The sequence below is a fragment of the Lithobates pipiens genome, unplaced genomic scaffold (assembly GCF_037356315.1).
Source record: "Lithobates pipiens isolate NorthernLeopardFrog02 unplaced genomic scaffold, aLitPip1_a1.2 Scaffold_28, whole genome shotgun sequence".
Lineage (NCBI taxonomy): Eukaryota > Metazoa > Chordata > Amphibia > Anura > Ranidae > Lithobates > Lithobates pipiens.
Genome location: NW_027507789.1, coordinates 168,775,134 through 168,847,222, shown reverse-complemented (window position 1 = coordinate 168,847,222; position 72,089 = coordinate 168,775,134). Strand labels below are relative to the sequence as shown.

The following is a 72,089-nucleotide window of genomic DNA, read 5'->3' as shown; positions in this document are numbered from 1 at the left end:
TAAAAACAATTAAACCTTTTGAGATAAGTACAACAACTACATACTGGATTCAGATGTTTGGGTTTACATACATTTGAATGGGTTATATCCACTATTATAACAACTGTGTTCATTAGCATGTCCACCTTAACCACATGCTGACCAGCGCACGGCAATATACGTCGGTACAATGGCACGGCTGGGCAAATAGGGGTAAAGGTACGTCCCCTTTAAGAAGAACATTGTGGGCATGCGTGCCTGCCATGTGCTCCATGACCCCAGACTCAATGCTGCCGGGTGCCCCACGATTGTGTCACAGAGCGGAAGAACGGGGAGATACATTTGTAAACAAGACATTTCCCAGTTCTGCCTAGTGACGAGACAGAGATCACTGCTCCTTTTCATCTATGTGAGTAGTAACCCACCCCCCCCACAATTAGAATCACTCCCTAGGACACATCTAACCCCTTGATCGCCCCCTAGTGTTTAACCTCTTCCCTGCCAGTGTCATTTACACAGTAATCAGTGCATTTTTATAACACTGATAGCTGTATAAATGACAATGGTCCCAAAATAGTGTCAAAAGTATCAGATGTATCCGCCATAATGTCGCAGTCACGATAAAAATCACAGATCGGCGCCATTACTAATAAAAAAAAAGATTTATAAAAAAAATACCATAATGCATAAAATGCCATAAATCTATACGCTATTTTGTAGACTTGGTAACTTTTGAGCAAACCAATCAATATACGCTTACTGCAATTTTTTTACCAAAAATATGTAGAGTACATATTAGCCTAAATGTGTTATATATTTTTATATATTTTTGGGGGATATTTATTATAGCATGAAGTAAAAAATATTGCTTTTCTTCCAAAATTTTCGCGCAAAAAATAAAACCAAAAGAAAGCTCTATTTGTGGGGAACGACTGCGCAATGGTCAGTTAAAGCGATGCAGTGCCGAATCGCAAAAAGTGCTCTGGTCAGGAAGGGGGTAAATTCTTTCGGGGCTGAAGTGATTAAATTGCAATTCCCAGCAGATAACAATATGTATGTTAAAGCATATCTAGTTTTTCTGTGTCTCATCATATTGCACAGCGCTTATAGATAATTATTAGGGAAAATTAAATGTAAATGATTTATCTTATTAGGTGTTCTGGTCTACTCCACCCAAAAAATCCTGCCAACGCGACAAACATCATAAGGGAGAGAAGACCAGCGGCTAGAGTGATGCAAGCTGATTAATGATAATTGATCCAAATTATAAACAGTGGCAAAACTTGGCAAGCAACTGTACTGTGTGAAAACAAAAGAAAACATTAATATTCGACACACCCTTTAGATCTTATATAAAAAGAATGATATTTCTTCACAAATTACTCTTTCCACTGGAGCTGCTCTTTTTTTTCTCTGGATAGGGTGACCTTTTGCTTGAAACATGTCTTACTCTTTTAGACAATCCTCCAAGTCTGTGAGCATGGGCTCCCCCTCAGGAGGCTATGGTGGAGGTGTTGGTGGTTATGGTCAGTGTGGAGTAGGTGGCTTTGGCGGAGATTTTGGTCAGGCAGCTGGTGGATATAGTCAAGGAGCTGGTGGATTTAGTCAAGGTGGAGGAGCATTTTATGGCCAAGGAGCTGGTGGTGGTGCCGGAGCAGGCTATGGTGGTGGCGCTGGAGCAGGCTATGGTGGTGGCGCTGGAGCAGGCTTTGGTGGTGGTGCTGGAGCAGGCTTTGGTGGTGGCGCTGGAGCAGGCTTTGGTGGTGGTGCTGGAGCAGGTTTTGGTGGTGGTTTTGATGCAGTATTTGGAGGTGCAGGTGGTGGAGGAGGTGAGGGCATTTTCAGTGGCAATGAGAAACAAACAATGCAGAACCTTAATGACCGTTTGGCTTCATACCTGGACAAAGTCCGACAGCTTGAGGAAGCAAATGCTGAATATGAAAAAAAGATTAAGGAATTTTTGGAGAAACAAAGGCCTGGTGGTAGCACAGGAGAAGCAGGAAAAGACTACTCTAAGTACTTTACCACCATTAAAGATCTACAGACTAAAGTAAGTTGTTTGTTATTTATTTGGCTACAATAAAATAATTGGGGGATTTATTGTAAATAATGCATGTATTCCTTTTTAAAGGAACCTTGCCGTGATTATACCAGTCGCATGTCAATGATGCTAAAACATATTTATAGAGCAGGCTTGATTTAATAGATATTTTAGGAGAATAATTTTCTCCCTTTGTACATGTTAGTTTGTTGTGTGCCTTAAATAAAATGCACACTTTAAACACTTTGCATATGCAGTAAAACTGATTTTCCTGACTATAAGCCCTTGTACACATGGTTGGAGATTCCGACGGAATGTGTCCTATCGGACCATTTTGTCGAATAATCCGTCTGTGTGTGGTCTGCATCGGACCATTTATCCGACGGACCAAGTTTTCCAACTTACCGGTAAAATTTTCCAACAAAATGCTCCTATCGGTCATACTTCGATCATGTGTAGCCTACTCCGACGGACAAAGTGCCACGCATGCTCACATCAAATTCCTAGACCAAAGCTATTGGCTACCTGCCTGAAAGTAGTCCCGTCGTAACAAAATAACGTCATCACGTTATGTACAATCGGATTGTCCGACAACTTAATCCGACGGATTTGGTTGTCGGAATCTCCGACTGTGTGTACAAGGGCTAAAACATTAGGAGTTAGGAGCACAATAAGAATTAGAACTGTTTATTTACTACAATCTGAGGCTCCGTTAGAATCAATAAGTGAGGAAAAATCTGCAGAAGGATACAGACAGCAATGAAAAGCTAACAGTAGTTCTAATCTTCCCTTACTCTGATGAAAAAAAAATATTTTATTTATATTTTTTTGCCTTTACTCCCCGTCTGGTGAAAATGTCGTCGCTGGGATGGTAAGGGTGGGGAAGTCTTTCAAATGAAGCCCAGGATAGATGTAGAGACCCAAGAGTGGTCCTATTCTATCCCCACTCTATAAAAATAAAAATAAAATATTAAATTGACATACACTTTCAGGAAAAGCTAAGTGTTTCAAGTGGCGACGTGCTGTGTGTTTTGCACTAAAAGTCTTTACTTGTGAGACTGGACCACCAAGCTGCCAGCTGTGATGAACTCAGATGGCAAGATTTGAAAATGATTAGTGTAAGTAAGTGGGGCTGAAATTTTTAGTTAAATGTAGCTACCCTATCCTAGGGTAGCTACCTTATTTAAAAATGTGGGCACACCAGTCTGTATATGTGTGTCCTCTTTGGTTATTTTTACTGTAATTTCATTTTATTACAGTAACCTGTTGCAAAAATAAAATAGGGAAACCTTTTGTACTGTGCTAATGTTATCAGATTCAAAATGTATTTATCTTGTAGAGATGTTAGAATTAAAACAGAGATTGAACTACTCATTTGTTTCTTACAGATCATTGCCGCCAACAATGACAATGCCCAACTAATCCTGCAGGGTGACAATGCCAGACTGGCAGCAGATGACTTCAAAATGAAGTGAGTTGACTTTAATGTCTGTTCAAAAGGCAAAGCCATTGGTTAGACTGATTATTTAAGTCAGAGGAAGGAAAACATCTAGGTTACAGGCTTAAACTGGCTCTGCCAATTGACAAGTGGCATCCTTTGGGTATTAGATCTTTTTTGAGATTACAGAACAAGGATAACATGGGAATCTGAGCCTCCAAATAGGGGAATTAAGATGCCACTGTTTTAAGTAATATGGGAAAATCAAGTACTGTAATATCACCCTTTGCAGACTTTGCTCATTTGAATCCTTATCATAAACATGGAAGTGGCTGTTTAATGATGATATTATACTTATACTATATATACATACTGCATAAATTGTATTACTCTCACCATGGTATTGCTGTCACTACACAAACCCAACCAAGATTCACTAAGGTCTCCTCAGATGCAACCCTTTTATTCCTATTCCAACTCTTTCCCTTCCTTGAGAATATTACTGCCTATTTTACATATCACCCTCTCCAAAAACATCTGGAAGACCATTGACTAGATGCTTTTAGTCTATGAATCTAATCAAGTGCCTTTACTTACTGCCACTAGTAGTTAAACCTAGAGTGAGGACATACTCCCACAAGGCTGTCCTGGACATTAATCTATAGGCCTGCCTTGCACCAGACAGTTGACCAGAGGATGTGGAGGAGTTATGCATATAGAAATATGTTTTCATGGGTGGATATCAGTCTAGAGTTGTGGGCATTCTTAGGCAGGCTATACTAGGTAATGTCCATGTGTGTCACTGAGCCCCCATATATAAAAGATCTGCAATTCAATGAATGAAAGAGACATGCAAGGTACAGTAAGGATAGATAGTAAATGCCTAAATGATGCTGGATGTCTTCCAGACAGGAAATGAGGTGAGCTCTATCCAACTTGCTGTTGCTTCTAATGAAAACTAAGTAGTGTGCAGTGAAGTCAGAGTAACCAACTTCAGTATAGTATAGGAGCCTTTACAACTGTGCAAGCCTGAAGGAAATGTTCAGCCTCAAGCACTGCCAGCACCGATCTACTTTAAGTGAAAAATAAGGATGTGGTTTTCAGCCAGCTTATTAAGTGGCATGAAAGATACCGTTGGCTGTCATGTATCTTTGACACTCCCTACAGGCTTTCAACAGGTGTCAGCCCAAGCAAGACTTGATTTGTTCTGTGACCCGTTATTGTTAAAGATGACCTGAACTACTAAATAATTCAATTTTCTATCTTGCCATCATTGGGTCAACTAATTTTGTTTAAAAGCCCTTACAATTGTGTCCAGGCCTGCTACTTGAATGGAATTCCAGATATATTAAACTGTTTTTTTTTTAATTGTTTTTTTTGTGCCTAGAACATGCATATTACAATATGTTTGATTCACCAACAACCCCCCCCCCCCCCCCCAACGACAACCACATTCAAAGTTGGAATTTTGTTGATTCTAAAAAAGCTTTCCATCCTGCTCCTTCCAATTTTCTCATCAGCACAGTTCACATACATTGGACTTGATGGACATGTGTCTTCACATGCCTAGACACAGACACAGCCACACTCTACTATTTTTCAGGATTCAAGACATAGGGTAATGGTTTATAGAAATGCTTAGGCACAATTAACATTTCAAGCATTCCCCAGAAGTCAGGAAATCTTGCCACCTTGGTCATTAAAATTCTTGAGCAAATATTACCCCCCCTAATGACTGGCCCTTTGAAGTGGATTATCCCCAAGACTGCCTTCCCCAGCTATATCTTCTACTTTTTTCCACGTTGCCTATTTTAATTTGTTGCTTACTACACCACCAACCATAACCTATTTTTATAATGGCCTATGATCTATAATTATACTATGTAACCCATCACAAAGGAACGAGCAGTTCTGGACGCAGCCTTATATTCCACCATATTAGCAATACCCAACACAGGTACCTCACTCTTGAGAAAGCTTCTGTTTGTCAAACTCAACCACTACTAGGAAAAGATACTGTATGTTCTTATGTTTTAATGCTACCTACACATCTGAGTTGTGCAGAATGTAAAGAGCCTTACAGTTGCATGTGCTCATGTCTTGGCAATGCACTGTTCAGTTTATCATATTTGTTAAAAATTCTTATTCTGTAATAACGTTATAAACCCTGAATAAAATAAATAATAATAGCAATTCTTGACCAAAAGCAAATGGTATATCTGCACATTTATTGAAAATCCATATATATATTTTTGATTATCTTGCCAGGTATGAGAATGAACTTGCTCTCCGACGCAGTGTCGAAGCTGATATTAATGGCCTTCGTAAAGTCCTGGATGAGTTGACAATGGCCAGATCTGATCTGGAATCTCAGCTTGAAGGTCTTGCTGAAGAACTGGCTCTTCTCAAGAAGAACCACGAGGAGGTAAAATCTAAAAAAGTCTCATCAAGGCCCTCTATTTGTTGGTTTTAAGGCGTGAATCCATACAAAATTATTTTATTGTAGTTTTGGATGGATTCACACCTTAAAGCCAACAAATAGAGGGCCTTGAATAAACCCTGTAAGGTCTTTACTGTTCGGGTGACAACGGGTTCACTGAATGGGAAATGCAGCAATTCTGTATCTCCCACAGATACACAGAAATAAAAAGTGTTTTTATTATTTCAGTAGAGGAAGGCTAGGACTCAAGTCAAGTTTTTATTGCCCCATTGCAGATGATTTTTGCTCAATGCCTATCTGGTAAAAAAATCTTGTCACTCAAGATGGATTCTAATTGTCTCTCTTCATCCAAAACTAAAGAAACATTTTGACTGAATTTAAACGTTAACACTGAGCTCAAGGCAGATATAAAATACAAAAATAACTCAGCTCTGTATTCGTTATTATTACATATATATATTTCTAATGCGAGTAATGTAATTGAATCTGGCTTTGTATTAGACTTTTGTAATTCCTGTACATCAGAGCTCAGAGTGGGAAAAAGTAGCAAAAGGAGCCAGTCAGTTTATGTGTTGACATGGACCATGCTGATTGTGTGTAAAATCATTGACGAAGAGATAAGCTCATCAATTTTCTGCTTCAGTGTCTAGTCACTGGCTAGGGATGGGTCAATAAGAGCCTAGGCTCAAAGAAAGTGGTTTGGCTGATGCTTGCTGTCATTTAACCCAGAAAACTAAAGATATATTGCATTAAAAGAAAAAAAAACTGTACTGTGCTCCATATTGAAGGTGAGAATGAAGCTGATTTTTTTTTTTTGATTTTTTCTATTTTTTTTTTCATCTGTAGGAGATTAAGGGATCCCAGGGAACATCTGCCAGCGATGTTAACGTAGAATTGAATGCTGTACCAGGAAATAACCTTCTAGAGGAGATGAACAATCTCAGGGAACAATATGAGGCTATGGCTGAAAAGAATCGCAAGGAGGCAGAAGAACAATTCAAGAAGGCGGTAAGATTCATTCACTCTTCATTAACCTATATTAAAGTTTTGATTGTCTAAAAAAAAAAAAAGTATGACACTAATAGAAGCAGATGGTTGGGACATTGTGTAGGAACTAAAAAAAAAAGGAAGTTTCTAATCGGGTACTTTCACCTGGTTGTAGAAGTCAAAAGCTGACCAAAAATACTCTCACGTCTCAGAAGGCCACTGAGAAATCCAGGAAGAATTTGACTGTTGCCAGCTAATGAACTATTCTGAATGACCTAAACCATTTTGTATGATATTGCCAGCTTGAATTTTTTGTATTTTTGAAAGAAAAATATACAGAAGAAAAGATTGTGGTCGACTTTGACATAAAGAAACCATTCAAGGGTTATTACAAATGCTTATCAATATTCATACATATGATCTTTGCATACTTCAACTTATAGCTTTATTTATTTCTTCTTTTTTTTTTTTTTATCTCAAGAGCGAAGGTTTGAAGAAAGAAATATCAACTACAGTAGAAGAAACAAGTCAAAGCAAGAGTGAGATTTCAGACTTAAAGAAGACACTTCAAGCACTGGAGATTGAGCTGCAGTCACAACTGACCATGGTACAAAATTAAAGGCATAACACACAATGGTAGACTGCGTGATTGTGTCAGAATATAAATTTGATGATTTGTTTGTTTTCTCGTGAACAGAAAAAATCTCTTGAAGAAAATCTAGCACAAACAGAAGGACAATACTGTATGAAGATTTCCCAGATGCAAATACAGATTACTGGCATTGAGGAGCAACTGGCACAGATCAGGGCAGATATAGAGTGCCAGACTGCAGAATATGAAGATCTGTTAGACATCAAGACAAAACTAGAGAGCGAGATTGAGACATACCGCAAACTCCTGGAAGGAGATAGGTATGTGAAATTCACATTGGGATGTGAAATGAAGGGAATATTGTGCAGCAATGCCCCTGTAAGGGTTGCTGTGTATAGTGGTTCACCTGTCACCCTGCCCAGCCAGACATCTATCTCAGTCACTCAGACAAAAACCAGTACATTTCTTTGTTTTGTTTTATTTGAGGGGGGTTAAACTTGGACAGGGATTTGGAAATTATGGAATGCTCAGGAAGATTTAGTGCAAAGTTGTAGAAGGACTCCTGTATAAACTCCTGTATACACACTCTTCTCTCTCCAGCACAAACACTTTCTGCTCACTGTTTCCTCCTGTGGTGTAGCATAGTCTAGGTGCTAGCTGTCCTCTATTTGGCCACCACTGCCAGATAGATCTCTTCAGTCCCTGCCAGCCAGCTTGGCTGCCACTACCCCTTTCCACTGCCCATCTCCGCATTCCTCTTTCCACTGGTTCTGCACCCATCTCTCAAACTGCAATCTCCCAGCTCTCTAAGGCATGCCTTCCCAGTCTTCCCGACCTTGCTCACTCACCAGCCCTCCCGGCTGTGACCAGTAGTCCTCCATGGAGACTCTTAGAAGTGTTCTCTCCCATTGTTCTCTAATTGCTCTCTCATCTGCCTCTCCTTCCAGGATCTCAACACTTCTCCTGGATGCACCCGATCGCAGCCCAGGGTCACCCCCCCCCCAAGGCTGGGGAGATCCCCCTGGGCCCGACAGCCTCCACACCACTCCCACTCCATCTCTTCCACCCAGCAACTTCTCCCCAGCTGGGCTGACCCCAATTATTTAAGGAGGTCTGTCCCCTGACAATTCAAGTTGAGGATTGGTCAGGGCTCCTTAAGATACCACATCCAGCTCCACCTCTCTCTCCCTCTTCTCTACTAATGCTAGAAGGAAGAGGAAGGTAACCGAGAAGTGAAACTGCCTTTGGGTCATCAGCTGCTACCCTGAGACCCTCCCAGCCCAGAATGAAAATAAACAGGCCTAGCAACCAGACAGGGATGCCTAAATTTACCTACACTGCCAGAGAAAACCATCACTCTAGCATCTCACTAACTAAAGGATGTAACACTTGTCTTTCCAGAACATGAAAGAGTTGGTATAGCATTTACATCCACAGGTCTTCAGAGTCGCACGAGTGCTGGTAGATGTGCTTGCTGCTGGGCTGCTGGTGGAGTGGTATGCCAGATGGCAGTGGATCTCCTAAAGGGCAGGAACAGACTGACACTTTAGCCGTAGAGCAGGCTCCAGTGGCAGATGGACAGGTGCTAACAACTTGGTAGCTCCAAAGAAAATGAAACATAAGCAGAGTCAGACAAGCCAGGTCATACACGGAACAAACAGATCAAGTTTCAAATATGGAGGCAGGAGAATGGTCAGAGAATGAGCTAGGGTTGATGCAAGTGGATAACAGGAATAGTCAGGAACAAGGTTAGTATTTCAAGAGCAGATGCAGGTAACAGGAAACAGGACAATCACAGAATGCTGTAGACAAGACGGCACTGATCCCGGGTTATGATTCAGCTCAAATAGTCCATTTGCCGCATTTTCGCATTTATATGCGTTTGCGCGTTAGCAAGTGCTAACGCTTCTCTTCTTCCAGGCAGTCGTGCAACAGGGATTTGTCTGCAGCTATTATTCTGTCTTCTGACAGAATCTTCCTGACAGGCAGTAATAAAGTCATGAATCACTACATTGTATATTACTTATGTCTTCTTCTCCATGAGAATAAACATAAATCTTCATTATGTTCTATGGAGTGCTTCTAAGCTAATGCAAAAAAAAAGATCATCCATTGCAGGCTCCTTGATAGTGAAACGTACCAACACACTAGAGTACTTTGAGACGACAATTAATGACGACATCTGCACTGCATTTATAAGTTCTATTTTTTGTGTGGATTTCATACAGATTCTGCCAGTTTCCTTTATGGATGCCCATACATTAAGGGTACAATGTCCCCGGTCAGTGTCTGGTGCCCACACTGCCATACAAAATAGATGGCTATGCCAACGAGGAACAGCATCATAGAATACCCGGGGAACAAATAGTCGTATTTTGTCCTTATTGTGGTCTTGAAAAGCCAACACAATATTTTCTTTCAATAATTGCAGTAGCGCTGGACAAGGATCAGCATCCAATGCAGGAGCAGGATCAGGATCAGGATCAGATTCCGGAGCAGTAAAAACTGGATCGCAAACTGGAAGTACTTCAGGATCTCAAGGTGACTGCATTTCAGGGTCCCACATCTAAAATGTGACATAACTATAATTTATATGCCCTTCTAAACAGAACAGTCATTTTGAACATTTAAAATGTAATATAATTGGGCCATATATAAAAATGACAGGTTGTGGAGGTATGTCTACAACCAAATCAACCTTTTTCATTGTGAATCACCCAGTTATGTTTAGGTGTTTCAATAGGGAAGAGCTTTGTTTTCATTGCTCTGGAATAACACAGCCAAATATTAAGCTTGTTCCTTATATTTACTATGGTCTATTATAGCCTTTTTTAACCTTTTTGTCTCATAATAGCTCTGTCAGGTGGCATTGGCCCCTAAACTGTGCAGACACAATCAAATAGGAGGTTAGTCATCTACAACTCAAGGATTCCCCAAAACCTTTGAAGGACTCTTAGCCCTTGTACACACGGTCGGACATTCCGACAACAAAATCTGTCGGATTTTGTCCGACAGATTTTGTCCGAAACGGTCGGACAAAGTTTTCGTAAAATCCGATCGTACGTAACGTGACAATGTTATTTCCTTACAACGGGTCTACGTTCAGGCTAGTAGCCAATAGCTTTGGTCTAGGAATTTGATCTGAGCATGTGTGGCACTTTGTCCGATCGGAATTCTCTAAACACAAAGTCCGATCGTATCATGTTGTCGGAAAGCTTTATAGCCCAGCTCTAAAACTTTGTCTGTCGGATATTCCGACAGAAACAGTCAAATGGAGCCCACACACAATCAGATTATCCGACAACGCGGTCCGATCGGACATTTTCCATCGGAATGTTCGACCATGTGTACAAGGGCTTAGGGTTTCACGGAGCCCTGGTTCAGAATATCTGGCCTAATAGACGCAAGTGATTATAATCAGACTTCCAGCTTAAATTTCAGGACAGGTTTAAATCTTACAAATGGCTCCTAAAAATAACAGTTCCTAATATTGACTTGGATAATTAAATCCTATACATTACCAACTATTTCACTCAGTATAGGGCTACTTATCCATGTCATATGTAATGGATTGTTAATCAGGAAAGAACATAATGAGTTTACAGCCTGCGCTACTGTGCATGGGCCCAGAAGTGCAAGAGGGTCATCTAGGGTTTATCTCATAATGAGACTGATGATCAAGATAGAAACTGTCTCTTAGTTACTCTTCTGATCATCTGGGCACTGGTATGGTCACGGGAAAGACTGCTTCTGGTGATGGTGCTGGTGATGCATCTGCAGAAGCTAAAGTTGTAAATGTTCAGAGCAGTGTCTAAAGGGTAGTTGTACCCTGGAAAGGCTTAGAGTCAAAGCATACTCAATGTCTCAAGGAAACAGACAGAGTGGGGTAAGATGACATTGACAAACAAAGAGCAATCATGACATTTATTAAAGAGGTTTTTAAACACATTTGGGCAGGGTTCCTCTGGCTGTTAGACATTTAATTGCATATGAGAATATTGGTTTTATAAATACACAAAAATAATTTCTCTATTCTCCTCTATGTCTAGGACCAATACGAACAAAAGTGGTGAAAGAGTTCGAAGAAATCATGGAAAATGGAGTTGTTGTGTCAACCAAAGTTAGGGAAAGAACAGTGCCCATTAATGCTTAGAAGCATATTCCAGCACATGGCCAGAAGTTGTGTCTGCTCAAGCAAAATGGAATCCTGTAAAAAACTTCTTAAGTGTTCTGTATTCTGTCTAGAAGTGATCACATAATTGATATGTTCTTTGATCACATCGTGCAGCACTCTGTAAGCGACTCACGTCTCAGTGCAGTTGTATTGCTCTTTTCAATTGTAATTGTACTTTGAAGATGTATCTTTTGCTTTTGTTTGCTACTCAAAATAAACTTTTCCAATGCAAGAATGCAAGGCATCCTTTGATAAATAATTGCATTTTTAGTACTACAATGAACATTAAGTCATAAAGACTCAAATTAATGTGGCTCTACACATAAGCATAGATAGGAAGTATTCCAAAATATTCACAAAAGCTAGTTACGTATAGGCATATCATTCGCACCATCAGACGCATGTCCACCAAAGGGTGCATAATACGCATTCCAAGGGTGATGCCCTCTTCCTCAGAGCTCTGAGGAAGAGGGCATCACCCTTAAAACACGTGAGCTGTGCTCTTTCTGGAAATAACGTGTGTCTAGTTAGAGCAAGCAATAATGAGTTGTTTTTGGAATTTGAACACAAATTCCATTTTACTAGTACATTTTTTGACGTAGCTTATAGTTAGAGCAAGACAGGCTAGGGTTTATTCTAATAGGTTGTTGCCTCAAAGAACCTGCCTAAGTTATTGAATACAGGAAAAACTGATTATGTTTATTCTGATGCTAGAAACTTAATAAACAGGTTGTGGCTAGTTTGAGGTCTAGCTACCTGCTGTGTGGATTCTCACTAAAAAACACCACTTGGATTTATCTACTATAAAAGATGCCAAAAGCAAAGCTGCTGATACCACAGTGCATTCAGTTATATAACACAATTTATTCCCTTTAAAAACTCAAATACAGTAGGAAAAACCTGCTTCTGAGGAAATCATAGAACAAAATGAAAGCAACGTTAACATAGGTATCAATAAACCAATTATAAAATCAATTACAGACCAGCCAAAATAGTTTTTCTTGTAGAATAGGTTAGTGTTAGGGTTGGGTTTACTTGTGTCACAACAGTCTCTACCTTGCACAGAAATCTTTGAGGACTCTTGCCATATCACCCCATTACCTCGCCAAGAAGTCCATAGGTTGCCTCTTGCACTAGACTGATTAGCAGGCTGGCCTAAATCCTAGGGGTTTTACTTCTTCAGTTAGCTACAGATAACTTGCCCGTGTTCCATTTTTAGAGGCCAACTATTAGATGACCTTTGGATCCTCCTATGGGCAAGCTGTGTCAGTTTACAGTCCTTCCAGCTCATTGCCCCGCTTTACAATGTTTATTGTTTCACAAGACACACACTAAAGTCTACATGACCTGCAATATGGCAGCTACTTCCCCCTGCCCATAGACATATGCAGCACATTCTCATGGCAGCCTTGATATTTTGGCCTTGTATATCATACCTGTAAACCCTTGAGGGTATGAGCAAGACTTTCAAAAATCAAGGAAAGGACAACCAATGACAGAAGCAAGTTGGATCTGACAATGAAAAAATGATAGAGCATTGACCACATACACACACCTCCCAACTTTTTGAGATGGGAATGAGGGACACCTATCAGAAAAAGTATGCAGGCATAGGACACACCCTTTGCCACACCCCCTTAAAGGGGAATTGTACAAAAAACAAGATTTGTTAAACCTACAAGTGCTTTTTTTACCACTACTATTCCTTTATATTGTCTTTTGGACTTTACAAATGCAGCAAATTAGAAATCTGATGAAAGGTTTAGTGTTGGAAAACCCTTTTTTGAAAGATAAAAACTGCACATGCTAAAACTGTCCAGTTTACTGTGAAATTTTGTGTGGCTGCATGGGGGGCACACAACTAAAAGCCCTGTTGACTATTTTATTATCTATTTTTTTGGAACTGCACGTGAGCTTTAATATATTTTTCTACAATGCACTGCCATCCACCTGATGGCACATAGAAAACAATTGTTGACCGGTTGCAGAAAACCTTCAGTGTACATTGTGCTGAATGCATACTTCTAGGTAGGTGGTAGGATGAGTGTGTTATAGTTTTTGGTTTCTCGGCTTAACAGAGAGACAGTTAGTTAAATGTATGTGCTGTCTGCTTAACAGAGAGCTGTGATAGGCTAGTGTAGTCTGCTGTATGCTCTGGTGCAGCTCACACTGCCTTGAAGTTTCCCTATGTCCTAGCAATTATGGCAAGTGCTGGACGGTAGACAGAAACAATGCAGATGGGAGCATGAATAATCATAGAGCTCTAACCAATTACAAGGGAAGGTGCCCCTAGGCATGTTGGGTGCCTGTATGAAGAGGAGAGATCCAATGGGGTTGGCTGCCATGTGGCCTCAGGTGGGTGAGCTAACTGAGGGAGGATGTCCATGGATCTTTTCTGGTATCATGGAAGAAGGTGACCTGCAACAAGGACCTTGTGAGCAAAGACCTTGCAAAGAGATCCTAGAGACTGGTGCTGTTAAATCCAGTGCTAGAAGGCAGCTGCTGGATGTAGGTTAAAGGGGACACCGGCTGGTATCTGGAAGAAGCAGGGTCCACTAAATGTCTTCTACTAAAAAGGGACCTTGCTCTATTCTGTACAGTTTGCTACACAGTTCAACCAAGAAAGCTGTCTGCACATGTGAATAGTTTAATTTGAAGTATCCTACTTCCTACTTAGATCCCTTCCCTATCCAAGTTCTCCAAATAAAAAACAAAAAAAACAGTCCCCTAGACTGGTCATTGAAGACAACGAGCGGAAGATTGTGCGCTTCTGGCTGTGTGGGAAATATTGGGACTGGCTTGTGGATTAAAAAGTGGGAAGAACTGGGCAAAAACATCAGCCGCTCCTGCAAGAGTAGCGCTACACTTTTTTCATGTACTCTGCTTAAAGGCATGCTGTCACTCTCTGCAGTATACTTGTGTAAGGCAGGGGTGAAGGGCAGAGTGGTCATGCCCTGGGCTCACAGGAAGTGAGTTAAATTATACTGGATGTCCTTTAACCCTGTAGACGAGCAGCACTGGATCAGTGGGTGCAAAAGGCTGGCCATACATAAGTCATTTTTTTCAGTTAACCAGTCAGTTGAAAGAAATAAAATAACTTGATAAAGTGTGTGGCAGCATAGCACCTCATAGCAAAGAACTCTCTAAGAGTCTGAAAAAAGGAATTGTTGCTCCACATAAAGATTGCCTGGGCTATAAGAAGATTGCCAAGACCCTGAGCTGCAGTATGGTGGCCAAGACCATACAGCGGTTTAACAGGACAGGTTCCACGCAGAACAGGCCTTGCCATGGTTGACCAAAGAAGTTGAGTACACATGCTCAGCATCATATCCAAAGGTTGTCTTTGGAAAATAGATGTACAAGTGCTGCCAGCATTGCTGCAGAGGGGGGGTCAGCCTGTCAGTGCTCAGACCATACGCCACACACTGCATGAAATTGGTCTACATGGCTGTCATTCCAGAAGGAAGGCGTCTTATAAAGATGATGCACAAGAAAGCAAGCAAACAGTTTGCTGAATACAAGCAGACAAATGCCGCGTACACATGATCGAATTGTCCGGCGGAATTGGTCCGGCAAACAATCCGCCAGACTTTATAACGATTTCTAATGCGATGACCTACAGCACGTACAACGGGACTAGAAAAAGGAAGTTCAATAGCCAGTAGCCAATAGCTTCCTTCTTGTACTTGCTTCAGAGCATGCGTCATTCTTAGTCCGCCAGACTAGCACACTGACGAATGGATTGTCCACTGAAAGCCAAGTCCAGCGGACAAATTTTGAGTCAAAACTACTTTCTAAGTCCGCCGGACTTTACAATGAAAAAGTCCGCTGGAGCCCACACACGATCGAATTGTCCAACGTACTTCGGTCCGCCGGACAATTCGATCATGTGTATGCGGTATAAGGACATGGATTACTAGAACCATGTCCTGTGGTCTGATGAGACCAAGATAAACTTATTTGGTTCAGATGGTGTCAAGCGTGTGTGGTGGCAACCAGGTGAGGAGTACAAAGGCAAGTGTGTCTTTCCTACAGTCTGTATGGTGGTAAAGTATGGTGGTGGGAGTGTCATAGTCTGGGTCTGCATGACCCAGACACGTATTGTGTGCTTCCGGCATTGGGGAGCTACAGTTCAGTGAGGAAACCATGAATGCATAGCTCCCAACTGTCCCTGATTTCGAGGGAATGTCCCTGATTTGGACCAATGTCCCTCTGTCCCTCTTTCCTCCTCATTTGTCCCTCATTTTGATCTGATCTATATAGTTGTATATAAAATGCACTTTTTATCTTTCAAAAAGTGTTTCCCAGTGCTAAACCTTTCACCTGATTTCTAAATTTGTTTTTTTAAAAGCCAATATAAAGGAATAGTAGTGGTAAAAAAAGCACTTGTGGATTTATTTAACCTTTTGTTTTGGTTAATTCTCCTTTAAGAAGGTGTGGCGGGGGCGTGTCCTATGCCCAGATACGTTTGCTAGTTGGTGTCCCTCATTCCCATCTCAAAATGTTGGGAGGTATGTGAATGCCAACATGTACTGTGACATACTGAAGCATGATCCCCTCCCTTCAGATACTGGGCTGCAGGTCAGTATTTCAAAATGATAATGACCCCAAACACACCTCCAAGATGACCACTGCCCTGCTAAAGAAGCTGAGGGTAAAGGTGATGGACTGGCCAGGCATGTCTCCAGAACTAAAGCCTATTAAGCATCTGTGGGGCATCCTCAAACGGAAGTTGGAGGAGAGCAAGGTCTCTAATGCCACGTACACACGATCAAACAATCCGGTGGACTTACCCAGATGTCCAGCAGACTAAGAAAGTAGTTTTGCACCAAAATATATACATATATAAATACGGCACGGAGAAAAGTCCGTTCATTTTGAGCGCGGCTCCAGGTAGCCGGGACTAGCGAAGGAAGCGCTGCTGGCCCCGTCACCTGGTATGGACTTAAAGGGGAAGCCCTATGCCGAAAAAAATGACGTGTGGGTCGACCCCTAGGCGCCCCCCCTACCCCAAAGCACCTTGTCCCCATGTTGATGAGGACAAGGGCCTCTTCCCGACAACCCCCGGATCCCGGCCCCCCAGTCCTCTGGGACTGTGACATCATAATGGGTGGGAACATCACCCGGCGATGTCCCTATATAAGTCGCCACACGCCGCGTCCCTGTCATTGTTTCCTTTATTTCCGGATAAATGGAAAAAAAGATCACCAACAACAACTTGAAAACTGCCTTAAATCAATAGAGGACTGACCACTAACTCCCTCCAGCTGAACGATTTAAAGACAGAGCTTCTTATCTTACACGCAAATCATAAGCCCGCAACCAAAACCTCCTGGTCTCCACCAACCGTCTTTGGGCAGACTATCTCCCCAAAGACCAAAGCCAAGAGTCTCGGGGTTATTTTAGATGCACAAATGTCAATGGATGCGCAAATAGGATCTGTAGTCAGTGGATCTCACCATCTGCTGCGCATGCTTCGCAGACTCATCCCTTTTATCCCAAAGAATGACAAAGCAGTGGTAGTTGGAACAATCATTAATTCACGACTGAACTACGCAAATTCTCTTTACATAGGATTACCACAATATCAACTTGCGCGATTACAACTGATCCAAAACACGGCGGCAAGGCTGATAACAGGAAAAAAACCCTGGGAATCCATCTCTCCTTTGCTGAGGAGCTTACATTGGCTAACCGTAAAAAATCGGAATCACGTTCAAGACTCTTTGCCTCACCCACAAATGCATGCATAGAGAAGCTCCGCAATACCTAATGGAGAAAATAAATCATTACACACCAAACCGCAGTCTTCGATCAGCCAACAAAAACCTCCTCCTCGTGCCCAAAGCCCGGTATAAATCCAAGGGGGATTGGAGATTCGCTGTCCAAGGGCCTCGGCTATGGAATGCTCTACCAATCAACATCCGCCTGGAAAAAAAATCACCTGGCTTTTAGGAAAAAACTCAAGACCTTCCTCTTTTAGCAGATGATCAAAGCTCGCCACAGCGCCTAGAGGTGATTCAGTTCGCATTGTGCACTATACAAGTATTTCATTCATTCATTCATTCATTGTGGCCAGAGACAGCGACGAGTCAACAGCTCGAGAAGAGAAGAAGAGAAGAAGTGAGGAACAGAAGGCGGTGACGACGAAGACAGCGGCGACAACGGCGATATAAGATTGGGCCACCGCTTGTAAAAGAGCTAGAAGAAGGCGCGGAGGCCCGGCAAGAAGAACCGAAGAGGGGGACAAGACCCCCGAATTTGGAAGAAGACCCCAGGGCGGCGACAAAGAAGAAAGCCGGGCTCCTCCGCTAGTAAAAGAACTAGCAGAAGATAGCGGTGGAGTCTGGCGAGTAGACCCGCCCAAGACGGAAGAAGACCCCCGGAGCTGTGCAATAAATTATTTTTAACCCTTGTGTGTTGTGTTTCTTTTTACTTTTTTTCACAGGTGAATGGGTAGGGGTACATTGTACCCGATACTCATTCACATAGGGTGAGGGGCCAGGAATCCGGGGGCCCCCTTATTAAAGGGGACTCCCGGATTCCGATAAGCACCCTGAAACCACCGGCCAGGGTTGTCGGGAAGAGGCCCTTGTCCTCATCAACATTGGGACAAGGTGCTTTGGGGTGGGGGGGGCGCGCGGCCCCCCTTCACCAAAGCACCCCCCCATGTTGAGGGCACGCGGCCTGCTACAGCTCAGGAGGGGGGGGGGCACTCGCTCGTCCTCACCCCCTTTTCCTGACCGGCCAGGTAGCACGCTCGGATAAGGGTCTGATATGGCCTAGGGGGACCCCCACACAGTTTTTCTCAAGTCCTCTTCCAGGGAGATGAGAGGCTCCTCCCTACAGGAAACACAATCAATCGACAGCTGTTTTAAGTCCCCACCCTTCCCCTTGATCCTCAGTTTTTGAATGTGTTTCTCCCTACACAGCGAAACTGTTTTTTTTTTCCAAATGACCTGAAGCCTGGGGCTGGTGGTCTCCCCCTGGGAGCCGGACCACAAGCTTGGGAAGCCTCTGGGTCTGGTATGATATTCTTGTCCTTCCTGGGGGGTTCCCCTATCTTTTCCTCAGGGGGGCAGCAGAAATTGGAAGAGCCGCCCTGAGAGCTGAAGGACCCTGGGTACAGTGGTGTACCCAGAACTTCAGGGGCCATTATCCTGTCTCCCCTCCTTACCTGTCCAGGCGGCTGTTCAGACAGGGGTGCTGGCCATCGGTTCTTTCCAGGGGGATCGTGTCCCCGACTCCTGGGCCCCCGGTAGCTCGCGTGGGCTGCCGGAGAGGGCGCGGAAACAAGCACCCGCGTCATTTTCAAACTTCGGGAAAATGGTGGCGGTGTTCTTACCCAGGAGGGAAGGCTGAGAGTCAGCAGGAGCAGGCGCCCACATCCTCCTTTCGCTAGAGTGAGGAGGCACCAGTTCACTACGGTGGATGTCTGCCTTAACCACCTCAGATGGGAATGAGGAACGGAAGGCCTTACCCCCCCATGTGTATAAACTGACTGATACAGTGCAGGACACGGCCTAACCTTGCACCTTCCTATGGGGACAGCAGTTGGGGGGGCACTTTTACGGCTATCCTCCTTGTATGTGGACCATAAGGATGTAAAAGCAAGCCCGCTGGCTGTGGCAAAAGGGGAAGACGACAACGGTAAGTACTTTCCTTTGCCTTGGGAATTTAGCTGCAAAATCCCCAATTCCAGCCAGAGGGTTTCTGGGCATTTGAGATAATCTCCCCTGGGGTCTCGATTCAAAAAACCCATGAAGCTTCTGCTAAAAACACCAGCCGCAGCTCTCTCTTACATCAGAGACGCTGTATGGGGGTGGTGCAGAGGAAAGAGTGTGCCTAAACCACCTCAGATGGGAAAGCGGTAGGTAGGCCATTGCTCCCCTTCCCTGTGTATATACTGACTGGTGCAGTGCAGAACCTGGGATCGGGATACAGATAGCCCAGACGCCACTGCTAAAACCACCAGCCACAGCTCCCTCTTACAGCAGAGACACTGGTTATCGCAGCAGTAGGTTGCCAGCCTCTCCCTACATGCCCAGTTGTGGTACATTAGTAGGGATGAATATAGCTTACAGAGGGCACCTGGTAGATACAAAGTTACTTACAGGCCAGGTATACCACTGAACAAGTTATTAATTGGGCAGTGGTTGGTGGATTCAGAAGCTCCCCTGGTCAGCAGGTGCACTAGGTTACCGGCCCTATTAGCCCAGCTGCTAGGAATCTGAAGTTGCTTCAAGATGCTTAAAAGCTGACCTAACATTCAAGGATGGGCAGGGACTAAGCTTCTGTGTGGCACAGTAGGGGTTCCCTTGTGACAGATCCTCCTTTTGGGGGTTGCTTATTATAGTTAACTTTCATAAGATCCAACCTCCCACTCCATCTTTACACTGTGGTTATATTATAGTGTAGGAGGTAAGAAAAAACTTTTGGTTTGGGCTACAATCCACTCAGTGGCAGATCTAAAAGCGATTCACCATAGATTGCTTCCTACATCCTTTTAATTGAGGATTTTCTGTGCAAACCTATGCAAGAGCTACATAATTGCTTGTTTGAAGCCTGCAAGCAGCTATTTACCCCCAGGCTAAATTGGAAACCACATCTTCTAGAGGCTGTCTTAAATTGGTCTCTAGGGCTGGGCTCATTGAGACTTTAGTTGCTAATCAGCCCCACCTGGGTATGTGCTGGCTAGCAATTGCTCAGTCTATGGAGGTAAGGTAGAACAACAACTACTATAGTAGGGTGTCCAACCATTTTAGGATTTGTTCCTTCACTGGTGGTGAAGGTTTAGTATCTACAGCCCAGGCTATGCCTATGAAATAAATTGCCTGTTGGTTATTTTATAAAGGGATAGACCATGACTCCTCATTGGCTGCACACCAGTAGACCTCAGTAGTGAAGGTTTGTCCTTGCTGGGATGTTTTTGTGACACAGCAGAAATACACATTGAGATTTGTGATATCTCTGCTCATAAGGGCTATATTGCTGTACATCAGAAATGCACTGCACTGAAGCTTGTTTGGTGTCCTTTATATCCTAAAGATACAGCTTTGTTTGGCTACAGATCAGAAAAATACAACAGTGAAGGTGGTCTGTACTTTCTGGTTTTGTGCTGCACAGCAGAAATGCACATCATTGAGTCTGGTGACATCTCTGCTCATAATGGTTACATATTGCTGCACATCAGACATACACAAGATTGAGGTCTGTCTGTGGGGCTTTGTGTCCTGTATTACTGCCTTGTTGGTGGTTACTTATCAGAAAGGCAGCAGTGAAGTTTGATGGTTCTGATTTATTTGGCTGCATAGCAGAAATGCAAATTGAACCTGGGCTAGGGGTAGTACATATACTGCCTTTGGTAATCGGTGCAGCACCGCAAAGTGGCGTTGTGCTGATTCAGACAGTGCTATTAACGGCAATGGCTGCCGAGTTTTAACATGCGATTTGACATGTTGAGTCGCATGACAAATCAGTTCAATATGGATGTGCTATCTCTATTCAGAGTTTTTTATTGTTGCACATCAGACATATACAGGATTAAGGTCTGTGGGGTTTTGTGTCCTGTATTACTGCCTTATCAGAAAGGCAGCAGTGAAAATTGATGGTTCGAATTTGTTGGGCTACATAGTAGAAATACAAATTGATCCCCTGCCAGGTGTAGTACATATACTGCCTTTGATAATCCGTGTAGCACCACAAAGTTGTGGCGTGCCGATTTTAGCCATGTGATTTGACATGTTGAGTCGCAAGGCCAAATCGCTTCAATATGGATGTGCTATCTCTATTCAGAATTGTTATATTGTTGCACATCAGACATATACAAGATTGAAGGTTGTCTGTCCTTTTTTTTTATGTCTTGCATATACTGCCTTATTGGCTGCATATCAGAAAGGACATAGCAGTGAAGGTTGCTTGTCTTTTTCTGATTTTGTTTTTGCTGCTCAGCTGAGAGACACATTGAGGATGGTGGCATATCTGCTCAGTATTGGTATATTGCTACACATCAGACAAACAAAGATTGAATGTTTGTGTCCTGTATGTCCTATATTTACTGCCTTATCGTTTGTATATCAGGCACAGCAGTGAGCAGTGTTTCTCATTGATGTACCTTTCTGCATCTTAGGGATACACAGCAAGGGGGTTGTTGGCTGCACTCCTCCAGGGAGTCCCAGCATTGGGGACCCCTCACTTGTTCGACCTGAAAATTGCTATTTTTTTTTCCCTGCAACATGTGTAATCTTGAGGTCTGTGGATCCAGGAATCGGGGACTGCTGGAGTCGTGCAGACACGAATGGTACCCATTGGAAGCCATAGTGTATGACTTCTCATGCGTCTTGCAGTCCCAAGTCGCAGGTTGGGTTGCACGGGTGTGGGAGCCCTAAACTTATCTGTCCCTTCTGGTTGAGGTTTTTCTACACAGCAGGAATACTACTCATCATGGCGTTATTGTCTTATTTTGCAGCAGACCAGAAAGATTGCAGCTGTAAAGGCGGTCTGTCTTTTTCCTCAGTGTCTGTTTTTACGTTGTTGCACAGCAGAAATACTCAAGAGTGAAGCTTGTTGGTGCTTTCTGTTTCATATTGCCTTGCCTTACTGCTCTTCAGAAAAACACAATGCTGCAGGTTGCTTGTGTCTCAGTGTTGGTTCCATCTGAACTACACTACAGAAGTGCATGACAGAAAGGATTGTCTTGTGCTCCATATTTTACCCTGTGGCATAGCAGAAATGCACAACACGGGAGTTGGTGTTCATATTGATCTTATAACTGTATTTGGTGGTTTGTCAGAAATACACAACATAGAAGTTTGGGTCTTTACATTTATAGCCTTGTTTTGCTGTACATCAGTAAAACACAACAGTAAAGGGGGTTCCTGTCCTTTCTGTATGTATATATCAGTTATGACCTAGCTAGCTGCACTTCAGAAATACGCAGCATTTAGGGTTTGCTTGTGTCTTAATGTTTTTACATCTTGGCAGCACATCAGTAAACCGGACTGTTTGTCTACATTGAGGTTCAGATTTGGGTCTCTTCCCATATTTGATATATCGGTTTAGCTAGTCACACTCGGGTACACAACATTGTTGTCTATGCTTGTGTCCTTTCTGTCTAAATCTATTGTGCCGTGCCCACAATCTATGTTCTTTTTATTTGTGATATTAATACATGTATCACCTTTTGTATTTCAGCCTTCTTTTCCATGGAGGGGCCAGGGGTTCAGGCTGCAGATGCCACATGTCAGAAAATCTCGACCCCTTACATTCAGGGATGCCAGAACCATATCCTGAGGTTGAAGCCCTGTAGGGTAATGGGACACTGGAGGAAGGGGATAATGAATCGCCCTGTTTAGTAAGAACTTGGAGAGTTCTGTTCAAAGGAGTATTAGGGCCTGAGGCTGAAGTATAAAGATGTATACCCGATCGAATAGGTTTCGGCTCAGTGCATGGCCTTCATTTCGCCCTTCTAGCAAAACTAGACGTAGCAATATGGGTAGTCTACTCCTGCTAGGGACTTTAACCCCCTGAAGTAGGCTCTCAGGCGTAAGTAAACCCAGGGATCAAGCTTCTGTTGATCTATTACCCTTAAGTAGGCTTCCATTTGGTCTTTGCTGACGTAAAGATAAAAGGGAACAAAAAAGGTTGTCTGTCAGGCCCCTCCCCCCCTTTTTTGCAGTTTTATTTCCCTGAACAGGGTAGTGTTAAGACAGGCCCTCTTATTGATGTAGTGTCCTTGTCTTACAACACAGGTCTCTGATTTATCTTTTTAGTGGTTCTAAGTAGCACCTACAGGTACAATAGGCCATGGTTGTTAGATGTGTGAGACAGGCAACATTGCTAACCTGCAAGTTTAATATGTTTTCTGATTCCATTTTTAAGAACCCATTCCACCTAGATACTGCATCCGAAGCGGAAAAGGCAGGGACATCTGCGGAGCAGACCTGCAGATCAGCCGCATGATCCAGCTAAGATACCTTCATCAAGCATATGAGCATATGGAGTGGAGGTAAAGCTCACTACAGAACCAAGGTTCGCCAAGAGGGTCTTGCAGTGGCCCCACCCTAAGGTAGGCCTGAGGTACTTGTTTATCCTCTCAGGTGTGCCGTCCTGGAAGATGACTTGAGAAAGGAAAAACATGGAACAAGTTCCCCCACAATCAGGGTTTTTAGGCAGCAGAAAACAATAAATGCATATCAGGGTAACATGAGAAATATTTTAATATTTATTACCATGAAAAAATAGCAACATGGCACAGAGGTAAAAACATAAGCTCCACCTGAACAGTTAAAAGAGACTCCTATATAAAGAGTACAATAATAATGGATGTGCACAAGCAGACACAACTATAAATGACACTGTACAATATAACAACAGTAGAGGTATAGTCCTAACACGTTTCAACCCAACCAAGGGGTCTTCTTCAGAGAAATGGTCTGTTATAAAACAAAGATGCAATAAATAAATACATCAAATGTTAATTATACTGGGGATACCTTATATTTTTTAGTATAATTTACCCAATACTGCACGTCCAAGGAGATAAAATAAATAAAGTGCTTTTAGTGGAGTTCCCCCTCTGGGTGGTGCCTCGATTTCCCTTCACGTATCAAGAGTGTTACCAAATCCAAAAATACCACCAAATGCCAGGAGGGAAAGGTCAAAGGTCCAGAGGCGTGGCTCACGGGAGGTCACACAGATACCTCACCACCCATGGGTATAGGGAGTGGATGTGGACGTTGGCAGCCGGACAATATGGTGAGTCACACCTGCGATAGAATCCCAATGTATAAATAAAATTAGGGACATACATTTTTAAACGTATGAACACAAGGTGTATATGTCATGAAACTATTGTCATACCTATAATCTATGTATATAGAGGATAACCACACCTAGATGTTTAGGTATAACTATATGATAATTTGAGAAGGAAGAAAGGGAAAAAGGAAAACAACGCTCACAGACTCGGTTTCTGATAAAATCCAAAAAAAAAAATTCCAAAAGGGGAAAAAGTGAAAAAAACAATTAAAAAAATGATAGATAAATAAATGAATCAAAGAAAAAAGAAAAGAGAAAAAAAAAAAAAAAAAACAACAAAAACAAAACAGCAAAAATAGGTGAGAAAGGATCGCTGAATAAGAAGAGTGCCAGTGAGGAAGTGACTAATGTGTGTATGAAGCAACAAAGCTGTATGTATACTAAGGTGAATGAAAGTGCAGAGTATGTAAGTAATGTGAAAGACAAAAAGTGACAAGGTGCCTAAAAGGAACCAGGTGTGTGTTGGTAAACGTGATGCTAACTTATGCATAAAAATTACATAAGAGAAAGAAAGGTGCTGGAGTGGTGAGAAAGTAAAACAAAAACAAAAAACAAAAAAAAAAGGTGGACATGCTAACCTAATTAGGTGAACAAACACCATAGTAAAAATCGAGGCTATTACCTGAATGAATAAGATTGGTAAAAGGGTTCCCAAATGGGGAAGGGGGGGACTGTGACCAGAAACCTAGCCCGGGAAAGGTAACAGACGCAGTCATTGACTCAATTATATGGAGTCACCCAATCTATAATTTGATAAATAAATCAAAATATTGTTCTACAGGAATTTCAAAGTGTTACATAAATATAGTAAATAGATAAATGCAGATCAGGAAGGAAAGTAGCCAACACAACAAGTAGAGGCGCAAAAAATCAGATAATAATATACTCTAAAAAGGCTGTCTGTATAAAGTTATATAGGACGATAATACATATAAGAACTTTTAGTTTTCAAGTCCCAGGAAAATGTTTTTCATTCTTTGAGTGGGACTTTCAACATGCAGGGCTGCCACCACAGGGAGCTGAAACCAGGCTCCTAGACTGTTACAGAGAAAGAGAAGAAGAAGGGGGCGCCTCTGGGTGTAGATTTCTTTAAAAAACAATTTATTCACAGGTCTAAAACAGAGAGATTTTGCACTCACATTTTCCAAGAAATAAAATGGCATGTAGAATAAAAGGGGGGTCATCTGATTCGTCCGTCACTTATAATCCGGTCCGCAAGTGTCCTGTCTCCTCTCCTGGCGTTACCACTGAAAGTAGCCAAGCATACCGTCCGAGAGCTAGAGGTTCCTGAGTCCTTCCTCATGTGATAATAGACAATGAGTGTTCACTTCCTGTTAGGGAGGGATACTTATATTAAACCCTGGGATTCCTTACAGGTGTGGGCCACCTGTCTAATGGCCTAATCAGGCAAGCCGTGTGCGGCCGCCCCGGCGTCCCAGAACGTCGCAAAGCAGCCCCGAAATGACGTCACTTCCGTCGCAACTGCGTGACGTCAGTGCGTCACGTGCGTCTGCTTGGTGCAGGCGCACGAGAGGTACACGTCCGGAAGTGTCCAAGGATGCCGCCGGCAAGGGAATAAGTGTCCCCCCCTGACTGGGCGGGAACAGCCCACCCATAAGACAAAGGGAGACATGTGGAGGGGCTCGTGTAAATAACCAAAGCCCCTGCTACCCTTGCCAGGGAGTCACGACAGAGCACCTACCTCCCCCAAAGCAGCTGGCGACCGGACCATGATAGTGGGGAGTGGCATTCACCCCAGGGGGGATAAGACATGTGGTGCCAATGCTGTGGCACACCGTATCAGTCCACACTTCCACCGCGCCTAAAAAAAAAGCTTGAATAGGATGGGGAGTGTGGGAGTGAGAGGAATGGGAGGAAAGGGGGAAAGAAAAAATAAATAAAATAAAAATAAAAATAAAAATAAATAAATAAATAAAATAAAACCCACAGACGGGGGGCATGGGGGGGGGGGGGACATAAACGGTAAGTCAAAGCATAACATCACATTAACGCACATTTGTTTCACCAATCATATTGTATAATTTCAAATTGATTCACATATATATTATGCATTTACTGGCATGCGGATGCATGCATTAGCTAGAGCACAACCACAATGAATATGCAACCACAATGAATCTATAGCAACAAAATAAATAGTATTTCTAGAAAATTAACCATATAAGGTACAATCTCTAAGAATAAGCCATATAGGGTACAATATTTAGGACCCAAATGTGATAACAATGGCTAAGGTGTTTCTGATAATTTAAAGAAACATAGCCAGGAAATATCACTGAGGAATTACTTAAGAAGTAGGAGAGAAGAAGGCTATATCTATTTGATCACTCTTCTCAAACTCTATTTCATAACCTAGCATCAAAGCATCCCAGTCATTGCCCTGAAACATATTCATATTCATTGTGAACATATTACATAAAAGTATACAAGAAAAACACTAAGTTCCTCAGTAAGACTTTACTAGGCCAAGCTCATGTTTAAACCCTCCTGTGTTCAGAGATGGGGGGAAAAAAGAGAAAAAAGGGGGGGGGGGGAGAGGGAGGGGAAAAAAAGAGAGGAAAAGGGTGTTTACCAGTATCGATGACTTGAGAAAGGTACCAGTTACTTACCGGTAGCTGTCTTTCTGGGAAATCTTCCAGGACGGCAGGCCTACTTCCCGCCCGTTGGAGGAGGGAAAATTGTAGAACACTAGAAGGTGAGTGCCTATGAGGAATGATTTCGCCCGTTCGGCGAATTCCGAACGTTATGGGCCGTTCGCTCCAAATTCGTGTGGCGCTCACGGCCCACAATGCACTGCGTCATTACAGTGCATTGCTGGCTCATGATTGGCCAAGCATGCACTGTGACCCCGCATGCTTGGCCAATCACAGCGCCAGCAGCGAGGAGAGCCATGATTGGCCACAGGCAGGATGCCTGTGGCCAATCATAGCTCAGGCTGTGTAGTACACGCCCCACACTATATAAGGCCGCCAGCGCGGCGGCCTTGTGTAGTGTGTTGGCGTCTGAAGCAGTTAGTGGGTGTTCTGCGTACCTTCAACACAGTATACACCGATCGTTATCGGCCGATTTTCAAACTTGCTGTTGTGTAGTGGTTGTTGTCTGCGTGCCCTGACCGCAGTATACACCGCTATATTCACCTCACCTATATAGCTAGTGATCTATCTTTTATAATAGAGCTTGCAGTCAGTAGTGTTAGGAGCTTGTGCGTGCTGTCTGCGTGCTCTGTACCCAGTACACACCGCTATATCCACCTACATAGCTATTCTCTATTTGAGCCCACTTGCCATCTGCAGGAGTTATTGGAAGTTGTGTGTGCATCCAGCACAGCACAGTATACATCTGTATATACCCCTTTATCTCTGGTGTTCTATACTAAAGGCATCTGCAGGAGTTAGTGGGTGTTGTGTGCCTCCAGCACAATATACACTACCCAACTGCTGTTTTACCCAACTCCCTTCAGGCCATTACCATGTCTGGAAGGCCAGCAAGGAGAGGCAGACAGGCGCGAGCCGATAAAAGAGGGCAAGCAGGCTCTGTGTCTAGAGACAACAGTGCTGGTCGTGGACGCGGTACATTGTCATCAGCACGTGCCCATGGGATACGCTTGTCCTTCTTTTCGGCAGCTGGACATGTTGAACCGCAACATGCCAACAACTTGGTAGAGTGGATGACCAAGCCCTCTTCATCCTCCTCATCCTCTCTCACCCAGTCTCAGGGTACTAGCAAAGCAGCTGCCAACGCATCGTCTTCCCTCATCTCAATGACATCAGCAGTGACTCCTTCCCTAGACCCACCACGTCCTCCTGAGGAGTCTCCAGAACTCTTTGAGCACAGTGTTGGGTACATGCTCCAGGAGGATGCCCAGTGTTTTGTAGGCTCTGATGATGACACTCAGCTAGACGAAGGCAGTAGCGTGAGCGCAGAGAGAGGGGATGCTCAAGAAGGACAGCAATCTGGCAGTCATGTTCCACAAGCTGCAGCATATAGCCAGGTTTGCTACAGCGATGAAGAGGGAGGGGATGATGACGGCACTGACTCCACGTGGGTGCCTGGTAGGAGAGAGGAGGAGGAGGAGGAGGAGGCACATGTCCAACGAGGCAGGATGCCCTCCGGGGGCCAGCTTAGGGGCAGCACACTGACTGAATCACACCGCAGAGCTCCGCCTGGGCAGGGCGCTGCCTCTGCGCGTTATTCTAAAAGTTCTTTGGTGTGGGCATTTTTTGAGATGAGTGCAGCAGATCGCACCGCTGCTATTTGCAACATATGTCTCAAGCGTATCTCGCGTGGCCAAAACATCAGCCGCTTGGGCACCACATGCTTGACCAGACATATGTTGACCTGCCATGCAGCTCGTTGGCAAGCGTACCTCAAAGACCCACACCAAAGAACAAAGCGGACCTCTCCTTGCTCCTCATTAGCTGGCATCTCCAACCCCACTAGACCTTTAGTCCTCTCTGAAACCTGCTCTGAGAGGAATGAAGATGTAGAATTAGGTGTGTCACAGCCAAGTGCTTCCAGGCACTCTGCTAGCAGTACACCCACGTCCGATTATAGCAGGCAAATGTCCCTGCCCCAGCTGCTGGACCGGCGAAAGAAGTTCACTCCCAGCCATCCACATGCCCAGCGGTTGAATGCTAGCTTGGCTAAATTGCTAGCACTTCAACTGCTGCCTTTTCAGTTGGTAGACTCGGCCCCCTTCCGTGAGTTTGTACAATGTGCGGTTCCTCAGTGGCAGGTCCCCAAACGCCACTTTTTCTCACGGAAGGCGATTCCGGCTCTCTACCAGCATGTAGAAGGCAATGTCCTTGCCTCGCTGGACAGGGCGGTCAGCGGTAAGGTGCATATTACCGCTGACTCATGGTCCAGCAGGCATGGACAGGGCATGGCAGCTGGGAAGGATGCAGGACAAGGTGCAGTAGTGTTGGAGGTTGTTCCACCACCACGCCTCCAAAATGCTACTATTGGTTGTGACACACCTCACTCCTCCACCCCCTCCTCTTCTTCTTCCTCCATGGCCTCTTCCAGTGCTCTGTCCTCAGAACCAGCGGTGCTCCGTAGGCGTTCCAGGGGCTACACAAGTACGCAGGCAAAACGATGCCATGCCGTGCTTGCGCTGGTTTGTTTGGGGGACAGGAGCCACACTGGGGCGGATGTTTTGTCAGCTCTGCAGGGGCAGGCCGAGAGGTGGTTGACGCCACGCCAGCTTAAGCCAGGAATGGTGGTTTGCGACAATGGCACCAACCTCCTCTCCGCCCTCCGACAGGGACAACTGACCCATGTGCCCTGTGTAGCTCACGTCCTTAACCTGGTGGTGCAGCGGTTCTTGGGCAGGTACCCCGGCTTACAGGATGTCCTGAATCAGGCCAGGAAAGTCTGTGTGCATTTCCGCCAATCATTTAATGCCTGTGCTCGGCTGGCTGAGCTCCAAAAGGAGTTGAACCTGCCCAAGAACCGCCTTATATGTGACATGCCCACCAGGTGGAACTCAGCGTTGGCCATGCTGCAGCGGCTGCACACGCAGCAGAGGGCCATCAATGAGTACCTGTGCGACTACGGCACCAGGATAGAGTCAGGGGAGCTCGGTTTTTTCTCCCTACGCCAGTGGGGCATGATCAGGGATACATGCACTGTCCCGTCACCATTTGAGGAGGCCACAAGGATGGTGAGCAGTGACAGTGCATGCATCAGTGACACTATACCTCTTGTCCACCTCTTGGAGCATACACTGCGTGGAATAATGGACAGGGCACTTCAGGCAGAACAGAGGCAGGAAGAGGACTCCCTTGCCTCTCAAGGCCCCCTTTATCCAGACAGTGTTCCTGCTGTGCCACCCATCACACAGGAAGAGGATGAGGAGGAGGAAGAGGAGGAGGAGGATGATTGTGTCAGCATGGAGGTGGAGGCTGGCACTCAGCATCAGCAGCAGCAGTCTTGTAGGGATGATTTACAGTCCCAAGAAACACGTGGACTTGTACGTGGCTGGGAGGAGGTAGCTGCGGATCATGTTGCCCTTAGTGACCCAGAGGTCTCTGGACCGAATGCCTCAGCTAACCTACGCTGCATGGCCTCCCTGATCCTGCAAAGCCTGCGGAAGGATCCTCGTATTCTTCGGATCAAGGAGAGGGACCATTACTGGCTGGCCACTCTCCTTGATCCACGATACAAGGGTAAGGTTGCCGACCTTACCCTTGTAAGAGGGAGCAGAGGATGAGAAATCTCCGGGAGGCCTTGCAGAAAGGTCTGTGCAACGCGTTCCCAGAGACTGGGAGGTTACAAACTCCTGGTCCTGGACAACGTGTTGCTGAGGCATCGGTCAGAAGGAGCGGTGGAGAAGGTGGCCGTCTGACTGATGCTTTCAGACAATTTTTTAGTCCGCAGCCCCAAGGTATGATCGGTTCCAGCAACCATCGCCAGCGTCTGATTTACATGGTGCAGGAATACCTAGGGGCAAGGTCAGACTTGGACACCTTTCCCACCGAAAATCCTCTGGCTTACTGGGTCTTGAGGATGGATCACTGGCCAGAGCTTGCACAGTATGCAATTGAGCTACTGGCCTGTCCTGCATCCAGCGTTCTTTCGGAACGCACCTTCAATGCTGCTGGTGGCTTTATTACCGATCACAGGGTGCGCCTGTCCACCGAATCAGTTGATCGACTGATCTTCATCAAGATGAATCAGTCTTGGATCACCCACAGCTACCAAGCACCTGAAGCTGATGTAACTGAATAATTTTTTTTTAAATATCACATCCCTTCAAGACTGCCTATGCTGATGCTGAGAGACTGTCCTGTTATGTTGATTGTCTATCCTCTTCCTCCTCCGCTGATATGTTGGAAGAACATTTCTGGTTCTGGGTGATGCCATCAGCCCAATTTTTCTGCCCCTGTTTAACAGGGGCGTTTAATTACAATTTTTGATGCAATGCTTTGCAGCAGGGCTAATTCCTGCAATAAAACTAGAGAATATGGGAGAGGTTGCAGTGTTGTGGCACCAGTACCAGTGCCTAAGGCCCAATTTTTCTGCCCCTGTTTAACAGGGACATGTAATTACAATTCTTGATATAATATTTCACAGGAGGGCCCGTTCCTGTGCCCACCCAGAGTAACTGTGAGGACTTATAGTATTGTGGCACCAGCACCACAACCACCAAAGGTCAATTTTTCTACCACTGTTCAACAATGGCATGTAATTACAATTCTTGATATAATCGTTCACAGCAGGGCGCTCCAGCGCCCACCAAGAGTCACTTTGAGGGCTTACAATGTTGTGGCAAAACCAACACCTTGTTCCGCCATTTCTGCAGAGCATATAGGGCAGGCCCCTACTTTCAAACATCCAACTTACAAACATCTCCTACTTGCAAACGGAAGGAGACAACAGCAAGTGAGATGAAAAAAGATGGACGACAAAACAAATTATACAGGGGTGATAACCCTTCCCTATGTTTTCCAAAAAGCTTAAAAATATTTTTTTTCACTGGAGCTACACTTTAAAAATGTACCAGTTGAAAATTACAAACAGATTCAACTTAACACAACAAACCTACACAGTCCCTGTCTTGTTTGCACCGCCTGTATACTGCTGTTCTGAGTATATAGGGCCTGGGGGCCACACGCATTTCCTTTTTTTAATATGGGTATGGGGTTAGGGTTGCCACCTGTCCGGGATTCACCCGGACAGTACGGGTTTAGAGTAATTTTGAATCACGTGTCCGGGTCTCCTGCCTCCTGGATCCCGGACAAATGATTCATACTGCACTGTGGCTCAGGGCTCTAACTGTTCAGCTGGAACATTACTAATCAGTCCTGATGACACTTCTATAGTATCCGCGGGTGGAATGTAGCGGCCGGGAACCACAGCTTAAAGATTTTGTCCCGTGCTCCCATGGCTTGTTCTGGCACAACTTTTCTCAGGCAATGCACAGGTCAGATCGTACAGGAGGAGAAGAGATACCCGGCACACACTGAGGGTGAGGGCACTCAAACTCTGGAAAACTTAACGGAGGAGGAGACCGCTATAGGAGAATGAGTCTGCCCAGCAATGCCTTGTGAGTGTTTGGGTGTCCGGGTAGAATTGGAGGAGAGCGCTGGATCGGGTATAAGAGCTCCATGATCGGCCAATCAGCAGGTAGTTTATCACACAGACAGCTGAGCTGACCGGGAACAGACCGTGCAAGAGACCAGCCATGAAATCAGATCCATCCACACTACTTGGCTGGGTAAGAAAAACAGAACTGCGGAGGGAGGGGGGAGAGGGGGGAATTTTTAGTATTCTTTGCTATCACCTCTGTGTTGTGTGTAATGATCGGGAGTCAGACCCGGTGCCAGCATAATACAATGTCCTGCATAGAATAGTGTGTCCACTCCACAGGTCCTCCTGTCATCCTGCCCCATCTTGTCACTCTGCCCCCTCCTGTCATCCTGCCCCATCTTGTCACTCTGCCCCCTCCTGTCACCCTGCCCCATCTTGTCACTCTGCCCCATCTTGTCACCCTGCCCCATCTTGTCACTCTGCCCCATCTTGTCACCCTGCCCCATCTTGTCACTCTGCCCCATCTTGTCACCCTGCCCCATCTTGTCACTCTGCCCCATCTTGTCACCCTGCCCCATCTTGTCACTCTGCCCCATCTTGTCAGTATACCCCCTCCTGTCATCATGCCCCATCTTGTCACTCTGCCCCCTCCTGTCACCCTGCCCCATCTTGTCACCCTGCCCCATCTTGTCACTCTGCCCCATCTTGTCACCCTGCCCCATCTTGTCACTCTGCCCCATCTTGTCAGTATACCCCCTCCTGTCATCATGCCCCATCTTGTCACTCTGCCCCCTCCTGTCACCCTGCCCCATCTTGTCACTCTGCCCCCTCCTGTCACCCTGCCCCATCTTGTCACTCTGCCCTCTCCTGTCACCCTGCCCCATCTTGTCACTCTGCCCCCTCCTGTCACCCTGCCCCCTCCTGTCACCCTGCCCCATCTTGTCACTCTGCCCCCTCCTGTCACCCTGCCCCATCTTGTCACTCTGCCCCCTCCTGTCACCCTGCCCCATCTTGTCACTCTGCCCCCTCCTGTCACCCTGCCCCATCTTGTCACTCTGCCCCCTCCTGTCATCCTGCCCCATCTTGTCACTCTGCCCCCTCCTGTCATCCTGCCCCATCTTGTCACTCTGCCCCCTCCTGTCATCCTGCCCCATCTTGTCACTCTGCCATCCTTGTCACATCCTGCCCCATCTTGTCACTCTGCCCCATCTTGTCACTCTGCCCCATCTTGTCACCCTGCCCCATCTTGTCACTCTGCCCCATCTTGTCACCCTGCCCCATCTTGTCACTCTGCCCCATCTTGTCACTCTGCCCCATCTTGTCACTCTGCCCCATCTTGTCAGTATACCCCCTCCTGTCATCATGCCCCATCTTGTCACTCTGCCCCCTCCTGTCACCCTGCCCCATCTTGTCACTCTGCCCCCTCCTGTCACCCTGCCCCATCTTGTCACTCTGCCCTCTCCTGTCACCCTGCCCCATCTTGTCACTCTGCCCCCTCCTGTCACCCTGCCCCCTCCTGTCACCCTGCCCCATCTTGTCACTCTGCCCCCTCCTGTCACCCTGCCCCATCTTGTCACTCTGCCCCCTCCTGTCACCCTGCCCCATCTTGTCACTCTGCCCCCTCCTGTCACCCTGCCCCATCTTGTCACTCTGCCCCCTCCTGTCATCCTGCCCCATCTTGTCACTCTGCCCCCTCCTGTCATCCTGCCCCATCTTGTCACTCTGCCCCCTCCTGTCATCCTGCCCCATCTTGTCACTCTGCCATCCTTGTCACATCCTGCCCCATCTTGTCACTCTGCCCCCTCCTGTCACCCTGCCCCATCTTGTCACTCTGCCCCATCTTGTCACTCTGCCCCATCTTGTCACCCTGCCCCCTCCTGTCATCATGCCCCATCTTGTCACTCTGCCCCCTCCTGTCATCATGCCCCATCTTTTCACTCTGCCCCCTCCTGTCATCATGCCCCATCTTGTCACTCTGCCCCATCTTGTCACTCTGCCCCCTCCTGTCATCATGCCCCATCTTGTCAGTATGCCCCCTCCTGTCATCATGCCCCATCTTGTCACTCTGCCCCCTCCTGTCACCCTGCCCCATCTTGTCACTCTGCCCTCTCCTGTCACCCTGCCCCATCTTGTCACTCTGCCCCATCTTGTCAGTATGCCCCCTCCTGTCATCATGCCCCATCTTGTCACTCTGCCCCCTCCTGTCACCCTGCCCCATCTTGTCACTCTGCCCCCTCCTGTCACCCTGCCCCATCTTGTCACTCTGTCCTCATCCTTCTCCCTCCTGTCATCCTTCCCCCTCCTGTCATCCTTCCCCCACCTGTCATCCTTCCCCCTCCTGTCATCCTTCCCCCAACTGTCACTCTGCCCCCTCCTGTCATCCTTCCCCATCCTGTCATCCTTCCCCCACCTGTCACTCTGCCCCCTCCTGTCATCCTTCCCCCTCCTGTCATCCTTCCCCCACCTGTCATCCTTCCCCCACCTGTCATCCTTCCCCCACCTGTCACTCTGCCCCCTCCTGTCATCCTTCCCCCTCCTGTCATCCTTCCCCCTCCTGTCATCCTTCCCCCACCTGTCATCCTTCCCCCTCCTGTCATCCTTCCCCCACCTGTCATCCTTCCCCCACCTGTCACTCTGCCCCCTCCTGTCATCCTTCCCCCTCCTGTCATCCTTTCCCCTCCTGTCATCCTTCCCCCACCTGTCATCCTTCCCCCTCCTGTCATCCTTCCCCCTCCTGTCATCCTTCCCCCACCTGTCATCCTTCCCCCTCCTGTCATCCTTCCCCCTCCTGTCATCCTTCCCCCACTTGTCATCCTTCCCCCTCCTGTCATCCTTCCCCCACCTGTCATCCTTCCCCCACCTGTCATCCTTCCCCCACCTGTCATCCTTCCCCCACATGTCACTCTGCCCCCTCCTGTCATCCTTCCCCCTCCTGTCATCCTTCCCCCACCTGTCATCCTTCCCCCACCTGTCACTCTGCCCCCTCCTGTCATCCTTCCCCCACCTGTCATCCTTCCCCCACATGTCACTCTGCCCCCTCCTGTCATCCTTCCCCCTCCTGTCATCCTTCCCCCACCTGTCATCCTTCCCCCACCTGTCACTCTGCCCCCTCCTGTCATCCTTCCCCCTCCTGTCATCCTTCCCCCTCCTGTCATCCTTCCCCCACCTGTCATCCTTCCCCCTCCTGTCATCCTTCCCCCACCTGTCATCCTTCCCCCACCTGTCACTCTGCCCCCTCCTGCCATCCTTCCCCCTCCTGTCATCCTTCCCCCTCCTGTCATCCTTCCCCCACCTGTCATCCTTCCCCCACCTATCATCCTTCCCCCACCTGTCATCCTTCCCCCTCCTGTCATCCTTCCCCCTCCTGTTATCCTTCCCCCCCCTGTCATCCTTCCCCCACCTGTCATCCTTCCCCCTCCTGTCATCCTTCCCCCACCTGTCATCCTTCCCCCTCCTGTCATCCTTCCCCCTCCTGTCATCCTTCCCCCTCCTGTCATCCTTCCCCCACCTGTCATCCTTCCCCCACCTGTCATCCTTCCCCCACCTGTCACTCTGCCCCCTCCTGTCATCCTTCCCCCTCCTGTCATCCTTCCCCCTCCTGTCATCCTTCCCCCACCTGTCATCCTTCCCCCACCTGTCACTCTGCCCCCTCCTGTCATCCTTCCCCCTCCTGTCATCCTTCCCCCACCTGTCATCCTTCCCCCTCCTGTCATCCTTCCCCCTCCTGTCATCCTTCCCCCACCTGTCATCCTTCCCCCACCTGTCATCCTTCCCCCACCTGTCACTCTGCCCCCTCCTGTCATCCTTCCCCCTCCTGTCATCCTTCCCCCACCTGTCATCCTTCCCCCACCTGTCACTCTGCCCCCTCCTGTCATCCTTCCCCCACCTGTCATCCTTCCCCCACCTGTCATCCTTCCCCCACCTGTCATCCTTCCCCCACCTGTCACTCTGCCCCCTCCTGTCATCCTTCCCCCTCCTGTCATCCTTCCCCCACCTGTCATCCTTCCCCCTCCTGTCATCCTTCCCCCACCTGTCATCCTTCCCCCACCTGTCATCCTTCCCCCACCTGTCATCCTTCCCCCACCTATCATCCTTCCCCCACCTGTCATCCTTCCCCCTCCTGTCATCCTTCCCCCTCCTGTCATCCTTCCCCCCCCCTGTCATCCTTCCCCCACCTGTCATCCTTCCCCCTCCTGTCATCCTTCCCCCACCTGTCATCCTTCCCCCTCCTGTCATCCTTCCCCCTCCTGTCATCCTTCCCCCTCCTGTCATCCTTCCCCCACCTGTCATCCTTCCCCCACCTGTCACTCTGCCCCCTCCTGTCATCCTTCCCCCTCCTGTCATCCTTCCCCCTCCTGTCATCCTTCCCCCACCTGTCATCCTTCCCCCACCTGTCACTCTGCCCCCTCCTGTCATCCTTCCCCCTCCTGTCATCCTTCCCCCTCCTGTCATCCTTCCCCCACCTGTCATCCTTCCCCCTCCTGTCATCCTTCCCCCTCCTGTCATCCTTCCCCCTCCTGTCATCCTTCCCCCACCTGTCATCCTTCCCCCACCTGTCATCCTTCCCCCACCTGTCACTCTGCCCCCTCCTGTCATCCTTCCCCCTCCTGTCATCCTTCCCCCACCTGTCATCCTTCCCCCACCTGTCACTCTGCCCCCTCCTGTCATCCTTCCCCCTCCTGTCATCCTTCCCCCACCTGTCATCCTTCCCCCACCTGTCATCCTTCCCCCACCTGTCACTCTGCCCCCACCTGTCACTCTGCCCCCACAGCATCGCCCCGCAATTGAATGCATTGCACATGGATGCTGAAAGCCCCTATTCACTTGAGTGGGCCACATTCGGCAGGCAATGCTGCTCAGTGAACCCAACAATGCAGACATGTTTTGTCAGACTGTGATGCAAAGCATTTTGGCAGTGGCAGGTATACATCCCCCTCTGCTGCCTTTTTAGCTTAAGGGGAATGGTTGGGTATCAGTTAAACTACAGCTCAACCTCTAATTTTTACTGTCCCCCCAACCACAAGTGTAAACTGAGTCGCAGAGCACTCTGAAGAGTGATCTATAGTGGATCATGTTTTGAAAGTATTTGACGAGAGGTGACGAAGAATGTTGCCTCCTGTTTTTAACCCCTAAAAACCCATGACACTGTGCTGTAGCCATGTGCATTGCACACGATTGTAGTGCAGACCCATTCTGGTGAATAGGCTAAGTTAAGCAAGCGTAGTGCCGTGCACCACTAAAATGTTCGGGTTTGGCTTGAAGAAAAGGTGGCAACCCTATATGGGGTTCCCCTTAATATGCATACAAGACCCAAAGGGGCTGGTAATGGGCAGGGAGGGCTACCCATGCCATTTTTCTCAATGATTTTCAACCATATTGCAGGAACCAGATATAACATTAAAACCGCAAGCAGTTTTAAATTATGTGATTTCCGTTTAATGTCATTTTGTGCAGGGACTGTTCTAAACACGGGAAACACGTGGCACTTCACAGGCATACTACAGACACCCCCCAGGCACCATATTTAAAGGAATATTTCACTTTTTTTTCACTTTAATCGTCATTAAAATCAGTGCTCCCGCCAAAACGGACATTTTAAAAAACATTTTAGGCATTGACCCATGTCCCCTGGGGCAGGAGCCAGGTCCTCAAACCCTTTTTAGAACAGTATCTTGCATATTAGCCATTAAAATTAGCACTTTTAATTTCGAACGTTCGAGTCCCAACGACTTCAATGGGGTTCTAAAGTTCGTACGAATTTGGGGTCCGTTTGAAAGTTCTGGTGCGAACCGAACCGGGGGGGTGTTCGGCTCATCCCTACCGGTAAGTAACTGGTACCTTTTTTGGCGTAGGGCTTCCCCTTTAAGTCCATACCAGGTGACGGGGCCAGCGATGCTTCCTTCGCTAGTCCAGTCTACCTGGAGCCGCGTTCAAAATGAACGGACTTTCCTCCGTGTGTGTGTGGGAAAGTCCATTCATTTCAAAAGTACGGCGGATAGTCCGGCGGACTAAGTCCGCCAGACCTAATCTGCCGCAAAAGTACTGTGTGTGGGCAGGTACACTCGTTCAGACAGTCCGGCGGTTTGTCCGCCAGACTAAGTCCGTCGGATAGTCTGATTGTGTGTACGCGGCATAAGGCTTGATTCACACTAATGCCTTTTTTGATGCATTTTGCATTTTGCAGAAATGCAGGGACATTTTTTAACATGGGTTCCTATAGAACACGTTTACATCAATGCATTTTAGTACCTCTGGGTTTTTGGACAGAGACTGGGACTTTTTTTCCCGCAAAATGCAGCATTTTGCATGTAATAGAATTGAATGGACCCGCATCCAAAATGCAAGTACTGCATTTTTTACCGTGATTTTACTGTGATTTTGCCACAATTTGTGTTTTGCTCTTTTTTATTAATTTTTTCTACACTGTACTAAGTAAGGGGGCCGGGAAGGCAGCAGCTGCATCCTTAGCAACTGATGAGTCATCAGCTGCCAGCTGACTTCCTGCTGAATGTAAAGAAAAAAATGGCGGCAAATGTATTTATTTTTTTAAATAGCAGGGGGGCCCCCCCAGGTCCATACCAGGCCCTTGGGTCTAGTATGGACTCAGAGGGGACCCCCACCCCAAAGATCCTTGCCCCCATATTGATGGGGACAAGGGCCTCTTCCCGACAACCCTTGGCAATATTGCACCCAAACAAAATTGACGTCCTTTTTTTCCCACAAATAGAGCTTTCTTTTGGTGGTATTTGATCACCTCTGGTTATTATTTTTTGCGCTTTAAACAAAAAAAGAGGGACAATTTTGAAAAAAAACTCATTCTTTTTTACTTTTTGCTATAATAAAAAAAATATATAAAAAAAAGATTTTTTTCCTCCGTTTTGTATTCTTCTACATATTTTTGGTATAAAAAAAGGCGTATATTGATTGGTTAGCGCAAAAGTTATAGCGTCTACAAAATAAGGGATAGTTTTATGGCATTTTTATTATTATTATTTTTTTTTACTAGTAGTGGCGTCGATCTGTGATTTTTATCGAGACTGCAACATTATCACATTGGACACATCCGACAATTTTGACACATTTTTGGGACAAATGGCATTAATACAGCAATCGCTGCTATAAAATGCATTGATTACTGTAAAAATGTCATTGGCAGTGAAGGGGTTAACACTGGGGGGTGATCAAGGGGTTAATGTGTTCCCTAGTGTGTGTTATAACTGAAGAAGGGAGGGGAATGTGTAGTTGAGATGACAGATACCCTCAGAGAACCGTAAACTGTGTGTTTACACACACAGATCCCGGTTCTCGGTGTGTCAGCGGCGAGCGCCGGAGCCCGCCGGGCACTCGCATCAGCTCAGGGGTGGGGGGGGCGCGTGCCCCTAGTGGCTACAAAGTGAAACGACGTTACATAATGTAATTTCGCCCAGCCATGCAATTCTGCTGCAGTGCAACTGCGGTGGCTGCTCAGCAAGTGGTTAAAGTGGTTGTAAACCCTTGCAACACATTATTTGCTACAGGTAAGCCTATAATAAGGCTTACCTGTAGCTACGCTGGATATCTCCTAAGCCTGAACGGTTTAGGAGCTATCCCCTGTATTTGCATGTGGTGACTTCATCGGCACATGCACACTGAAGCAAACTGAAGCAATGACAAATATGTACCATTGCTTCAGTGAGTGTGTTGTTTCCCGGCGGCTCCCGCGCACATGTGCGGGAGTGATGTCATCGTGGCTCCAGCCAATCACCGCGCCGGAGACCGCCATACCCACTGGAGCAGTGTGCGAGGATGGCTGCAAGGGCTTGAATCTCAGGTAAGTAATTCATAATGAGCTAGTATGCTATGCATATGTCAGAAACCATGAAAGCAGACCGCGACAGAAGTACAGTTAAATCACACTTTTTTAATAAAAAAAGTAAAAAGAACAAATGTGGTCAAAACATAGCCAGAGTTCAGTAACTGGAACAGATAGTGAGCCAAGCCAGAAGTCAGGGATCAAAGTAGTGGAACAGTAAGCAGGATCTGGAGCCAGAAGGGATGTCAGCAAAGCCAGACTTTAAACAGGAATGCAGGAGATGTTTCTTGCGATGTTGACCAAGGCGAAGGCAGAGCTCCTCTGGACTGGATGGCTTAAGTAGGCAGGACTGACGAGCAGGATATGAACAACAGCTGAGTAACTGTGGAGTGATAGGAGCTGGCAATTAGCCCACAGCTGAGTGGCCAGCTCAGAGAAGGAAGGGCTGAGCCCAGCACTGACAGCATACTAGCTCATTATGCCTTTGTCTTGCTGGGGTTTTTTTTGTCCTAGGGTTTACAATCACTTTCCAATATGACACAGACATTGAGTTCAATACAATTTTACTTCAGATAAGTGCAACACAGAAGAAGTTATTTCTTTTTAAAGTGTGACATAACAATAACTTTCCTAAACTCTCTCTTTGCAAAGAGCATACATTCCTAAGCCCTGTCTCTGCAAAGAACACTGATTTAACATGAAAGAAACCGGGAGGGTCTAGTTAGGACTGAACTAACTAGCATTAAACTGCTTGATAAAAAAGTGTTACAGGAGATTTGCAAAGAAGTTGGTAAAAGAGAGTTGGGGGGGAGGGTGCAGAGGTGAATATTGGTGAAAAAGTACAGGGGGTGCAGCGGAGAGTATTAATGAAGGAGGGGCATGGGGGGGTGTAGAGGTGAATATTTGTAAAATGGGTATGGGGGGCAGAGATGTGTATTAGTGAAAAAGAGGGGGGGCGGGGTGGGGTGCAGAGGTGTGTACTGGTAAATAAGTGCTACAGATGGGTTGCAGAGGTGAGCATTGTTTAAAAAGAGGTACATGGAAGGTGCAGAGGTGAGTATTGATGAAAAATAGGTATGAGGGATGCAGGAGTGAGTGTAGGTAAAAAAGAGGTGTGGGGGTGCAAAGGTGAGTATTGATGAAAGGGGGGAATGGGGGGGCAGGAGTGCCGAGGTGAGTATTGGTAAAATGGGTACAGGGGGTTGCAGAGGTGATCGTTGGTGAAAGCGAGGGTGCAGCTTTGAGTATTGGTGAAATGTACAGGGGGTAAAGGGGTGCAGAGATGAGTATTGATTAAAGAGGGGGGACCCTGAAAAGGGATTATCCCTGTAGGACAGAGCCAATTGCAGCATTCACAAAAAAGCAGAACAGCTGCAAATTGCCTAGCAAGTAACCATTCAGAGGTCAATTAGGTACAAAAGGATATTCCCTTGCTACTTAAACAAGTTCAAGCAGATCCAAACCTTTGCAAAAATAACTGCTGTAGAACAACTGTTGTCATTGACATGTTCTTGTGCAAAAAAAAATAAGTTTTCTTCTCTCTTTTTTTCTCTCCTTTGATTGGCACATCCCTCAGTCTCTTTGAAAAAAAATTCTTGTGAATGTACGAGCTCCACTATTGCTTGAATATCACAGTTATACTGCTGTAGCTATGGTAGAATGTGCCAGCCATCTGTGTAAGTGCTGTCGCTACAGAAAAAGGCGGTGCCTGTGGATGCACTTTGCTTCTATGATTTAATTGATATGGACATATAAAAACAATTAAACTTTTTTAGATAAGTACAACAACTACTTACTGGATTCAGATGTTTGGGTTTTCTTACATTTGAATGGGTTATATCCACTATTATAACAACTGTGTTCATTAGCAGGTCCACCTTAATTACATGCTGACCAGTGCACGGCAATATACATCGGTACAATGGCACGGCTGGGCAAATAGGTGTACAGGTACGTCCCCCTTAAGAAAAACATTGTGGGCATGCGTGCCTGCCATGTGCTCTGTGACCCCGGACTCAATGCTGCCGGGTGCCCCACGATTGTGTCACGGAGCAGAAGAACGGGGAGATGCATTTGTAAACAAGGCATTTCCCAGTTCTGCCAAGTGACGAGACAGAGATCACTGCTCCTTGTCATCTATGTGAGTAGTAGCCCACCCCCCACAATTAGAATCACTCCCTAGGACACACCTAACCCCTTGATCGCCCCCTAGTGTTTAACCTCTTCCCTGCCAGTGTCATTTACACAGTAATCAGTGCATTTTTATAACACTGATAGCTGTATACAGTGGTGTGAAAAAGTGTTTGCCCCCTTCCTCATTTCCTGTTCCTTTGCATGTTTGTCACACTTAAGTGTTTTGGAACATCAAACCAATTTAAACAATAGTCAAGGACAACACAAGTAAACACAAAATGCAATTTGTAAATGAAGCTGTTTATTATTAAAGGTGAAAAAAAATCCAAACCATCATGGCCCTGTGTGAAAAAGTGATTGCCCCCCTTGTTAAAACATACTATAACTGTGGTTGTCCACACCTGAGTTCAATTTCTCTAGCCACACCCAGGCCTGATTATTGCCACACCTGTTCACAATCAAGGCATCACTTAAATAGGAGCTGCTTGACACAGTAAGGTCCACCAGAAGATCCTTAAAAGCTACACATCATGCCGAGACCCAAAGAAATTCAGGAACAATTGAGAAAGAAAGTAATTGAGATCTATCAGTCTGGAAAGGGTTATAAAGCCATTTCCAAAGCTTTGGGAATCCAGCGAACCACAGTGAGAGCCATTATCCACAAATGGCGAAGACATGGAACAGTGGTGAACCTTCCCAGGAGTGGCAGGCCGCCCAAAATTACCCCAAGAGCGCAGCGACGACTCATCCAAGAGGTCACAAAAGACCCCACAACAACGTCCAAGGAACTGCAGACCTCACTTGCCTCAGTTAAGGTCAGCGTTCATGCCTCCACCATCAGGAAAAGACTGGGCAAAAATGGCCTGCAGGGCAGAGTTCCAAGGAGAAAACCACTGCTGAGCAAAAAGAACATCAAAGCTTGTCTCAATTTCTCCACAACACATCTTGATGATCCCCAAGACTTTTGGGACAACATTCTGTGGACCGATGAGACAAAAGTGGAACTCTTTGGAAGGTGTGTGTCCAAGTATATCTGGCGTAGAAGGAACACTGCATTTCATAAAAAGAACATTATACCAACAGTAAAATATGGTGGTGGTAGTGTGATGGTCTGGGGCTGTTTTGCTGCTTCAGGACCTGGAAGACTTGCCGTGATAAAAGGAACTATGAATTCTGCTGTCTACCAGAGATCCTGAAGGAGAATGTCCGACCATCTGTTCGTGTACTCAAGCTGAAACGAACTTGGGTTGTGCAGCAGGACAATGATCCTAAACACACCAGCAAGTCCACCACCGAATGGCTAAAGAAAAACAAAATGAAGACTTTGGAGTGGCCTAGCCAAAGTCCTGACCTGAATCCTATTGAGATGTTGTGGTATGACCTTAAAAAGGCCGTTCATGCTCAAAAACCCTCTAATTTAACTGAATTAGGACAATTCTGCAAAGATGAGTGGGCCAAAATTCCTCCAGGACGCTGTAAAAGCCTCATTGCACGTTATCGCAAACGCTTGGTTGCAGTTGTTGCTGCTAAGGGTGGCCCAACCAGTTATTAGGTTTAGGGGGCAATCACTTTTTCACACAGGGCCATGATGGTTTGGATTTTTTTTCATCTTTAATAATAAACACCTTCATTTACAAATTGCATTTTGTGTTTACTTGTGTTGTCCTTGACTATTGTTTAAATTGGTTTGATGTTCCGAAACACTTAAGTGTGACAAACATGCAAAGGAACAGGAAATGAGGAAGGGGGCAAACACTTTTTCACACCACTGTAAATGACAATGGTCCCAAAATAGTGTCAAAAGTATCAGATGTATCCGCCATAATGTCGCAGTCACGATAAAAATCGCAGATCGGCGCCATTACTAATAAAAAAAGATTTATAATAAAAATACCATAATGCATAAAATGCCATAAATCTATACGCTATTTTGCAGACTTCGTAACTTTTGAGCAAACCAATCAATATACGCTTACTGCAATTCTTTTACCAAAAATATGTAGAGACATATTAGCTTAAATGTGTTATATATTTTTATATATTTTTGGGGGATATTTATTATAGCATAAAGTAAAAAATATTGCTTTTCTTCCAAAATTTTCGCGCAAAAAATAAAACCAAAAGAAAGCTCTATTTGTGGGGAACGACTGCGCAATGGTCAGTTAAAGTGATGCAGTGCCGAATCGCAAAGTGCTCTGGTCAGGAAGGGGGTAAATCCTTTCGGGGCTGAAGTGATTAAATTGCAATTCCCAGCAGATAACAATATGTATGTTAAAGCATATCTAGTTTTGTTGTGTCTCATCATATTGCACAGCGCTTATAGATAATTATTAGGGAAAATTAAATGTAAATGATTTATCTTATTAGGTGTTCTGGTCTACTCCACCCAAAAAATACTGCCAACGCGACAAACATCATAAGGGAGAGAAGACCAGCGGCTAGAGTGATGCAAGCTGATTAATGATAATTGATCCAAATTATAAACAGTGGCAAAACTTGGCAAGCAACTGTACTGTGTGAAAACAAAAGAAAACATTAATATTCGACACACCCTTTAGATCTTATATAAAAAGAATGATATTTCTTCACAAATCACTCTTTCTACTGGAGCTGCTCTTTTTTTTCTCTGGATAGGGTGACCTTTTGCTTGAAACATGTCTTACTCTTTTAAACAATCCTCCAAGTCTGTGAGCATGGGCTCCACCTCAGGAGGCTATGGTGGAGGTGTTGGTGGTTATGGTCAGTGTGGAGTAGGTGGCTTTGGCGGAGATTTTGGTCAGGCAGCTGGTGGATATAGTCAAGGAGCTGGTGGATTTAGCCAAGGTGGAGGAGCATTTTATGGCCAAGGAGCCGGTGGTGGTGCCGGAGCAGGCTATGGTGGTGGTGCTGGAGCAGGCTATGGTGGTGGTGGTGCTGGAGCAGGTTTTGGTGGTGGTGCTGGAGCAGGCTATGGTGGTGGTGCTGGAGCAGGCTTTGGTGGTGGTGCTGGAGCAGGTTTTGGTGGTGGTTTTGATGCAGGATTTGGAGGTGCAGGTGGTGGCTATGGAGGAGGTGAGGGCATTTTCAGTGGCAATGAGAAACAAACAATGCAGAACCTTAATGACCGTTTGGCTTCATACCTGGACAAAGTCCGACAGCTTGAGGAAGCAAATGCTGAATATGAAAAAAAGATTAAGGAATTTTTGGAGAAACAAAGGCCTGGTGGTAGCACAGGAGAAGCAGGAAAAGACTACTCTAAGTACTTTACCACCATTAAAGATCTACAGACTAAAGTAAGTTGTTTGTTATTTATTTGGCTACAATAAAATAATTGGGGGATTTATTGTAAATAATGCATGTATTCCTTTTTAAAGGAACCTTGCCGTGATTATACCAGTCACATGTCAATGATGCTAAAACATATTTATAAAGCAGGCTTGATTTAATAGATATTTTAGGAGAATAATTTTCTCCCTTTGTACATGTTCGTTTGTTGTGTGCCTTAAATAAAATGCACACTTTAAACACTTTGCATATGCAGTACAACTGATTTTCCTGACTATAAGCCCTTGTACACACGGTCGGAGATTCCGACGGAATGTGTCCTATCGGACCATTTTGTCAGATATTCCGTCTGTGTGTGGTCTGCATCGGACCATTTATCCGACAGACCAAGTTTTCCAACTTACCGGTAAAATTTTCCAACAAAATGCTCCTATTGGTCATACTTCGATCATGTGTAGCCTACTCCGACGGACAAAGTGCCACGCATGCTCAGATCAAATTCCTAGACCAAAGCTATTGGCTACCTGCCTGAACGTAGTCCCGTCGTAACTAAATAACGTCACCACGTTATGTACAATCGGATTTTCCGACAACTTAATCTGATGGATTTGGTTGTCGGAATCTCCGACTGTGTGTACAAGGGCTAAAACATTAGGAGTTAGGAGCACAATAAGAATTAGAACTGTTTATTTACTACAATCTGAGGCTCCGTTAGAATCAATAAGTGAGGAAAAATATGCAGAGGGATACAGACAGCAATGAAAAGCTAACAGTAGTTCTAATCTTCCCTTACTCTGATGAAAAAAAAATATTTTATTTATATTTTTTGTCTGTTCTTGTAGATTTTGCCTTTACTCCCCGTCTGGTGAAAATGTCGTCACTGGGATGGTAAGGGTGGGGAAGTCTTTCAAATGAAGCCCAGGATAGATGTAGAGACCCAAGAGTGGTCCTATTCTATCCCCACTCTATAAAAATAAAAATAAATATTAAATTGACATACACTTTCAGGAAAAACTAAGTGTTTCAAGTGGCGACGTGCTGTGTGTTTTGCACTAAAAGTCTTTATTTGTGAGACTGGACCACCAAGCTGCCAGCTGTGATGAACTCAGATGGCAAGATATGAAAATTATTAGTGTAAGTAAGTGGGGCTGACATTTTTAGTTAAATGTAGCTACCCTACCCTATGGTAGCTACCTTAGTTAAAAATGTGGGCACACCAGTCTGTATATGTGTGTCCTCTTTGGTTATTTTTACTGCAATTTCATTTTATTACAGTAACCTGTTGCAAAAATAAAATAGGGAAACCTTTTGTACTGTGCTAACGTTATCAAATTCAAAATATATTTATCTTGTAGAGATGTTAGAATTAAAACAGAGATTGAACTACTCATTTGTTTCTTACAGATCATTGCCGCCAACAATGACAATGCCCAACTAATCCTGCAGGGTGACAATGCCAGACTGGCAGCAGATGACTTCAAAATGAAGTGAGTTGACTTTAATGTCTGTTCGAAAGGCAAAGCCATTGGTTAGACTGATTATTTAAGTCAGAGGAAGGAAAACATCTAGGTTACAGGCTTAAACTGGCTCTGCCAATTGACAAGTGGCATCCTTTGGGTATTAGATCTTTTTTGAGATTACAGAACAAGGATAACATGGGAATCTGAGCCTCCAAATAGGGGAATTAAGATGCCACTGTTTTAAGTAATATGGGAAAATCAAGTACTGTAATACCACCCTTTGCAGACTTTGCTCATTTGAATCCTTATCATAAACATGGAAGTGGCTGTTTAATGGTGATATTATACTTATACTATATATACATACTGCATAAATTGTATTACTCTCACCATGGTATTGCTGTCACTACACAAACCCAACCAAGATTCACTAAGGTCTCCTCAGATGCAACCCTTTTATTCCTATTCCAACTCTTTCCCTTCCTTGAGAATATTACTGCCTATTTTACATATCACCATCTCCAAAAACATCTGGAAGACCATTGACTAGATGCTTTTAGTCTATGAATCTAATCAAGTGCCTTTACTTACTGCCACTAGTAGTTAAACCTAGAGTGAGGACATACTCCCACAAGGCTGTCCTGGACATTAATCTATAGGCCTGCCTTGCACCAGACAGTTGACCAGAGGATGTGGAGGAGTTATGCATATAGAAAAATGTTTTCATGGGTGGATATCAGTCTAGAGTTGTGGGCATTCTTAGGCAGGCTATACTAGGTAATGTCCACGTGTGTCACTGAGCCCCCATATTTAAAAGATCTGCAATTCAATGAATGAAAGAGACATGCAAGGTACAGTAAGGATGGATAGTAAATGCCTAAATGATGCTGGATGTCTTCCAGCCAGGAAATGAGGTGAGCTCTATCCAACTTGCTGTTGCTTCTAATGAAAACTAAGTAGTGTGCAGTGAAGTCAGAGTAAGCAACTTCAGTATAGTATAGGAGCCTTTACAACTGTGCAAGCCTGAAGGAAATGTTCAGCCTCAAGCACTGCCAGCACCGATCTACTTTAAGTGAAAAATAAGGATGTGGTTTTCAGTCAGCTTATTAAGTGGCATGAGAGATACCGTTGGCTGTAATGTATCTTTGACACTCCCTACAGGCTTTCAACAGGTGTCAGCCCAAGCAAGACTTGATTTGTTCTGTGACCTGTTATTGTTAAAGACGACCTGAACTACTAAATAATTCAATTTTCTATCTTGCCATCATTGGGTCAACCAATTTTGTTTAAAAGCCCTTAGAATTGTGTCCAGGCCTGCTACTTGAATGGAATTCCAGATATATGAAACTGTTTTTTTTTTTATTGTTTTTTTTGTGCCTAGAACATGCATATTACAATATGTTTGATTCACCAACAAGCCCCCCCCCCCCCCCCCCCCCCCCCCGACGACAACCACATTCAAAATTGGAATTTTGTTGAATCGAAAAAAGATCCATCCTGCTCCTTCCAATTTTCTCAGCACAGTTCACATACATTGGACTTGATGGACATGTGTCTTCACATGCCTAGACACACACAGCCACACTCTACTATTTTTCAGGATTCAAGACATAGGGTAATGGTTTATAGAAATGCTTAGGCACAATTAACATTTCAAGCATTCCCCAGAAGACAGGAAATCTTGCCACCTTGGTCATTATAATTCTTGAGCAAATATTACCCCCCCAATGACTGGCCCTTTGAAGTGGATTATCCCCAAGACTGCCTTCCCCAGCTATATCTTCTACTTTTTTCCACGTTGCCTATTTTAATTTGTTGCTTACTACACCACCAACCATAACCTATTTTTATAATGGCCTATGCTTTATAATTATACTATGTAACCCATCACAAAGGAACGAGCAGTTCTGGACGCAGCCTTATATTCCACCATATTAGCAATACCCAACACAGATACCTCACTCTTGAGTACAAGAGAAAGCTTCTGTTTGTCAAACTCAACCACTACTAGGAAAAGATACTGTATGTTCTTATGTTTTAATGCTACCTACACATCTGAGTTGTGCAGAATGTAAAGAGACTTACAGTTGCATGTGCTCATGTCTTGGCGATGCACTGTTCAGTTTATCATATTTGTTAAAAATTCTTATTCTGTAATAACGTTATAAACCCTGAATAAAAAAAATAATAATAGCAATTCTTGACCAAAAGCAAATGGTATATCTGCACATTTATTGAAAACCCATATATATTTTTGATTATCTTGCCAGGTATGAGAATGAACTTGCTCTCCGACGCAGTGTCGAAGCTGATATTAATGGCCTTCGTAAAGTCCTGGATGAATTGACAATGACCAGATCTGATCTGGAATCTCAGCTTGAAGGTCTTGCTGAAGAACTGGCTCTTCTCAAGAAGAACCACGAGGAGGTAAAATCTAAAAAAGTCTCATCAAGGCCCTCTATTTGTTGGTTTTAAGGCGTGAATCCATACAAAATTATTTTATTGTAGTTTTGGATGGATTCACGCCTTAAATCCAACAAATAGAGGGCCTTGATGAAACCCTGTAAGGTCTTTACTGTTGGGGTGACAACAGGTTCACTGAATGGGAAATGCAGCAATACTGTATCTCCCACAGATACACAGAAATAAAAAGTGTTTTTATTATTTCAGTAGAGGAAGGCTAGGACTCAAGTCAAGTTTTTATTGCCCCATTGCAGATGATTTTTGCTCAATGCCTATCTGGTAAAAAAAATCTTGTCACTCAAAATGGATTCTAATTGTCTCTCTTCATCCAAAACTAAAGAAACATTTTGACTGATATTAAATATTAACACTGAGCTCAAGGCAGATATAAAATACAAAAATAACTCAGCTCTGTATTCGTTATTATTACATATATATATATTTCTAATGCGAGCAATGTAATTGAATCTGGCTTTGTATTAGACTTTTGTAATTCCTGTACATCAGAGCTCAGAGTGGGAAAAAAGTAGCAAAAGGAGCCAGTCAGTTTATGTGTTGACATGGACCATGCTGATTGTGTGTGTAAAATCATTGACGAAGAGATGAGCTCATCAATTTTCTGCTTCAGTGTCTAGTCACTGGCTAGGGATGGGTCAATAAGAGCCTAGGCTCAAAGAAAGTGGTTTGGCTGATGCTTGCTGTCATTCAACCCAGAAAACTAAAGATATATTGCATTAAAAGAAAAAAAAAACTGTACTGTGCTCCATATTGAAGGTGAGAATGAAGCAGATTTTTTTTTTTTTTGATTTTTTTATTTTTTTTTTTTTATCTGTAGGAGATTAAGGGATCCCAGGGAACATCTGCCAGCAATGTTAACGTAGAATTGAATGCTGTACCAGGAAATAACCTTCTAGAGGAGATGAACAATCTCAGGGAACAATATGAGGCTATGGCTGAAAAGAATCGCAAGGAGGCAGAAGAACAATTCAAGAAGGCGGTAAGATTCATTCACTCTTCATTAACCTATATTAAAGTTTTGATTGTCTAAAAAAAAACAGTATGACACTAATAGAAGCAGATGGTTGGGACATTGTGTAGGAACTAAAAAAAAAAGGAAGTTTCTAATCGGGTACGGTACTTTCACCTGGTTGTAGAAGTCAAAAGCTGACCAAAAATACTCTCACGTCTCAGAAGGCCACTGAGAAATCCAGGAAGAATTTGACTGTTGCCAGCTAATGAACTATTCTGAATGACCTAAACCATTTTGTATGATATTGCCAGCTTGAATTTTTTGTATTTTTGAAAGAAAAATGTACAGAAGAAAAGATTGTGGTCGACGTTGACATAAAGAAACCATTCAAGGGTTCTTACAAATGCTTATCAATATTCATACATATGATCTTTGCATACTTCAACTTATAGCTTTATTTATTTTTTCTTTTTTTTTTTTTTTTTTTATCTCAAGAGCGAAGGTTTGAAGAAAGAAATATCAACTACAGTAGAACAAACAAGTCAAAGCAAGAGTGAGATTTCAGACTTAAAGAAGACACTTCAAGCACTGGAGATTGAGCTTCAGTCACAACTGACCATGGTACAAAATTAAAGGCATAACACACAATGGTAGACTGCGTGATTGTGTCAGAATATAAATTTGATGATTTGTTTGTTTTCTCGTGAACAGAAAAAATCTCTTGAAGAAAATCTAGCACAAACAGAAGGACAATACTGTATGAAGATTTCCCAGATGCAAATACAGATTACTGGCATTGAGGAGCAACTGGCACAGATCAGGGCAGATATAGAGTGCCAGACTGCAGAATATGAAGATCTGTTAGACATCAAGACAAAACTAGAGAGCGAGATTGAGACATACCGCAAACTCCTGGAAGGAGATAGGTATGTGAAATTCACATTGGGATGTGAAATGAAGGGAATATTGTGTAGCAATGCCCCTGTAAGGGTTGCTGTGTATAGTGGTTCACCTGTCACCCTGCCCAGCCAGACATCTATCTCAGTCACTCAGACAAAAACCAGTACATTGCTTTGTTTTGTTTTATTTGAGGGGGGTTAAACTTGGACAGGGATTTGGAAATTATGGAATGCTCAGGAAGATTTAGTGCAAAGTTGTAGAAGGACTCCTGTATAAACTCCTGTATACACACTCTTCTCTCTCCAGCACAAACACTTTCTTCTCACTGTTTCCTCCTGTGGTGTAGCATAGTCTAGGTGCTAGCTGTCCTCTATTTGGCCACCACTGCCAGATAGATCTCTTCAGTCCCTGCCAGCCAGCTTGGCTGCCACTACCCCTTTCCACTGCCCATCTCCGCATTCCTCTTTCCACTGGTTCTGCACCCATCTCTCAAACTGCAATCTCCCAGCTCTCTAAGGCATGCCTTCCCAGTCTTCCCGACCTTGCTCACTCACCAGCCCTCCCGGCTGTGACCAGTAGTCCTCCATGGAGACTCTTAGAAGTGTTCTCTCCCATTGTCCTCTAATTGCTCTCTCATCTGCCTCTCCTTCCAGGATCTCAACACTTCTCCTGGATGCACCCGATCGCAGCCCGGGGTCACCCCCCCCCCCAAGGCTGGGGAGATCCCCCTGGGCCCGACAGCCTCCACACCACTCCCACTCCATCTCTTCCACCCAGCAACTTCTCCCCAGCTGGGCTGACCCCAATTATTTAAGGAGGTCTGTCCCCTGACAATTCAAGTTGAGGATTGGTCAGGGCTCCTTAAGATACCACATCCAGCTCCACCTCTCTCTCCCTCTTCTCTACTAATGCTAGAAGGAAGAGGAAGGTAACCGAGAAGTGAAACTGCCTTTGGGTCATCAGCTGCTACCCTGAGACCCTCCCAGCCCAGAATGAAAATAAACAGGCCTAGCAACCAGACAGGGATGTCTAAATTTACCTACACTGCCAGAGAAAACCATCACTCTAGCATCTCACTAACTAAAGGATGTAACACTTGTCTTTCCAGAACATGAAAGAGTTGGTATAGCATTTACATCCACAGGTCTTCAGAGTCGCACGAGTGCTGGTAGATGTGCTTGCTGCTGGGCTGCTGGGCTGCTGGTGGAGTAGTATGCCAGATGGCAGTGGATCTCCTAAAGGGCAGGAACAGACTGACACTTTAGCCGTAGAGCAGGCTCCAGTGGCAGATGGACAGGTGCTAACAACTTGGTAGCTCCAAAGAAAATGAAACATAAGCAGAGTCAGACAAGCCAGGTCATACACGGAACAAACAGATCAAGTTTCAAATATGGAGGCAGGAGAATGGTCAGAGAATGAGCTAGGGTTGATGCAAGTGGATAACAGGAATAGTCAGGAACAAGCTGGGTTAGTATTTCAAGAGCAGATGCAGGTAACAGGAAACAGGACAATCACAGAATGCTGTAGACAAGACGGCACTGATCCCGGGTTATGACTCAGCTCAAATAGTCCATTTGCCGCATTTTCGCATTTATATGCATTTGCACATTAGCAAGTGCTAACGCTTCTCTTCTTCCAGGCAGTCGTGCAACAGGGATTTGTCTGCAGCTATTATTCTGTCTTCTGACAGAATCTTCCTGACAGGCAGTAATAAAGTCATGAATCACTACATTGTATATTACTTATGTCTTCTTCTCCATGAGAATAAACATAAATCTTCATTATGTTCTATGGAGTGCTTCTAAGCTAATGCAAAAAAAAGATCATCCATTGCAGGCTCCTTGATAGTGAAACGTAACAACACACTAGAGTACTTTGAGACGACAATTAATGACGACATCTGCACTGCATTTATAAGTTCTATTTTTTGTGTGGATTTCATACAGATTCTGCCAGTTTCCTTTATGGATGCCCATACAATGTCCCCGGTCAGTGTCTGGTGCCCACACTGCCATACAAAATAGATGGCTATGCCAACGAGGAACAGCATCATAGAATACCCGGGGAACAAATAGTCGTATTTTGTCCTTATTGTGGTCTTGAAAAGCCAACACAATATTTTCTTTCAATAATTGCAGTAGCGCTGGACAAGGATCAGCATCCAATGCCGGAGCAGGATCAGGATCAGGATCAGATTCCGGAGCAGTAAAAACTGGATCGCAAACTGGAAGTACTTCAGGATCTCAAGGTGACTGCATTTCAGGGTCCCACATCTAAAATGTGACATAACTATAATTGATATGCCCTTCTAAACAGAACAGTCATTTTGAACATTTAAAATGTAATATAATTGGGCCATATATAAAAATGACAGGTTGTGGAGGTATGTCTACAACCAAATCAACCTTTTTCATTGTGAATCACCCAGTTATGTTTAGGTGTTTCAATAGGGAAGAGCTTTGTTTTCATTGCTCTGGAATAACACAGCCAAATATTAAGCTTGTTCCTTATATTTACTATGGTCTATTATAGCCTTTTTTAACCTTTTTGTCTCATAATAGCTCTGTCAGGTGGCATTGGCCCCTAAACTGTGCAGACACAATCAAATAGGAGGTTAGTCATCTACAACTCAAGGATTCCCCAAAACCTTTGAAGGACTCTTAGCCCTTGTACACACGGTCGGACATTCCGACAACAAAATCTGTCGGATTTTGTCCGACAGATTTTGTCCGAAACGGTCGGACAAAGTTTTCGTAAAATCCGATCGTACGTAACGTGACAATGTTATTTCCTTACAACGGGTCTACGTTCAGGCTAGTAGCCAATAGCTTTGGTCTGGGAATTTGATCTGAGCATGTGTGGCACTTTGTCCGATCGGAATTCTCTAAACACAAAGTCCGATCGTATCATGTTGTCGGAAAGCTTTATAGCCCAGCTCTAAAACTTTGTCTGTCGGATATTCCGACAGAAACAGTCCAATGGAGCCCACACACAATCAGATTATCCGACAACGCGGTCCGATCGGACATTTTCCATCGGAATGTTCGACCATGTGTACAAGGGCTTAGGGTTTCACGGAGCCCTGGTTCAGAATATCTGGCCTAATAGATGCAAGTGATTATAATCAGACTTCCAGCTTAAATTTCAGGACAGGTTTAAATCTTACAAATGGCTCCTAAAAATAACAGTTCCTAATATTGACTTGGATAATTAAATCCTATACATTACCAACTATTTCACTCAGTATAGGGCTACTTATCCATGTCATATGTAATGGATTGTTAATCAGGAAAGAACATAATGAGTTTACAGCCTGTGCTACTGTGCATGGGCCCAGAAGTGCAAGAGGGTCATCTAGGGTTTATCTCATAATGAGACTGATGATCAAGATAGAAACTGTCTCTTAGTTACTCTTCTGATCATCTGGGCACTGATTTGGTCACAGGAAAGACTGCTTCTGGTGATGGTGCTGGTGATGCATCTGCAGAAGCTAAAGTTGTAAATGTTCAGAGCAGTGTCTAAAGGGTAGTTGTACCCTGGAAAGGCTTAGAGTCAAAGCATACTCAATGTCTCAAGGAAACAGACAGAGTGGGGTAAGATGACATTGACAAACAAAGAGCAATCATGACATTTATTAAAGAGGTTTTTAAACACATTTGGGCAGGGTTCCTCTGGCTGTTAGACATTTAATTGCATATGAGAATATTGGTTTTATAAATACACAAAAATAATTTCTCTATTCTCCTCTATGTCTAGGACCAATACGAACAAGAGTGGTGAAAGAGGTCGAAGAAATCATGGAAAATGGAGTTGTTGTGTCAACCAAAGTTAGGGAAAGAACAGTGCCCATTAATGCTTAGAAGCATATTCCAGCACATGGCCAGAAGTTGTGTCTGCTCAAGCAAAATGGAATCCTGTAAAAAACTTCTTAAGTGTTCTGTATTCTGTATAGAAGTGATCACATAATTGATATGTTCTTTGATCACATCGTGCAGCACTCTGTAAGCGACTCACGTCTCAGTGCAGTTGTATTGCTCTTTTCAATTGTAATTGTACTTTGAAGATCTATCTTTTGCTTTTGTTTGCTACTCAAAATAAACTTTTCCAATGCAAGAATGCAAGGCATCCTTTGATAAATAATTGCATTTTTAGTACTACAATGAACATTAAGTCATAAAGACTCAAATTAATGTGGCTCTACACATAAGCATAGATAGGAAGTATTCCAAAATATTCACAAAAGCTAGTTACGTATAGGCATATCATTCGCACCATCAGACGCATGTCCACCAAAGGGTGCATAATACGCATTCCAAGGGTGATGCCCTCTTCCTCAGAGCTCTGAGGAAGAGGGCATCACCCTTAAAACACGTGAGCTGTGCTCTTTCTGGAAATAACGTGTGTCTAGTTAGAGCAAGCAATAATGAGTTGTTTTTTGGAATTTGAACACAAATTCCATTTTACTAGTACATTTTTTGACGTAGCTTATAGTTAGAGCAAGACAGGCTAGGGTTTATTCTAATAGGTTGTTGCCTCAAAGAACCTGCCTAAGTTATTGAATACAGGAAAAACTGATTATGTTTATTCTGATGCTAGAAACTTAATAAACAGGTTGTGGCTAGTTTGAGGTCTAGCTACCTGCTGTGTGGATTCTCACTAAAAAACACCACTTGGATTTATCTACTATAAAAGATGCCAAAAGCAAAGCTGCTGATACCACAGTGCATTCAGTTATATAACACAATTTATTCCCTTTAAAAACTCAAATACAGTAGGAAAAACCTGCTTCTGAGGAAATCATAGAACAAAATGAAGTCAACGTTAACATAGGTATCAATAAACCAATTATAAAATCAATTACAGACCAGCCAAAATAGTTTTTCTTGTAGAAAAGGTTAGTGTTAGGGTTGGGTTTACTTGTGTCACAACAGTCTCTACCTTGCACAGAAATCTTTGAGGACTCTTGCCATATCACCCCATTACCTCGCCAAGAAGTCCATAGGTTGCCTCTTGCACTAGACTGATTAGCAGGCTGGCCTAAATCCTAGGGGTTTTACTTCTTCAGTTAGCTACAGATAACTTGCCCGTGTTCCATTTTTAGAGGCCAACTATTAGATGACCTTTGGATCCTCCTATGGGCAAGCTGTGTCAGTTTACAGTCCTTCCAGCTCATTGCCCCGCTTTACAATGTTTATTGTTTCACAAGACACACACTAAAGTCTACATGACCTGCAATATGGCAGCTACTTTCCCCTGCCCATAGACATATGCAGCACATTCTCATGGCAGCCTTGATATTTTGGCCTTGTATATCAAACCTGTAAACCCTTGAGGGTATGAGCAAGACTTTCAGTAATCAAGGAAAGGACAACCAATGACAGCAGCAAGTTGGATCTGACAATGAAAAAATGATAGAGCAATGACCACATACACACACCTCCCAACTTTTTGAGATGGGAATGAGGGACACCTATCAGAAAAAGTATGCAGGCATAGGACACACCCTTTGCCACACCCCCTTAAAGGGGAATTGTACAAAAAACAAGATTTGTTAAACCTACAAGTGCTTTTTTTAACCACTACTATTCCTTTATATTGTCTTTTGGACTTTACAAATGCAGCAAATTAGAAATCTGATGAAAGGTTTAGTGCTGCAAAACCCTTTTTTGAAAGATAAAAAGTGCAATATACATACATATATATATATATATATATAAAATCAGACCAAAATGAGGGACAAATGAAGAGGAATGAGGGGCAGTCCCTCAAAATCAGGGATAGTTGGGAGCTATGCATACATACACAGGGGACTTGCCACATGCTAAAACTGTCCAGTTTACTGTGTAATGCCTTTTGTGTGGCTGCATGGGGGGCACACAACTAAAAGCCCTGTTGACTATTTTATTATCTATTTTGTTTTTGGAACTGCACATGAGCTGTAATATATTTTTCTACAATGCACTGCCATCCATCTGATGGCACATAGAAAACAATTGTTTAGTGTTGGAAAACCCTTTTTTGAAAGATAAAAACTGCACATGCTAAAACTGTCCAGTTTACTGTGAAATTTTGTGTGGCTGCATGGGGGGCACACAACTAAAAGCCCTGTTGACTATTTTATTATCTTTTTTTTTTGGAACTGCACGTGAGCTTTAATATATTTTTCTACAATGCACTGCCATCCACCTGATGGCACATAGAAAACAATTGTTGACCGGTTGCAGAAAACCTTCAGTGTACATTGTGCTGAATGCATACTTCTAGGTAGGTGGTAGGATGAGTGTATTATAGTTTTTGGTTTCTCTGCTTAACAGAGAGACAGTTAGTTAAATGTATGTGCTGTCTGCTTAACAGAGAGCTGTGATAGGCTAGTGTAGTCTGCTGTATGCTCTGGTGCAGCTCACACTGCCTTGAAGTTTCCCTATGTCCTAGCAATTATGGCAAGTGCTGGACGGTAGACAGAAACAATGCAGATGGGAGCATGAATAATCATAGAGCTCTAACCAATTACAAGGGAAGGTGCCCCTAGGCATGTTGGGTGCCTGTATGAAGAGGAGAGATCCAATGGGGTTGGCTGCCATGTGGCCTCAGGTGGGTGAGCTAACTGAGGGAGGATGTCCATGGATCTTTTCTGGTATCATGGAAGAAGGTGACCTGCAACAAGGACCTTGTGAGCAAAGACCTTGCAAAGAGATCCTAGAGACTGGTGCTGTTAAATCCAGTGCTAGAAGGCAGCTGCTGGATGTAGGTTAAAGGGGACACCGGCTGATATTTGGAAGAAGCAGGGTCCACTAAATGTCTTCTACTAAAAAGGGACCTTGCTCTATTCTGTACAGTTTGCTACACAGTTCAACCAAGAAAGCTGTCTGCACATGTGAATAGTTTAATTTGAAGTATCCTACTTCCTACTTAGATCCCTTCCCTATCCAAGTTCTCCAAATAAAAAACAAAAAAAACAGTCCCCTAGACTGGTCATTGAAGACAACGAGCTGAAGATTGTGTGCTTCTGGCTGTGTGGGAAATATTGAGACTGGCTTGTGGATTAAAAAGTGGGAAGAACTGGGCAAAAACATCAGCCGCTCCTGCAAGAGTAGCGCTACACTTTTTTCATGTACTCTGCTTAAAGGCATACTTGTGTAAGGCAGGGGTGAAGGGCAGAGAGTTCATGCCCTGGGCTCACAGGAAGTGAGTTAAATTATACTGGATGTCCTTTAACCCTGTAGACGAGCAGCACTGGATCAGTGGGTGCAAAAGGCTGGCCATACATAAGTCATTTTTTTCAGTTAACCAGTCAGTTGAAAAAAATAAAATAACTTGATAAAGTGTGTGGCAGCATGGCACCTCATAGCAAAGAACTCTCTAAAGCCGCGTACACACGGGCGGACTGTATGGCCTACTTAGTCCGTCATACAATCCGACGGACAGTCCGTCATACTTTCGAATGAACGGACTTGACCACACACACCACTTTTTGAGCGGACTAATACGGCGTACTAAGTCCGCCATACCATCCGCCCTACTTTTGAAATGAACAGACTCGCCCACACACGCGGAGGAAAGTCCGCAAATTTTCGAGCGTGCCTCCAGGTAGGCGGGGCCCGCGAAGGAGACGTCGCTGACCCCGCCGCCTGGTATGGACTTAAAGGGGAACCCCAAAGCCGAAAAAAATCGGCGTGGGGGTCCCCCCCAAGTCCACAACAGACCCTTGTCCGAGCACGCTACCCGGCCGGCCAGGAAAGGGGGGCGAGCGAGCGCCCCCCCCTCCTAAACCATACCAGGCCACGTGCCCTCAACATGGGGGGGTGCCTTGGGGAAGGGGGGGCCGCGCGGCCCCCCCACCCCAAAGCACCTTGTCCCCATGTTGATGAGGACAAGGGCCTCTTCCCGACAACCCTGGCCGTTGGTTGTCGGGGTCTGCGGGCGGGGGCTTATCGAAATCCGGGGGCCCCCGGATACTGGCCCCCCACCCTATGTGAATGAGTATGGGGTACAATGTACCCCTACCCATTCACCTGTAAAATAAAAGTACAAAAAAAACCACAACACACGAGATAAAATACTTTATTGCACAGCTCCGGGGGTCTTCCGTCTTCGGGGGTCTTCTCGCCGGACTCCTCCGCTGTCTTCTTGTAGCTCTTTTGCTAGCGGAGGAGTCCGGCTTTCTTCCTCGCCGCCGGCCTCTTCTCCCAACTTCGGGGGTCTTGTCCCCCTCTTCGGTTCTTCTGCTGTGGCCCGGTCTTCTGTCGCCGCCGCCGCCTTCCATTCTTCTTCTTCTTCTTCTTCTTCTTCTACAGGTGATGTTGCCTCGACGATCTCTCCGGCCGGAATGCCAGGGACGCACTGCGCAGCCACTTATATAGGGACAAGGGGCGGTGTCACATGGCTTTATGTCACATGGGTTTCATTAATAAGGGGGCTCCCAGATCCCGGCCCCCCAGTCCTCTGGGACTGTGACATCATAATGGGTGGGAACATCACCCGGCGATGTCCCTATATACAGTGGTGTGAAAAAGTGTATGCCCCCTTCCTCATTTCCTGTTCCTTTGCATGTTTGTCACACTTAAGTGTTTCGGAACATCAAACCAATTTAAACAATAGTCAAGGACAACACAAGTAAACACAAAATGCAATTTGTAAATTAAGCTGTTTATTATTAAAGGTGAAAAAAAATCCAAACCATCATGGCCCTGTGTGAAAAAGTGATTGCCCCCCTTGTTAAAACATACTATAACTGTGGTTGTCCACACCTGAGTTCAATTTCTCTAGCCACACCCAGGCCTGATTATTGCCACACCTGTTCACAATCAAGGCATCACTTAAATAGGAGCTGCTTGACACAGTAAGGTCCACCAGAAGATCCTTAAAAGCTACACATCATGCCGAGACCCAAAGAAATTCAGGAACAATTGAAAAAGAAAGTAATTGAGATCTATCAGTCTGGAAAGGGTTATAAAGCCATTTCCAAAGCTTTGGGAATCCAGGGAACCACAGTGAGAGCCATTATCCACAAATGGCGAAGACATGGAACAGTGGTGAACCTTCCCAGGAGTGGCCGGCCGCCCATAATTACCCCAAGAGCGCAGCGACGACTCATCCAAGAGGTCACAAAAGACCCCACAACAACGTCCAAGGAACTGCAGGCCTCACTTGCCTCAGTTAAGGTCAGCGTTCATGCCTCCACCATCAGGAAAAGACTGGGCAAAAATGGCCTGCATGGCAGAGTTCCAAGGAGAAAACCACTGCTGAGAAAAAAGAACATCAAAGCTCGTCTCAATTTCTCCACAACACATCTTAATGATCCCCAAGACTTCTGGGACAACATTCTGTGGACCGATGAGACAAAAGTGGAACTCTTTGGAAGGTGTGTGTCCAAGTATATCTGGCGTAGAAGGAACACTGCATTTCAGAAAAAGAACATTATACCAACAGTAAAATATGGTGGTGGTAGTGTGATGGTCTTGGGCTGTTCTGCTGCTTCAGGACCTGGAAGACTTGCCGTGATAAAAGGAACTATGAATTCTGCTGTCTACCAAGAGATCCTGAAGGAGAATGTCCGACCATCTGTTCGTGTACTCAAGCTGAAACGAACTTGGGTTCTGCAGCAGGACAATGATCCTAAACACACCAGCAAGTCCACCACCGAATGGCTGAAGAAAAACAAAATGAAGACTTTGGAGTGGCCTAGCCAAAGTCCTGACCTGAATCCTATTGAGATGTTGTGGTATGACCTTAAAAAGGCCGTTCATGCTCGAAAACCCTCTAATGTAACTGAATTAGGACAATTCTGCAAAGATGAGTGGGCCAAAATTCCTCCAGGACGCTGTAAAAGCCTCATTGCACGTTATCGCAAACGCTTGGTTGCAGTTGTTGCTGCTAAGGGTGGCCCAACAAGTTATTAGGTTTAGGGGGCAATCACTTTTTCACACAGGGCCATGATGGTTTGGATTTTTTTTCACCTTTAATAATAAACACCTTCATTTACAAATTGCATTTTGTGTTTACTTGTGTTGTCCTTGACTATTGTTTAAATTGGTTTGATGTTCCGAAACACTTAAGTGTGACAAACAGGCAAAGGAACAGGAAATGAGGAAGGGGGCAAACACTTTTTCACACCACTGTAAGTCGCCACACGCTGCGTCCCTGTCATTGTTTCCTTTTTTCCTGGATCAATGGAAAAAAAGATCACCAACAACAACTTGAAAACAACTTGAAAACTGCCTTAAATCAATAGAGGACTGACCACTAACTCCCTCCAACTGAACGATTTAAAGACAGAGCTTCTTATCTTACACCCAAATCATAAGCCCGCAACCAAAACCTCCTGGTCCCCACCAACCGTCTTTGGGCAGACTATCTCCCCAAAGACCAAAGCCAAGAGTCTCGTCAATGTTAATGGATGCGCAAATAGGATCTGTAGTCAGTGGATCTCACCATCTGCTGCGCATGCTTCGCAGACTCATCCCTTTTATCCCAAAGAATGACAAAGCAGTGGTAGTTGGAACAATCATTAATTCACGACTGGACTACGCAAATTCTCTTTACATAGGATTACCACAATATCAACTTGCGCGATTACAACTGATCCAAAACACGGCGGCAAGGCTGATAACAGGAAAAAACCTGGGAATCCATCTCTCCTTCGCTGAGGAGCTTACATTGGCTAACCGTAAAAAATCGGATCACGTTCAAGACTCTTTGCCTCATCCACAAATGCATGCATAGAGAAGCTCCACAATAGCTAATGGAGAAAATAAATCATTACACACCAAACCGCAGTCTTCAATCAGCCAACAAAAACCTCCTCCTCGTGCCCAAAGCCTGGTATAAATCCAAGGGGGATCGGAGATTCGCTGTCCAAGGGCCTCGGCTATGGAATGCTCTACCAATCAACATCCGCCTGGAAAAAAAATCACCTGGCTTTTAGGAAAAAACTCAAGACCTTCCTCTTTTAGCAGATGATCAAAGCTCGCCGCAGCGCCTAGAGGTGATTCAGTTTGCATTGTGCACTATACAAGTATTTCATTAATTCATTCATTCATTGTGGCCAGAGACAGCGACGAGTCAACAGCTCGAGAAGAGAAGAAGTGAGGAACAGAAGGCGGTGACGACGAAGACAGCCGCGACAACGGCGATATAAGATTGGGCCACCGCTAGTAAAAGAGCTAGAAGAAGGAGCGGAGGCCCGGCAAGAAGAACCGAAGAGGGGGACAAGACCCCCAAATTTGGAAGAAGACCCCAGGGCGGCGACAAAGAAGAAAGCCGGGCTCCTCCGCTAGTAAAAGAACTAGCAGAAGATAGCGGTGGAGTCTAGCGAGAAGACCCGCCCAAGACGGAAGAAGACCCCCGGAGCTGTGCAATAAATTATTTTTAACCCTTGTGTGTTGTGTTTTTTTTTACTTTTTTTCACAGGTGAATGGGTAGGGGTACATTGTACCCGATACTCATTCACATAGGGTGAGGGGCCAGGATCCGGGGGCCCCCTTATTAAAGGGGGCTCCCGGATTCCGATAAGCACCCCGAAACCACCGGCCAGGGTTGTCGGGAAGAGGCCCTTGTCCTCATCAACATTGGGACAAGGTGCTTTGGGGGGCACCCCCCCCATGTTGAGGGCACGCGGCCTGGTACGGCTCAGGAGGGGGGGGCACTCACTCGTCCCCACCCCCTTTGCTGACCGGCCGGGTAGCATGCTCGGATAAGGGTCTGATATGGCCTAGGGGGGACCCCCACACAGTTTTTCTCAAGTCCTCTTCCAGGACGGCACACCTGGGAGATGAGAGGCTCCTCCCTACAGGAAACACAATCAATCGACAGCTGTTTTAAGTCCCCACCCTTCCCCTTGATCCTCAGTTTTTGAATGTGTTTCTCCCTACACAGCGAAACTGTTTGTTTTTTTCCAAATGACCTGAAGCCTGGGGCTGGTGGTCTCCCCCTGGGAGCCGGACCACAAGCTTGGGAAGCCTCTGGGTCTGGTAGGATATTCTTGTCCTTCCTGGGGGGTTCCCCTATCTTTTCCTCAGAGGGGCAGCAGAAATTGGAAGAGCCCCCCTGAGAGCTGAAGGACCCTGGGTACAGTGGTGTACCCAGAACTTCAGGGGCCATTATCCTGTCTCCCCTCCTTACCTTTCCAGGTGGCTGTTCAGACGGGGGTGCTGGCCATCGGTTCTTTCCAGGGGGATCGTGTCCCCGACTCCTGGGCCCCCGGTAGCTCGCGTGGGCTGAAACAAGCACCCGCGTCATTTTCAAACTTCGGGAAAATGGTGGCGGTGTTCTTACCCAGGAGGGAAGGCTGAGAGTCAGCAGGAGCAGGCTCCCACATCCTCCTTTCGCTAGAGTGAGGAGGCACCAGTTCACTACGGTGGATGTCTGCCTTAACCACCTCAGATGGGAATGAGGAACGAAAGGCCTTGCCCCCCCATGTGTATATACTGACTGATACAGTGCAGGACACGGCCTAACCTTGCACCTTCCTATGGGGACAGCAGTTGGGGGGGCACTTTTACGGCTATCCTCCTTGTATGTGGACCATAAGGATGTAAAAGCAAGCCCGCTGGCTGTGGCAAAAGGGGAAGACGACAACGGTGAGTACTTTCCTTTGCCTTGGGAATTTAGCTGCAAAATCCCCAATTCCAGCCAGAGGGTTTCTGGGCATTTGAGATAATCTCCCCTGGGGTCTGGATTCAAATAGCCCTGAAGCTTCTGCTAAAAACACCAGCCGCAGCTCCCTCTTACATCAGAGACGCTGTATGGGGGTGGTGCAGAGGAACAAGTGTGCCTAAACCACCTCAGATGGGAAAGCGGTAGGTAGGCCATTGCTCCCCTTCCCTGTGTATATACTGACTGGTGCAGTGCAGAACCTGGGATCGGGATACAAATAGCCCAGACGCCACTGCTAAAACCACCAGCCACAGCTCCCTCTTACAGCAGAGACACTGGTTATCGCAGCAGTAGGTTGCCAGCCTCTCCCTACATGCCCAGTTGTGGTACATTAGTAGGGATGAATATAGCTTACAGAGGGAACCTGGTAGATACAAAGTTACTTACAGGCCAGGTATACCACTGAACAAGTTATTAATTGGGCAGTGGTTGGTGGATTCAGAAGCTCCCCTGGTCAGCAGGTGCACTAGGTTACCGGCCCTATTAGCCCAGCTGCTAGGAATCTGAAGTTGCTTCAAGATGCTTAAAAGCTGACCTAACATTCAAGGATGGGCAGGGACTAAGCTTCTGTGTGGCACAGTAGGAGTTCCCTTGTGACAGATCCTCCTTTTGGAGGTTGCTTGTTATAGTTAACTTTCATAAGCTCCAACCTCCCACTCCATCTTTACACTGTGGTTATATTATAGTGTAGGAGGTAAGAAAAAACTTATGTGTTGGTTTGGGCTACAATCCACTCAGTGGCAGATCTAAAAGCGATTCACCATAGATTGCTTCCTACATCCTTTTAATTGAGGATTTTCTGTGCAAACCTATGCAAGAGCTACATAATTGCTTGTTTGAAGCCTGCAAGCAGCTATTTACCCCCAGGCTAAATTGGAAACCACATCTTCTAGAGGCTGTCTTAAATTGGTCTCTAGGGCTGGGCTCATTGAGACTTTAGTTGCTAATCAGCCCCACCTGGGTATGTGCTGGCTAGCAATTGCTCAGTCTATGGAGGTAAGGTAGGACAACAACTACTATAGTAGGGTGTCCAACCATTTTAGGATTCGTTCCTTCACTGGTGGTGAAGGTTTAGTATCTACAGCCCAGGCTATGCCTATGAAATAAATTGCCTGTTGGTTATTTTATAAAGGGATAGACCATGACTCCTCATTGGCTGCACACCAGTAGACCTCAGTAGTGAAGGTTTGTCCTTGCTGGGATGTTTTTGTGGCACAGCAGAAATACACATTGAGATTTGTGATATCTCTGCTCATAAGGGCTATATTGCTGTACATCAGAAATGCACTGCACTGAAGCTTGTTTGGTGTCCTTTATATCCTAAAGATACAGCTTTGTTTGGCTACAGATCAGAAAAATACAACAGTGAAGGTGGTCTGTACTTTCTGGTTTTGTGCTGCACAGCAGAAATGCACATCATTGAGTCTGGTGACATCTCTGCTCATAATGGTTATATATTGCTGCACATCAGACATACACAAGATTGAGGTCTGTCTGTGGGGCTTTGTGTCCTGTATTACTGCCTTGTTGGTGGTTACTTATCAGAAAGGCAGCAGTGAAGTTTGATGGTTCTGATTTATTTGGCTGCATAGCAGAAATGCAAATTGAACCTGGGCTAGGGGTAGTACATATACTGCCTTTGGTAATCGGTGCAGCACCGCAAAGTGGCGTTGTGCTGATTCAGACAGTGCTATTAAGGGCAATGGCTGCCGAGTTTAAACATGTGATTTGACATGTTGAGTCGCATGACAAATCAGTTCAATATGGATGTGCTATCTCTATTCAGAGTGTTTTATTGTTGCACATCAGACATATACAGGATTAAGGTCTGTGGGGTTTTGTGTCCTGTATTACTGCCTTATCAGAAAGGCAGCAGTGAAAATTGATGGTTCGAATTTATTGGGCTATATAGTAGAAATACAAATTGAACCCCTGCCAGGTGTAGTACATATACTGCCTTTGGTAATCCGTGTAGCACCACAAAGTTGTGTCGTGCCCTTTTAGCCATGTGATTTGACATGTTGAGTCGCAAGGCCAAATCGCTTCAATATGGATGTGCTATCTCTATTCAGAATTTTTATATTGTTGCACATCAGACATATACAAGATTGAAGGTTGTCTGTCCTTTTTTTTTTTTTTTTTTTTAATGTCTTGCATATACTGCCTTATTGGCTGCATATCAGAAAGGACATAGCAGTGAAGGTTGCTTGTCTTTTTCTGATTTTGTTTTTGCTGCTCAGCTGAGAGACACATTGAGGATGGTGGCATCTCTGCTCAGTATCGGTATATTGCTACACATCAGACAAACAAAGATTGAATGTTTGTGTCCTGTATGTCCTATATTTACTGCCTTATCGTTTGTATATCAGGCACAGCAGTAAGCAGTGTTTCTCATTGATGTACCTTTCTGCATCTTAGGGATACACAGCAAGGGGGTTGTTGGCTGCACTCCTCCAGGGAGTCACAGCATTGGGGACCCCTCACATGTTCGACCTGAAAATTGCAATTTTTTTTCTCCCTGCGACCTGTGTAATCTTGAGGTCTGTGGATCCAGGAATCGGGGACTGCTGGAGTCGCACAGACACGAATGGTACCCATTGGAAGCCATAGTGTATGACTTCTCATGCGTCTTGCGGTCCCAAGTCGCAGGTTGGGTCGCACGGGTGTGGGAGCCCTAAGCTTATCTGTCCCTTCTGGTTGAGGTTTTACTACACAGCAGGAATACTACTCATCATGGCGTTATTGTCTTATTTTGCAGCAGACCAGAAAGATTGCAGCTGTAAAGGCGGTCTGTATTTTTCCTCAGTGTCTGTTTTTATGCTGTTGCACAGCAGAAATACTCAAGAGTGAAGCTTGTTGGTGCTTTCTGTTTCATATTGCCTTGCCTTACTGCACTTCAGAAAAACACAATGCTGCAGGTTGCTTGTGTCCTTGCTCAGTGTTGGTTCCATCTGAACTACACTACAGAAGTGCATGACAGAAAGGATTGTCTTGTGTTCCATATTTTACCCTGTGGCATAGCAGAAATGCACAACACGGGAGTTGGTGTTCATATTGATCTTATAACTGTATTTGGTGGTTTGTCAGAAATACGCAACATAGAAGTTTGGGTCTTTACATTTATAGCCTTGTTTTGCTGTACATCAGTAAAACACAACAGTAAAGGGGGTTCCTGTCCTTTCTGTATGTATATATCAGTTATGACCTAGCTAGCTGCACTTCAGAAATACGCAGCATTTAGGGTTTGCTTGTGTCTTAATGTTTTTACATCTTGGCAGCACATCAGTAAACCGGACTGTTTGTCTACATTGAGGTTCAGATTTGGGTCTCTTCCCATATTTGATATATCGGTTTAGCTAGTCACACTCGGGTACACAACATTTTTGTCTATGCTTGTGTCCTTTCTGTCTAAATCTATTGTGCCGTGCCCACAATCTATGTTCTTTTTATTTGTGATATTAATACATGTATCACCTTTTGTATTTCAGCCTTCTTTTCCATGGAGGGGCCAGGAGTTCAGGCTGCAGATGCCACATGTCAGAAAATCTCGACCCCTTACATTCAGGGATGCCAGAACCATTTCCTAGGGTTGAAGCCCTGTAGGGTTATGGGACACTGGAGGAAGGAGATAACGAATCGCCCTGTTTAGTAAGAACTTGGAGAGTTCTGTTCAAAGGAGTATTAGGGCCTGAGGCTGAAGTATAAAGATGTATACCCAATCGAATAGGTTTCGGCTCGGTGCATGGCCTTCATTTCGCCCTTCTAGCAAAACTAGACGTAGCAATATGGGTAGTCTACTCCTGCTAGGGACTTTAACCCCCTGAAGTAGGCTCTCAGGCGTAAGTAAACCCAGGGATAAAGCTTCTGTTGATCTATTACCCTTAAGTAGGCTTCCCTTTGGTCTTTGCTGAAATAAAGATAAAAGGGAACAAAAAAGGTTGTCTGTCAGGGCCCCCCCCCCCCCTTTTTTTGCAGTTTTATTTCCTTGAACAGGGTAGTGTTAAGACAGGCCCTCTTATTGATGTAGTGTCCTTGTCTTACAACACAGGTCTCTGATTTATCTTTTTAGTGGTTCTAAGTAGCACCTACAGGCACAATAGGCCATGGTTGTTAGATGTGTGAGACAGGCAACATTGCTAACCTACAAGTATAACATGTTTTCTGATTCCATTTTTAAGAATCCATTCCACCTAGATACTGCATCCGAAGCGGAAAAGGCAGGGACATCTGTGGAGCAGACCTGCAGATCAGCCGCATGATCCAGCTAAGATACCTTCATCAAGCATATGAGCATATGGAGCGGAGGTAAAGCTCTCTGCAGAACCAAGGTTCGCCAAGAGGGTCTTGCAGTGGCCCCACCCTAAGGTAGGCCTGAGGTACTTGTTTATCCTCTCAGGTGTGCCGTCCTGGAAGATGACTTGAGAAAGGTACCAGTTACTTACCAGTAGCTGTCTTTCTGGGAAATCTTCCAGGACGGCAGGCCTACTTCCCGCCCGTTGGAGGAGGGAAAATTGTAGAACACTAGAAGGTGAGTGCCTATGAGGAATGATTTCCCTTGTGAACCGGGTTCAGAAGTTACTTCTCTACAAACTGAGGATCAAGGGGAAGGGTAGGGACTTAAAAGAGCTGTCGATTGATTGTGTTTCCTGTAGGGAGGAGCCTCTCATCTCTCAGGTGTGACGTCCTGGAAGATTTCTCAGAAAGACAGCTACCGGTAAGTAACTGGTACCTTTTCGGCGTAGGGCTTCCCCTTTAAGTCCATACCAGGTGACAGGGCCAGCGATGCTTCCTTCGCTAGTCCAGTCTACCTGGAGCCGCGTTCAAAATGAACGGACTTTCCTCCGTGTGTGTGTGTGGGAAAGTCCATTCATTTCAAAAGTATGGCGGATAGTCCGGCAGACTAAGTCCGCCGGACCTAATCTGCCACAAAAGTACTGTGTGTGGGCAGGTACGCTCGTTCAGACAGTCCGGCGGTTTGTTCGCCAGACTAAGTCCGCCGGATAGTCTGATTGTGTGTACGGGGCATAAGGCTTGATTCACACTAATGCGTTTTTTGATGCATTTTGCATTTTGCAGAAATGCAGGGACATTTTTTAACATGGGTTCCTATAGAACTCGTTTACATCAATGCATTTTAGTACCTCTGCATTTTTAGACAGAGACGGGGACTTTTTTTCCCGCAAAATGCAGCATTTTGCATGTAATAGAATTGAATAGACCCGCATCCAAAATGCAAGTACTGCATTTTTTACCGTGATTTTACTGCGATTTTGCCACGATTTGTGTTTTGCTTTTTTTTATAAATTTTTTCTACACTTTACTAAGTAAGGGGGCTGGGAAGGCAGCAGCTGCATCCTTAGCAACCGATGAGTCATCACCTGGCAGCTGACTTCCCGCTGAATGTAAAGAAAAGAATGGCGGCAAAAACGTTTTTTTTTTTAAATAGCGGGGGGGCCCCCCCAGGTCCATACCAGGCCCTTGGGTCTAGTATGGACTCAGAGGGGACCCCAACTCCAAAGATCCTTGCCCCCATATTGATGGGGACAAGGGCCTCTTCCCGACAACCCTTGGCAATATTGCACCCAAACAAAATTGACGTCCTTTTTTTCCCACAAATAGAGCTTTCTTTTGGTGGTATTTGATCACCTCTGGTTATTATTTTTTGCGCTATAAACAAAAAAAGAGGGACAATTTTGAAAAAAAACTCATTATTTTTTACTTTTTGCTATAATAAAAAAAATATATAAAAAAAAGATTTTTTTCCTCCGTTTTGTATTCTTCTACATATTTTTGGTATAAAAAAAGGCGTATATTGATTGGTTAGCGCAAAAGTTATAGGGTCTACAAAATAAGGGATAGTTTTATGGCATTTTTATTATTATTATTTTTTTTTACTAGTAGTGGCGTCGATCTGTGATTTTTATCGAGACTGCAACATTATCACATTGGACACATCTGACAATTTTGACACATTTTTGGGACATTAATACAGTAATCGCTGCTATAAAATGCATTGATTACTGTAAAAATGTCATTGGCAGTGAAGGGGTTAACACTGGGGGGTGATCAAGGGGTTAATGTGTTCCCTAGTGTGTGTTATAACTGAAGAGGGGAGGGGACTGTGTAGTGGAGATGACAGATATCCAGAGAACCAGAAACTGTGTGTTTACACACACAGATCCCGGTTCTCGGTGTGTCAGCGGCGATCGCCGGAGCCCGCCGGGCACTCGCATCAGCTCGGGGTGAGGGCGGGGGTGCGTGCCCCTAGTGGCTACAGAGTGAAATGACGTTACATAATGTAATTTCGCCCAGCCATGCCATTCTGCTGCAGTGCAACTGCGGTGGCTGCTCAGCAAGTGGTTAAAGTGGTTGTAAACCCTTACAACACATTATTTGCTACAGGTAAGCCTATAATAAGGCGTACATGTAGCTACGCTGGATATCTCCTAAGCCTGAACGGTTTAGGAGCTATCCCCTGTATTTGCATGTGGTGACGTCATCGGCACATGCGCACTGAAGCAAACTGAAGCAATGGCAAATATGTACCATTTCTTCAGTGAGTGTGTTGTTTCCCGGCGGCTCCCACGCACATGTGCGGGAGTGATGTCATCGCGGCTCCAGCCAATCACAGCGCCGGAGACCGCCATACCCACTGGAGCAGTGTGCGAGGACAGCTGCAAGGGCTTGAATCTCAGGTAAGTAGGGCGCATGCGCGGCATGGGACGGAGCAACAGCTTCTGAAAAGAGCTCCTGCTCACAGGGAGCTGAAAGCCACAAAAACGGGGCTATTATCACCTGCAATCAGCTGAATTTATCTCACCCCCGCTAAGTAATCACCTGTGCATGCCGAACGCCAAGAAAAAGGGAAGGAGGAGCAGCCCAAAGCAAGGAGATCTTACTCTTTACTGCCTGAGATCACAAGAGCGCAACAGGATGTCTAAAAATGGCGCTGGCATGCTGTCCTCCTCTCCATCACCCTTCCCTGCTCAACCACAACCTCTGCCACAGCTTGAATCATCTGCCTCAGAAAACTGTGAGTACTCTCCTCTGACTAAAGCAGACTTGGATGTTAGTCTAGAAGCCATGTGCTCTAAGCTGCTGAATAAGTTTCAAACAGAGATTCAGAAGTCCACTAACACATTATCACAGGAGATTGCAGCACTAGGGACAAGAACTGACCTGCTAGAAAACAAGCATGATGAACTGTCCATTGCTTTTAATGACTTATCTAGAGAGCATGAGTCACTTACATCTGCCTTCACACAGTTACAAGAGCATGTCGAAGATTTAGACAACAGGAATAGGAGATCCAACCTCAGGATCAGAGGTGTCCCAGAGTCCATTACGGATTTAACAGTATATGCTAACAAGCTCTTTCAATCCCTGCTGCCTGATCAAAATGTCCAAGCATTTCTGTGTGATCGCATTCACCGTGCCTTAAGAGCTAAACCTCCCCCAGACAAGCCCCCTAGAGACATTGTGCTTTGCATGAAAGATTTTCTGATTAAAGAGGAAATCATGAAGGCGGCCAGTGGTCTGAGAAATATAGTCCTGGACGGTGTACAACTACAGATTTACCCTGACATCTCACAAGCAACGCTGGATAGACGCAGGAAAATGAAAGAAATCACCACAATGTTATCCACAGCAAAGATCAGATACCGATGGGGTTTCCCCTTTAAGCTGATCGTTCCCCACAATGGAACAACCTACATTGCTACCACTGTTCCTGAAGGTCAGGATATCCTGATTAAACTTGGGCTGATGGACGCAGGCAATCCCCCTTGCACCCCATCTTTATCTCACCCAGCTCCAATCTGGAACACCCCAGCATCGAGATCAGACAGACGCAGATTTAGACATGAGGCTGGAATCCTGAATTTCAATTAAAACTAGACTGTCTGGATGTTCTGTTGATTCAATGATATCCT

General features: G+C 45.0%; 2 protein-coding genes across 2 annotated transcripts; both read left to right on the top strand.

Annotated features, from left to right (window-relative positions):
- Positions 1–1,385: 1,385 nt before the first annotated feature.
- On the top strand, positions 1,386–11,788 carry LOC143934921 (keratin, type I cytoskeletal 12-like). The gene is made up of 8 exons (XM_077458484.1): positions 1,386–2,029; positions 3,409–3,491; positions 5,727–5,883; positions 6,745–6,906; positions 7,367–7,492; positions 7,583–7,797; positions 9,909–10,018; positions 11,527–11,788. Exons 1-8 carry the CDS (start codon positions 1,421–1,423, stop codon positions 11,628–11,630), a joined length of 1,566 nt encoding a protein of 521 aa, XP_077314610.1. The 5' UTR covers positions 1,386–1,420; the 3' UTR covers positions 11,631–11,788.
- A 33,273-nt stretch (positions 11,789–45,061) lies between these two features.
- On the top strand, positions 45,062–55,533 carry LOC143935764 (keratin, type I cytoskeletal 12-like). Its single transcript, XM_077459871.1, has 8 exons — positions 45,062–45,719; positions 47,116–47,198; positions 49,442–49,598; positions 50,470–50,631; positions 51,100–51,225; positions 51,316–51,530; positions 53,643–53,752; positions 55,261–55,533. Exons 1-8 carry the CDS (start codon positions 45,102–45,104, stop codon positions 55,362–55,364), a joined length of 1,575 nt encoding a protein of 524 aa, XP_077315997.1. The 5' UTR covers positions 45,062–45,101; the 3' UTR covers positions 55,365–55,533.
- Positions 55,534–72,089: the final 16,556 nt, after the last annotated feature.

Coding starts and splice junctions, on each gene's coding strand:
- LOC143935764 (XM_077459871.1), top strand. CDS start 45,102: ATGTCTTACTCTTTTAAACAATCCTCCAAGTCTGTGAGCATGGGCTCC. Junction 50,632..51,099: donor AAGAACAATTCAAGAAGGCG/GTAAGATTCATT, acceptor TTTTATCTCAAG/AGCGAAGGTTTGAAGAAAGA. Junction 51,531..53,642: donor AAACTCCTGGAAGGAGATAG/GTATGTGAAATT, acceptor CAATAATTGCAG/TAGCGCTGGACAAGGATCAG.
- LOC143934921 (XM_077458484.1), top strand. CDS start 1,421: ATGTCTTACTCTTTTAGACAATCCTCCAAGTCTGTGAGCATGGGCTCC. Junction 3,492..5,726: donor GCAGATGACTTCAAAATGAA/GTGAGTTGACTT, acceptor TTATCTTGCCAG/GTATGAGAATGAACTTGCTC. Junction 10,019..11,526: donor AAGTACTTCAGGATCTCAAG/GTGACTGCATTT, acceptor CTCTATGTCTAG/GACCAATACGAACAAAAGTG.